The sequence below is a fragment of the Vicia villosa genome, linkage group LG3 (genome assembly GCF_029867415.1).
Source record: "Vicia villosa cultivar HV-30 ecotype Madison, WI linkage group LG3, Vvil1.0, whole genome shotgun sequence".
NCBI lineage: Eukaryota > Viridiplantae > Streptophyta > Magnoliopsida > Fabales > Fabaceae > Vicia > Vicia villosa.
This window is the reverse complement of record NC_081182.1, coordinates 66,569,995-66,642,083: the sequence shown is the minus strand read 5'-3', so window position 1 is coordinate 66,642,083 and position 72,089 is coordinate 66,569,995. Positions and strand designations below refer to the sequence as shown.

At 34.8% G+C, this 72,089-nt stretch overlaps 4 protein-coding genes and 1 long non-coding RNA gene across 7 annotated transcripts; 2 read left to right on the top strand and 3 right to left on the bottom strand.

Annotated features, from left to right (window-relative positions):
* The first annotated feature begins 36,718 nt into the window (after positions 1-36,718).
* Positions 36,719-37,908, top strand: LOC131656011 (uncharacterized). Its single transcript, XM_058925795.1, has 3 exons — positions 36,719-37,107; positions 37,202-37,326; positions 37,545-37,908. The coding sequence occupies exons 1-3, from the start codon at positions 36,828-36,830 to the stop codon at positions 37,671-37,673; spliced, it is 534 nt and encodes a 177-aa protein (XP_058781778.1). The 5' UTR covers positions 36,719-36,827; the 3' UTR covers positions 37,674-37,908.
* Positions 37,909-38,848: 940 nt separating this feature from the next.
* On the bottom strand, positions 38,849-41,192 carry LOC131656010 (succinate dehydrogenase subunit 7B, mitochondrial-like). The gene is made up of 4 exons (XM_058925794.1): positions 41,034-41,192; positions 40,849-40,917; positions 40,645-40,747; positions 38,849-39,233 (listed from the first exon to the last, which is right to left on the bottom strand). Exons 1-4 carry the CDS (start codon positions 41,088-41,090, stop codon positions 39,175-39,177), a joined length of 288 nt encoding a protein of 95 aa, XP_058781777.1. The 5' UTR covers positions 41,091-41,192; the 3' UTR covers positions 38,849-39,174.
* Positions 41,193-44,632: 3,440 nt separating this feature from the next.
* On the bottom strand, positions 44,633-48,398 carry LOC131658244 (uncharacterized). The gene is made up of 7 exons (XM_058927559.1): positions 47,912-48,398; positions 47,330-47,444; positions 46,279-47,207; positions 45,639-46,198; positions 45,439-45,530; positions 45,222-45,248; positions 44,633-44,834 (listed from the first exon to the last, which is right to left on the bottom strand). The coding sequence occupies exons 1-7, from the start codon at positions 48,396-48,398 to the stop codon at positions 44,633-44,635; spliced, it is 2,412 nt and encodes an 803-aa protein (XP_058783542.1).
* Positions 48,399-52,750: 4,352 nt separating this feature from the next.
* Positions 52,751-58,450, bottom strand: LOC131656009 (uncharacterized). Of its 3 annotated transcripts, XR_009299942.1 has the most exons (9): positions 58,190-58,450; positions 57,989-58,079; positions 57,608-57,902; positions 57,095-57,511; positions 56,885-57,005; positions 56,631-56,804; positions 55,100-56,538; positions 53,810-54,926; positions 52,751-53,379 (listed from the first exon to the last, which is right to left on the bottom strand). It is a non-coding gene; the product is annotated as an uncharacterized LOC131656009 (long non-coding RNA). The 3 variants fall into 3 exon arrangements; XR_009299941.1 differs by having other exon boundaries at positions 55,100-56,804; XR_009299943.1 differs by having other exon boundaries at positions 55,100-56,804; positions 58,203-58,450.
* Positions 58,451-62,280: 3,830 nt separating this feature from the next.
* Positions 62,281-64,881, top strand: LOC131661747 (uncharacterized protein At5g50100, chloroplastic). The gene is made up of 8 exons (XM_058931359.1): positions 62,281-62,522; positions 62,609-62,751; positions 62,852-62,959; positions 63,212-63,268; positions 63,718-63,783; positions 63,922-63,982; positions 64,131-64,174; positions 64,520-64,881. The coding sequence occupies exons 1-8, from the start codon at positions 62,369-62,371 to the stop codon at positions 64,556-64,558; spliced, it is 672 nt and encodes a 223-aa protein (XP_058787342.1). The 5' UTR covers positions 62,281-62,368; the 3' UTR covers positions 64,559-64,881.
* The last annotated feature ends 7,208 nt before the right edge of the window (positions 64,882-72,089 follow it).

Here is a 72,089-nt window from a genome sequence, read left to right as displayed (position 1 = left end):
CCGGCCTATTGTATGCATAAGATTATGTTAGAAGATGATTTTCGGCCCGTGGCACAACCTCAAAGGCGATTGAATCCAACCATGAAAGAAGTTGTTAGAAAAGAGGTTGTGAAGTTATTAGAGGCGGGGATGATTTATCCCATCTCCGATAGTGAATGGGTGAGCCCGGTGCATGTGGTTCCTAAGAAGGGTGGATTGACAGTTGTGAGAAATGAGAAGAACGAGTTGATTCCTTCGAGAGCGGTGACCGGGTGGCGTATGTGTATTGACTATAGGAGGTTGAACCAAGCAACAAGAAAAGATCACTTTCCATTGCCCTTTATGGATCAAATGTTAGAAAGGTTAGCCGGAAGAAATTTCTATTGTTTCTTGGATGGTTATTCGGGATACAATCAAATATCAGTGAATCCGGCGGACCACGAGAAAACTGCTTTTACATGTCCTTTTGGTGTTTTCGCTTACCGAAGAATGCCATTTGGACTATGTAATGCTCCTGCAACATTTCAAAGGTGCATGCAAGCTATCTTCTCAGATTTGATCGAAAAAAGCATTGAGGTGTTCATGGATGATTTTTCTGTGTACGGGTCATCATTTGACTTGTGCTTGAAGAACCTTGATGTGGTGATGGAGAGATGCATTGAGACAAATTTGGTTCTCAACTGGGAGAAATGCACTTTCATGGTGACGGATGGGATTGTTCTTGGCCACAAGGTTTCTTCAAAGGGGCTTGAGGTCGATCCGGCAAAAATTGAAGTTATTGAAAAACTTCCCCCTCCGGTGAATGTGAAAGGCATAAGGAGCTTCTTAGGACATGCTGGGTTCTATAGAAGATTCATCAAAGATTTCTCCAAGGTCGCAAAGCCTTTGAGTAATTTGCTCAACAAAGGTATGGAATTTAATTTTGATGAATCATGTCTAAAAGCTTTCCTAGAACTTAAAGCAAATTTGACCACCACACCCATAATTGTCGCTCCTAATTGGTCGCTTGAGTTTGAACTCATGTGCGATGCTAGTGACTATGCGGTTGGTGCGGTCTTAGGCCAAAGGAAGAACAAGCAATTCCATGCTATACATTATGCGAGCAAAGTTTTAAATGAGGCACAGGTCAACTATGCTACCACAGAAAAAGAATTGCTCGCAATTGTATTTGCATTGGAAAAGTTTCGTCCTTACCTCATTGGTTCTAAAGTTGTGTGTTATACTGATCATGCCGCAATCAAATATCTTCTCACCAAGCCTGATTCAAAACAGAGGCTTATTCGGTGGATTCTTTTGCTTCAAGAATTTGATCTTGAAGTGAAAGATAAGAAAGGTACAGAAAATTTGATTGCGGATCATTTGTCTCGGTTAGTGAATACCGAGGTGACAAATAATGAAAAAGAAGTGAGGGAAGAATTCCCGGATGAAAAACTGTACATGGTACAAGAAGTTAGACCCTGGTTCGCAGATATGGCTAATCACAAAGCATCTGGCTGGATACCGGAGGATCTAACTTGGAATCAAAGGAAAAAGTTTTTGAACGATGCTAATTTCTATGTTTGGGATGATCCTCACTTGTTTAAGTTGAGTAGTGACAATCTTCTGAGAAGATGTGTCGCGGATGAGGAGACAAAAAGCATTTTGTGGCATTGCCACAATTCGCCTTATGGTGGTCATTTTAATGGTTTGCGTACGGCCACAAAAGTCCTTCAATCGGGATTTTGGTGGCCTACTTTGTTCAAAGACGCCTACCACCATGTTGCCTCATGCGACAGTTGTCAAAGAACTGGAGGAATAGGGAAAAGAGAGGAAATGCCCCTCCAAAGTATTGTAGAAGTTGAGGTATTTGATTGTTGGGGTATTGACTTTGTTGGACCATTCCCTTCCTCAATGTCAAATGAATACATCTTGGTAGCTGTTGATTATGTGTCTAAGTGGGTGGAAGCGATTGCTTCACCCAAAGCAGATGGTAAGACCGTGATAAAGTTTTTGAAGAAAAATATATTTTCGCGGTTTGGCTCGCCAAGAGTGATAATTAGTGATGGTGGATCTCATTTTTGTAATGCTCCGCTTGAAAAAGTGTTGGAGCAATATGGAGTAAAGCACAAGGTAGCTACTCCATATCATCCACAAACTAATGGGCAAGTTGAGAGGACCAATCGAGAGATTAAGAGAATTCTTGAGAAAACTGTGTCTAGTTCTAGGAAGGATTGGTCAATGAAGCTTGATGAAACCTTGTGGGCGTATCGGACCGCTTTCAAAGCACCGATCGGTCTTACACCATTCCAAATGGTGTATGGTAAAAGTTGCCACCTTCCCGTAGAACTAGAGCATAAGGCATATTGGGCCTTGAAGCTTTTGAATTTTGACCACAAGTTGTGTGGAGAGAGAAGAAAAATCCAACTTAATGAGTTGGAAGAGATGAGATTGCATGCCTATAAGTCTAATTCAATTTACAAAGAAAAGACCAAATTCTATCATGATAGTAAGGTTAGAATGAAGGACTTTAAGGTAGGGCAATTAGTTTTACTCTTCAATTCCCGGTTAAGACTTTTCCCGGGAAAGTTGAAGTCTAAATGGTCCGGACCGTTTTTGGTCAAAGAAGTGAGAAGCCAAGGGGCTATTGTGATAGAGGACCAAAAATCAAACCAAGAGTGGGTAGTAAATGGTCAGAGGTTGAAGGTGTATCGAGGAAGCGATTTTAATCGTGAAACTTGCGTTTTATCGTTTGGCGATCCTTGATTGCCTTTGACCGTCGAGCTGACCGACGTTAAACAAAGCGCTCTTGGGAGGCACCCCAAGTTGTATATATTCACTTGTATTTGTGTTATTTTTGCAGGTGGGATTTTTGAGTTGTCGTCGAGCCAGAAACGATCTACCGGTATTTTTGGGCGTGCTGAAACAATGCAGTTTTTCTGCTGTTTCTGGTGTAGCGCGCGTCGCACCCATTAGCGCGCGTCGCGCGCTATGTGTACTCAAGGACCCCTTCCAGGCAGAGATGAGGGCGCGTCGCGCCGGTTCTGCGCGCGTCGCGCGCTGTACATATTTTTGAAAAAAAAAAATAATTTTGTTTGGGCCCACCCATGCTGGGCCCGACCCGGTTTCGTGTTCAGAAGTAAGTTTTAGGGTTTTTGGAGGTCATAGCCTCCATTCCTCTTTGTGCCAAGAAACCAAACACACACACAACCAAATTTTTTTGATTCTTGCATTTATCCTCACTAACACTCGTCTCCCTACTGTCATCAATCATCTAAGGTATGTTCTTCTTCTCCTTTCTTTCCATTAAAATAGTTTTAGTTGTTAGGTTTTTAGACTTAGGAATATTTTGAATAATTTTGAAAAATTAGGGTAGAAACCAGGCTTTGACTGTAAATATTGCTTGCTGGAACCCTTAGAAGTGAGGAGAAGTTTGTTCTCCTCTTCTGTTTTGCAGAAAAATGAAGGATTTTTCTGGGTTTCGCAGAGCGCGCGTCGCGCCCTGTCCAGCGCGCGTCGCGCCCTGGGTTCAACTTTGAAATTTTTTTTATGCATTCTGAGTATTTGTTTAGGCCTGTTTTGTGATTGATGATGAATGTGGACTGATGTGGGTTTTTAGTTGAGAGGTTATGCTAACTTTGTTTCAATTGTGCGTGTTTTGTTTGAATTACAATTGTGCAGGAATGGCACCTTTTTTGAAAAGGAAGAAGACTGGTTCTGGTGAGGGATCTTCCTCACAAGCTGGCAGGTTTGATCGGACGAAGTTTCTAGGTCCGGAGCAAGAGGCGAGGTACCATGAGCTTGAAAGCCGCGTGGTGTGGAGTGAACGCACGGTGATTCCTATTGACCACGGCCTCTTCCAAAGGGCGTGGACTGCTTTGTCTGAAACATGCTGGGACAAGTTGTTCACTCCACCACAATTCTATCAGGTGGAGATTGTCAGAGAGTTTTATGCAAATGCCTTGCCTCCGAGCAGTTGGTCAGGTACTGTTTGCCTGGAGGTCGTCCTTTTGGTGTTGCTGCTGGTGCATCTGACCTTCCCGATGCTTCTCAGGCTGTTCCGGTTGCTGCTGCACCGCCTGCTGGTCCACAGTATGGTGATGCAAGTGATTGGAACTATCAGATGCATATGGCGCATCAGAGAGCGTTTATGTTTTTGCAGGATTCTATCCGGCAGCTTTCTCTGCAGCAGCCTGTTGGTTCCAGGGATGATTTATCTGCCTATGCTTCATGGCCTGAGGGCAGGCCAGATCCTGAGGAGGGGATGGAGCAGGATGATCCGGAGACTTCCGATGAGGAGTAGACTTTATTTTTTACTGTTTTATGTTTTATTGTTTTTAGTTTTATGTTAGAACAATTTTTAGTTACTTTGTTTTTAATGTTTATAGTTTTGTTCCATCCTTTTGGATGAGGTACTTTGAAAGGCTAAGTTTACGCCTTTGGATAGTTAACACCTGTTTGGTGTGTTTTTTTTTTTATTTTATATAAGTTCAGTTTATTTTATTTTTGCATTTATTTATTTTTAAGTAGTTTATTTTAGTTTAGTGTTTATATTTTAGAAATAATGGTTTGATAAGTTGTCCTGATGATTAATTAGCTGGAACACGAATTTTTGTTGCCACAATGAATTTGGATGATGCAACACAATTTGAGTGGTGATGATATAAGTTGAAAACTGTACGCGCAAGGTACATCCTTTATCATTTTTTTTTATCAAGTACCTTCGATTCTGATGCTTTTAATTGTACAAATTAGTTGTCATTAATTTCTGTGGATAAAATTAGTTCAATTGTGAATCACTTTAGCCTAGCTGTAGTTGTGAGGAGACTTTCCACTGTGTATATATATAAATTGTGCTGGATACCAGCAATGTGCGTTTTAACTCGTTTTTATTATGATTAATCTTGCATTGTTATTAAATTGTGTTAAGCATGAAAGTGATCAAGGCGTTTTGTTCGGCACTATGAGAAAAACTTCCAATCCAAATATAACCTACCCGGTGAGTGTGTGAGTATTTGCTAACCACTTTGAGCCATTTTGCCAAGATTCAATCGGTATCATGTCATGCCTTATAATTGCCGAATTTTGATTTGAATCTTGATGACTTTCTTTGAACCTTGAAAAGTACCATGAAATGTGGTTAGGATTGATTCCTTTTCGCCTTAGAATAGGGAGCATTCGTGATTATGTGGTGGTAATATTCAAGTTGGGGAGAATAAAATTTTGATCTTGGTTGTATTGGTGTGTAGAAGAAAATAAATAATTGCTCAAGAGAGAAAAAGAAAAAGAAAAAAAAAAAAGAAAAAGAAAAAGGAAAAGAGAAGAGCTTTGTATATAGCTAGTTCTTTTAAAATAAAAAGATGAACTCTTGAGCAATAAAATTGTGTGATCGGTTGATAAGGATGTGTGGATATTATCATGATTTGAATGCTCTCTTAGGAATTGACCCCTTTTGTTTCAATGGCCTTGAGAAATGACACTTCCTTGTTAACCAAGCCAAGCTACAACCCGAAAGTCCTTAGTGATTCATGCTTATATACTTTTTATATATCTTATGCTTAGATGAGTTTATAATTAATTCGGTATGTTTGCGTCATTGTCTGGTGAGTGTTAGGATCCTCCATTTTTGTTCTCTCAGTAGAGAAATACGTAGGTGTGATTCATTCTTGAACTTCTTTTGCTTTGTGGAATTTCTGACATAGAATTTGTATATAGGATTAGCATTGTTATCATGGTACTTTGATGAAAACTGGTAAAGATTAATCTTTGTGTACTTTTGGAATTTGAACCATTCAATTGTTCTTGTTTCTACCTTGTTGTTTCATTTGTGATATTTTGTGTTCCCGGAAATTTATCATTGTTTTGTTTGAGGACAAACAAGAGTTTAAGTTGGGGAGAGTTGTTAGGTGCCAAATTGTGTTTATATTTAGTTTAATTAATGGCACCTTTCGACCGTTTTTATCGGATATTCGTACAATTCCCTGAAGTTTTAGATAATTATTTATGGTTTATAATATTAAGCTTTCATTTTATGTTAATATGTGTTTTAGTTATGATTTTGTAGGTTTTAGCCAATTTTGGGGAAGTTTGGAGCTTGTTTTGAGCTTTGCAAGAGAGTGCCTGGCAGAAGTATGCGCGCGTCGCGCTGGGATGTGGGCGCGTCGCGCCCTGGGCAAGACATTTTGGAGCTTCCAGACAGAGAGTTGCGCGCGTCACGCGCATGGGCGGTTTATAATTTTAAGTGTATTGGCGCGAAGCGCGCTGGAGGGCGCGACGCGCCCTGGACAGATTTCAGAAATGCTATATAAAGGAGTTTTCAGATATTTTGTGTTGGTTGGTTGATTTTGAGAGCTAAAGAACACTTGTGCACTGTAGCAAACAAAGAATCGAAGATTGGAAGCTTTGATCGTCGATTAATCGCCTTTGATGCTTGTTGATCTTCATCCTTTACTTCTTGAGCAAGCTACCATTTTCATGGATAGCTAAATCTCTTTTGTATCAAGATAAGATGTAATCTTCCTAGCCTTTTGTAGGTTTTTCTTGTGAATATATGTGTATGAACAAGTGATGATCAATATAGATGGTTTAGTTTGTTTATTAAAGCTTTTTCTTTGGTATAAGTGTTTGAGACATCAATATTTGTATCTAGATCTAACTTTATCATCTATCAAACTATAAATTGCAGACATGGATTTAGCGTTTGATGTTTACTTAGTATCGGTTTTAAAACGTTATTTGTATTGTTTAAACGGTGGAGAAATCGTCGGTTAAACAATACGGTAAATCTAACTATATCGTTGCGGACACGGACGATATAGGCGTCGATACGTAATTATGTTGATCGTTACCATGTTCATATATGTATATTTACAAGGAGACATACAAATTTAGGTTGATGAAATCGAATCTTGATACATTTTCTTTAACTTAGAACTTTCATTAATTTACTCTTTGCTACTAAAAGAATTGAATGATCTTTTGCAAACCTAAAACTAAAGTAACATTAACTCAAGACAAAATAGGCTATAGAACGGCGGTGATATCGCAATAATCCCTGTGGATACGATATAAACGAAAAGTACACCACAATACTCTTTCAACAGCAAGTCTAGGTGATCTTCTAATAGTTGGTTCTTCAGAAATCCTAAGATTCTCTAGAGATGCAGCAACTTGATCTTCTGATCCATTGCTTCTGAGACTGCCAGCTTCTGCAGCTTTGCTTCTTGATTCTTCAACTTCTGATATATCAATATCAAAATCTGCAAAATTCTCAAACTGCTTTGGTTTTTCAAGACCAAGCTTATCATCAAACCTGATATTGATTGATTCTTCTACAATCAATGTTTCAGTATTGTATACTCTATAGCCTTTAGAGCGTTCAGAATATCCAAGAAGGAAACATTTTTGTGCTTTGGAATCAAACTTACCAAGATGATCTTTAGTATTCAGAATAAAACATACACATCCAAAAGGATGGAAATATGAAATGTTGGGCTTTCTGTTCTTCCACAATTCATAAGGAGTCTTATTTAGAATAGGTCTGATAGAGATTTTATTCTGAATATAGCATGCAGTGTTAATTGCTTCTGCCCAGAAATGCTTAGCCATATTGGTTTCATTGATCATGGTTCTGGCCATTTCTTGTAGAGTCCTATTCTTTCGCTCTACAACTCCATTTTGCTGTGGAGTTCTGGGGCAAGAGAAATCATGGGCAATACCATTTTCTTTGAAGAACTCCTCAAAGAATCTGTTCTCAAATTCGCCACCATGATCACTTCTGACCTTTATGATTTTACACTCTTTCTCAGATTGAATCTGAGTGCAGAATTCAAAGAACACTGAATGAGACTCATCCTTGTGTTTCAAGAACTTTACCCACGTCCAGCGGCTATAATCATCAACGATGACTAATCCATATTTCTTCCCTCTGACAGATGCTGTTTTGACTGGGCCAAACAGATCAATGTGTAAGAGTTCTAACGGCCTTGAGGAAGAAACAACATTCTTAGACTTGAATGCAGGTCTGGAGAACTTGCCCTTCTGACATGCTTCACAAAGAGCATCTGATTTGAATTTCAGATTTGGGAGTCCTCTGACCAGATTTAGTTTGTTAATCTGAGAAATCTTTCTCAAACTAGCATGTCCTAATCTTTTGTGCCAGACCCATTGCTCCTCAGAAACAGACATAAGACAAGTCACCTTCTGCTTCTCAAGATCAGAAAGATCAATCTTATAAATGTTGTTCTTCCTCTTGCCTGTAAATAGGATTGAGCCATCCTTCTGACTTACAGCCTTGCAAGACTTTTGATTGAAGATTATGTCATAACCATTGTCACTTAATTGACTTATGGACAATAAGTTATGCGTTAATCCTTCTACAAGAAGTACATTAGTTATGGAAGGAGAGTTACCAAGACTTATGGTTCCAGAGCCAATGATTTTTCCCTTCTGATCTCCTCCAAACTTGACTTCTCCACCTGGTTTAAGCACCAGGTCTTGGAATGTAGACCTTCTTCCCGTCATGTGTCGCGAGCACCCAGAGTCCAGGTACCATGACATTTTGCTTTCTGTCCTCTTTGCCGCCAAGGATATCTGCAACAGAAATTATCTTCTCCTTAGGTACCCACAATTTCTTGGGTCCTTTCTTGTTAGTTCTCCTCAAGTTCTGATTGAACTTGGGTTTAGCAAAATATTTAACAGGAGGAACAACATGATATTCTTTAGGTTTGTCAGCATGATATTTCTTAGGATGTGTCACAAGCTTCTTGGTGTGAACAGTGTTAAACTTCTGTGCATGTGAAGTGAGCCTAATATCATGTGCATGGCCATATTTGAACTGATCATACAATGGCTTGTATGTGATCTTCATATCATCAATAGGTTCAAATTTATGTGAGGTATCACCCTCATAGCCAAAACCAAACCTTTTGTTTCCAAAAACACCATATATCATAGAAGCAAGATGACTTCTGCCAATACTTCTAGATAAGAACTTTCTGAAGCTCGAGTCATATTCTTTCAGAATATGATTTATGCTAGGAATGGATTTTTCTGTTTCAGAAGGAGATCCACTATCTTTGGATAGATTTAAAACTTTTTCCTTCAGTTCAGAATTTTCCAGTTCCAGCTTCTTAGTTTCAAATTCAAACTGCTTTTTCAGCTTTTTGTATTTGATACTGAGATGAGCCTTGAGTTCCAGAAGTTCTGTTAAACTGGAAACTAACTCTTCTCTAGATAGTTCAGAAAATACCTCTTCAGAATCTGATTCTGATGTAGATTTTGATCCATCATCTTCTGTAGCCATTAGCGCAAAGTTGGCTTGCTCTCCTTCAGAGTCTGATTCTGATTCTGATTCAGAATCATCCCATGTTGCCATAAGACCTTTCTTCTTATGAAACTTCTTCTTGGGATTCTCCTTCTGAAGTTTTGGACACTCGTTCTTGTAATGTCCAGGCTCATTGCACTCATAGCAGACAGCCTTCTTCTTGTCAGATCTTCTGTCACCAGAAGATTCTCCTCGTTCAAATCTCTTTGAACTTCTGAAGCCTCTGAACTTCCTTTGCTTGCTCTTCCATAGTTGGTTTACCCTTCTGGAGATCATGGACAGTTCATCTTCTTCTTCAGATTCTGATTCTTCAGGATCTTCTTCTCTAGCCTGAAAAGCGTTAGTTCATTTTTTAACATTAGATTTTAATGCAATAGACTTACCTTTCTTCTGAGACTCGTTTGCGTCCAGCTCTATTTCATGGCTTCTCAAGGCACTGATAAGCTCTTCCAAAGAAACTTCATTCAGATTCTTGGCAATCTTGAATGCTGTTACCATTGGACCCCATCTTCTGGGTAAGCTTCTGATAATCTTCTTTACATGATCAGCCTTGGTGTAGCCTTTATCCAGAACTCTCAATCCAGCAGTTAGAGTTTAAAATCTTGAGAACATCTTCTCAATATCTTCATCATCCTCCATCTTGAAGGCTTCATATTTCTGGATTAGAGCAAGAGCTTTAGTCTCCTTGACTTGAGCATTTCCTTCATGAGTCATTTTCAAGGACTTATATATGTCATGGGCCGTTTCCCTGTTAGATATCTTCTCATACTCAGCATGAGAGATAGCATTCAGCAAAACAGTCCTGCATTTGTGATGATTTTTGAAATCTTTCTTTTGATCATCAGTCATTTCGCTTCTCGTGAGCCTTACAACAGTAGCTTTAACAGGATGTTTGTAACCATCCAACAGAAGATCCCATAGATCAGCATCTAGACCAAGAAAGTAACTTTCCAGTTTATCTTTCCAGTATTCAAAGTTTTCACCATCAAATACTGGTGGTCTAGTATAACCATTGTTACCGTTGTATTGCTCAGCAGAGCCAGATGTAGATGCAGTTGGATTTGTATGAACTTCACCAGCCATCTTTTACTGAAGCGTTTTTCTCTTCCTGAATCTTTTCTAAACACGGTTAAGTGCTTGCACCTTAGAACCGACGCTCTGATACCAATTGAAGGATAGAAAAACACTTAGAAAGGGGGGGTTTGAATAAGTGTAGTCTAAAAACTTGAACGATAAAAACAATATGCACAATTATTTTTATCCTGGTTCGTTGTTAACTAAACTACTCCAGTCCACCCCCACGGAGTGATTTACCTCACCTGAGGATTTAATCCACTAATCGCAACAGATTACAATGGTTTTCCACTTAGTCCGCGACTAAGTCTTCTAGAGTATCATGATCACAACCTGATCACTCCAGGAACAAATGCTTAGACACAAGCTAAGACTTTCTTAGAGTATCCTGACCACCACGTGATCACTCTAATTACAACTGCTTAGACACAAGCTAAGACTTCCTAGAGTATCCTGATCAACACTTGATCACTCTAGTTACTTACAAATTAATGTAATCAATTAAGAGTATTACAAATGCTTCTGAAAAGCTATAATCACAACAGTGATATTTCTCTTAAAGTTTAAGCTTAATCTCACTAATATATTACAACAGCAATGTAGTGAGCTTTGATGAAGATGAAGTTTCTGAGCTTTGAGTTTGAACAGCGTTTCAGCAAATTAATTGTTAGCAAATCGTCAACCTTGCTTCTCATCAGAACTTCATATATATAGGCGTTTGAGAAGATGACCTTTGGGCGCATTTAATGCTTTGCGTATTCCGTACAGCATTGCATTTAATGTTTCACGCTTTTGTCAACTACCTCGAGCCTTGTTCACGCTGTGTCTACTGACGTTGCCTTTAATAGCTTCCAACGTTCCTTTTGTCAGTCAGCGTAGCCTGCCACCTGTACTTTCTTCTGATCTGATGTTTGTGAATAAAATATTTGAATATCATCAGAGTCAAACAGCTTGGTGCATAGCATCTTCTTGTCTTCTGACCTTGAAGTGCTTCTGAGCGTGATACCATGAGAACTTCAATGCTACTGCTTCTGATCTCAAGCTCTTCTGATGCTTCCATAGACCCATGTTCTGATTCTGCCTTGACCATCTTCTGATGTCTTGCCAGACCATGTTCTGATGTTGCATGCTGAACCTTCTGAGACAAAGCTTCTGAGCGCTGATTTGTGCATACTCTTTATATATTTCCTGAAATGGAAATTGCAATGTATTAGAGTACCACATTATCTCACACAAAATTCATATCCTTGTTATCATCAAAACTAAGAATATTGATCAGAACAAATCTTGTTCTAACAAATAAATCACAGACTTCTATGCCCAATACAGCTAAGAAAGCATCAAGAAGAAGGAACATCGATTAGCAAACCATATCAGATAATCTTATACAGGGTTAGCTTGGAAATGAGAATGATACTTGTTTAACTGGATGAAGTTTAGCAATTCCAAATGATTTTTAAAAGTGTTAGTTGGTGCTTTTTGATTTCATAATAGCTTAATACTACTCATATTGCATGAAGGTTTCTGGCTGAAGTAACAAAGTAAGTTTCGTTAGATCTTGAAGCGAGTAAATATCAGGTTAAGTTTTCAGTAATCTAAATTGCTCAGGTAAAGTTTTAGTGATCTAAGTTGCTTAGGTAAAGTTTTGTTAGGCATATCTCTCATGTTTCTTTTCTTAAATTTGACTTAATATTTTGTTAATTTTTTTTAACATTTCTTTCTATTTAACAAGGTTAATGAAAGAAGGAGTTGCGATGACCACTTTAATTATGAAACACATCTATCTGTTAATATTTAAGAAGAAGAATAAGGATCTGGCATCAAAATATGAAACTAAACTGTTTTACCGGCAATCTCTCACCGTCATACTCCGACTGAAATGGTGGTGATGCAGGCATAGTAAATCGACGAACTGACGACTCCAGAAGTTTAATCGTGTTAATCGTTAAATTGATGTCAAATATTTATGTCAAAATATGATTTCTTTAATAATTAGGAACCTTTTTTTCTTTACATAGAAATTCAATATAAGTTAAGTTTAGTTTGTTATTTCTTCTGCACTATGTAAAAAGAACACATGATGATACCAGGTGGATTGAGCGGATCGGAACATCCTTGGATAGATAATTTGCAATTTTTTTTCAATTGTTTAACATTTTTGTAAATAATTATTTCTTCTATGAAGGTATTTTCAAACACTCAACTAATTTCTAATATTTGGATTATACTGAGGTTTTAATCGCTTTTTAAACCAATCAATTAAATTATAAAATTGTTAAAATACAATTAACCTTTAAAAAATATTATTGTAGATTTAACCTTTTTAATTATGATAATTATGCTAATTTATTTTTAGTGAACGGTAAAACTTTATTCCGGTATTAATTTGCACTTCATGAATTTTATTTAAAGGATTTCAGTTCAAAAATTTTGAAACTAGAAAAAGTAAACATTAAATAGACTTAATTATGTTTAAAACAAAATCAAATTGTATTTATTTAATCTTTTTATTTAATTTTAATTTAAAATATTATTTATTTTATTTTTAGCGATTCTTTTATTTGTCTTTGTTATAAATTTTAAAATTATATTTAGAGTAATTATATTTTCCTTTTCTTAATGTATAATTTATTTTTAAATTGAAAACATAATAAATTCTATTGAAATTCATTAAAAAGGGAAATAAATTCAAAACACGGGAAATAAAGTAATTTTTTAATTATGTATGTTACAAATAATTAATTTTAAAATCACTACTAAATTAATAATAAATATTATTAAATGATTTTTGATTTGAAAACTATTAAATTAGTAAATTATTTTATTAAAAAATTATTTTCTACAATTAATAACAGAATAAAACATAAGTTTAGAATATATAGAATATATTTCATTTTTTTTATTTTTAAAATCCTGACATATATTATTATATTGATTATAAAATATAATTAACCAAATTTAAATTTATAATAAATTTTAGAACTTATTTCGTATTTTTATTTATAGTAGTTTTAATTAATTTATAATTTTATTTCTCATTTATTGCTTTTGAAAATTTTAATTTGTTTACTTATGACCATTATTACAATTTATTTTTAATATAAAGAAAAAATTTATTATAATAAATTAATTGTTACAAATATATGTTTTTAATTTGAATGTCATCTTGATTGATTCTCATTTTATTTAATTTTTTTTAAAACTTACACAAATTAGAAATGTCCAAATTATTTTATAATTTATAGAAAAATTTAATTAAATTATTTTTTTTACATGTACTATTATTAACAATGACATTTTATCTATACAATACTAATCTTAGTATAAGTAAAATTTCTAAATTATAAATAATTTTAAAATATTTTTTTTACTTAAAAATTATTTAACCCGTGCCTACTAGTTTATAAATATTGAGGCACGGGTCTAAGTACTAGTTTATAAATATTTCAGAAAAAAACAGTTTCATTAAATATTTATTTTTGGAATGTAAAATAAGACTATTCAAACATACTTAAAACACGGAATAAGTAAGCCAAGATAAAAAACGACATCACAAAGATTTGATACATAACAAAACTTTTGAACTTTAGTTTCATGTTTGCTAGCACTCCTTAATATGCATCCGTAATGATTCAAGGTGCCTTAAACCAAATGATTGTGTGAATTCATTTGAAGCAAAAAAATAAAAGAGTAGTAGCATATTTGTATTCTAAGAGGATGATAATAATCATAAGACGTGAAATATCACAGGCCTTAAACAATAAAAGGGAAGATTGGACCACAATTGCATTGCATGCTTCATCTTTTGTGACGAAAACATGCTTTAAAGCTCAACCATTCGACACCTACTCATTATGTGTCATCTTACAATTTCGGTGACGGTGTCCACCTGACCCACATCGTACTAAACAACCATTCGCATTGACTTATGGAATTTAAAATGCGAATGCATTACACAATAAAATAATTCAAATTCATCATAATAACAAATACCCGTGGTAATATATATATATATATATATATATATATATATATATATATATATATATATATATATATATATATATATATATATGAATTACAATCTTCATATACATTTTTCGGATATTGGAATCCAAACACACCCATTTAGATAACATGACCACATTTTTTCTTCATAGTCTCTTACATTTGAGATCAACTATAAAAAACACAAACAAATCCTTTCAAAAATTCGGATTCACATTCTGTCAACTATCTCTCAATTTCAACATTCAAACTAACGTCTCCTATGTGCTTGTAGGCATGAAGTAGATGATTTTACTGATAACCTTCTTAAAGTTTTGATGACGACAACACCAATGACTGTTGTAGTCAGTGAAGTCGGTGGTAATGGTTTTTTTATTTTCTGATGATGATAACCAAACTTAAGAACATTTCAAACTTCATATAATAAGAGACTCAATATTTCATTAAAGTGCTTATATGATTGATGTATCTGGCAACAGATCTTAAAGGTCTTTGAGTTGTGAAAGAAAGAAAGTGTGAAAGATCGACTAGTCGTGTTTATCTAAGTGACCAAAATTTTGTAAAAGTATGGAAGTAACTCCTAAGATACTAAGGCAACTCACACACCTTTTTTTTATCTATCAAAATTCTTTAAAATATTTATCTTTAGCCAATTGATTAGGATACTATCAGCTTCCTTTTTAAAGCATTTTTGAATTAACCAATCGATTGGGACCTTAAGCCAATTAATTGAAAGACTTTTTTGAACTATCTAATTGATTGGGACCTTGAGCCAATGGATTGGAAGATTTATTTAACTACCAATTCAATTTGGTACTTAAGCCAATCGATCAGATGAGACCTAAACGATTAACCAGCCGATTAGGAGAGTGTCTTGATGACTGGAAATGACTCCTTATCTAAACTTTCTAAAGTGGGCCAAGGTAATCGATTATTTAGGTCACCCAATCGATTGGGACCTTAAACCAATCGAATATTGGATCATTAAAATTGCCCATGAATCATTTTCTTTTTTGGTTATTTTCATCTCTTTTATAAAGGAAAGTCTCTTCCTCTTCATTTCACACCATTTCCGAAGCTTTACATTTTCTTTAGAATTTATCTCTCTATTTTCTATCTTTCACTCTCTAGATATATTTTTCTTTCACTTAAGTTGCCTCGGTGCTTTTTAGTGAAACATTACTTATGAAGAGGAAATTGATAAGTGTGAGTTGTTGAGCAAACCATTGTATTGAATCTTCTTGAGAAAGTTTCTTGATATTATCTTCAAATGATGTACTTCTGATTCTAAAGTAGTAAGCTTGGAAGAGATCACTTTCTTTTCTTTGTTCTTCTGATGATCTATCTAATGAGTAGTTCATAAACTACTGTGTTAGGATAGCATAAGAACAATAGAACCAATAGGAACAAAACTGTGTCTTTCACAAATAATGACAACAACCTTTCTGAAGTACGACGCAGGATTTCCTAGATCAAATATGCATATGAAAAGATAACTGATTTGAGAGTGAGACAACACGAGTAATACAAGCAATAGTGTTAGAGTCTTTCAAAATAGAACAATGTCTTCAGATAATAGTGCAACAACATATATGAGGAACACGTCTAGATATTTGAACAAGAGTCATCATCAACTAATCTGTATTTCTGATTTTTTATCTTTATCATCTGATCTTGACTATGTCTTCGGAGTAACGGGCAACATCTCTTCTGACGAACATATCTTGACATTTGATCTTTGAATTAACAACTTGTATCTGATGTAAACTTTGTTTCTGATCTGAAGCAACAACTTCTTGTACACCTTGTTTCTTCTAGAGACACTTGAGACTTCTAAAGCAGCAGCTTGTTGAGAAGTACACAGGATATCCTCTTTCTAATTAACATTAAGCATTCCATAGAACTACTGATGTTCCTTTAGAATTGAAAGAGAGTAGTCTTTCTGACGATAACATTTCTGATTATTCTTTAGACAACAGTCCTAAATCATACAGAGCTTCTGATCTGCACACTCAAGAAAACATTAGAAACAAAATTGTTTACATATAAAATTTATGTGTTGTTATTATTAAAACTTAGAGATAAAATGCAGAATTAAATCTTGTTCTAACAAGAACCAGAAGTCTCCAGACTATAATCAAGTTAGCTTTTGAAGATTAAGTCAGCCTCTGAAGAGTCAGAGTCTGGAGGATCAAAAGTTAAGACTCAGACTCTGAAGGACCAGAACTTGAATCCAGTCAAAGCTTAAGAACCAAGGATTTTATGACAAGTTTCTATCAGACTCTGAGGTTAATTTTTCTTGTTCTGGTTACGTGAAGACTCAGCAGAAAGTTGAAGAAGCCTGAAGTTTCACAACTGATAATTCATTTCATAGAAAAGGAGATTCAAATGAGTTTTCAATGACATTAACCATTTCAGTAAGCTTTGCAACATATTTTTTTATGCTACTCTTCAAAGACTATCTTATGCTTGAATTTCTCTCCAAAGACTCTTTCATGAAACTCTATAATAGGAGTTGAAGATTTGAGAAAGATATAACATTGCGCCTTGACAAGAAAAAGAGAAGTTACTCTTTCAAAACAAATAGCACAAGCTTACTTAGAACTTTTTACCAATTGTACATTCTTAGAAGTTCTTAAGTCTTAGATTTTTTTTGTGTTGTAATTTTGTTTACACCTATGATTGTATATCAAGTGTATTTATCACTCCATCACTATCATTCATATGTTAGATAGATTGTTAGAAGTCTATTGCATGCGTGCTTGTGCAATTGTAAATCTCTTGCTCGTGTGCTCAAATAATCAGAAGTCTTTTGCTTGTGTACTTGAGCATTGAAGTCCCTTACTTGTGTGTTTGGGCATTGGAACTCTCTTGCTTGTATGCTTGAGCAATTTGTAATTAGATTTGGTTATATTGGAAATTTCTTGGGAGTGCAAGGGGACTAGACTACTCCTGATTTGTATGAGGAACTATGATAGTTGCTTGTGTGTTGTCTTGCTCTCTTATTTATTTCTGATCAATATTATCCACTTCTATCTCTATCAGACTCATATTCGGATAAGAGATTTTAATAGAAAAGGAAGAAAAGTCAACATAACTCAACCTCTTTTCTTGTTTTTTTATAACCTTCATATTACTCTTAATGAAGTATCATGCATCCTCCACCTTTTGAACATAGGATGTTGTTAGACCACTCTTCAATTCAGAGATCTACAACACTGGACCTAATTGTGACATAATCAAAAGTTGATTTGGGTGATGCCTAAGTTAGATAGAGGTAGTCAATGTAAGACGACACAGATGATAGGAAAAAATTGTCTATTTCGGGTAATTCACTTACAAGTAAATTATTAATTTCATAATACTTAATACATCCTTACTAATTTTCATCAGAATCATTTTCAAGCATGGATCCTCCAATATTTTCAAGGTTTTATTGGGTGGGAGTATGTTTTCAAATAAATTAAAGAGTCACCATATGCATGCTCTATTTCCCACTCAGGAGGAATCCAGCGACTGAGTTGTACAAACGTGCTCTTGACCATGCGGTGAGCACCATCCCATACGACCTTTGGAAGTGATATGCTCGTTTCAGGAACGATGGCTTCTGGGTCTCGACATATGTACCCAAATCTACATTAGCGAGTACTACGACAATTTAGGTATATGCAGGATATACCTAGAGAAGCCACATTGGCTTCTCTTGCCAATGTCATATGTAGAGATGTTAATGGGATATTTGTGGAGCACAATGAACATTTGGTATTAGAGGATGTACGTAATGGGCCAAATTCTTGTCCATGGAGTACGACATATGGCTACATCCAATGTTTTTATAGAGTTTATCTTCCTTATATGACACGAGTTCCATATCGAGATCCGTCTAAGCTAGCTCATTATGAGATATTATAAGATGCAAGGGTGGATCATGCAGTGGATGTCTAACCTATATGCAAACATATTGTCACTATTATAAAGGAACTCCTCGGTAGAAAAGAGTTTTAGGAAGGTACCCTAGAAAGGTTCACTTTACAAGAAATATTATCATAGGTTCTATTTGTACTACAACATAGGAGGAAAAGTAGGAACAAGAGTGTGAGATTTACCTAGTAGTTGAATTTTATGACGTATTTTAATGTAAACAATTTCAGCAGTAGTCATAGTAGTTTTTACTTCAAGTTATAAATGAGTGGGTTACGCATTATGTAAGTATGAATTACATGACTTATGAAAATTAATTTTGAGTTAGAGATGACTTATTTGAGTTATGAATGACTGACTCAATGAATTATGTATGACATATGAAGGGGATATTTTATACAAATTATGAATGGCATAATTGTATGTTTTGCAAAGTTTCCATTGTAAAATAATTATATTGTCTTAATGGTGTGTACGAATATTAAAATTCATACACACCCATGTGTACGAATATTGAAATCTGGACATACCCTTATTTTTCAAGTTATAGACAAATATCTTCCTAGAGATGTGCATGGATATTGGAATTCAGATACACCATATGTTATCACAAACATAGAATAGGAATGGAAATAAGGGTATGTCTATTGATTGGAATCCAGATACACCTTATGTTATCTCATACAAAGAAAGGCAATATTACCAATGGTGTGTCTGTTGATTGGAATCCAGATACACCTTATGTTATCTCATACAAAGAAAGGCAATATTACCAATGGTGTGTCTGAAGATTGAAATTCAAACGCATCTTGCATTATCACTTATGAAGAATAGACAATGCAATTTTGTCAAGTGTTTGTTCAGTGATTGGAAATCGGATATATTATGTCTTTCTTAAAATAAACAAATAAAAATAGTCCCCAGGGTGAGTTTTGGGATTGTAATCCGGACATACCAGGTTTTGCAACAGGCCACTAAAATAGACCTTTTTTTTACCAAACAACAACAAGAACTTAATATCATTAATTCCATTGTTTCTACAAGTAATGTTAGATATTTACTAATACACATCAAAAAAGGGTTAACATTACATCCATGAAAATATCAAAGTAACATTACATCCATGAAAGTACTAAAGTTTGTACATCAAATGTATTGTAAAATAAAAACTAAAACACATCAAAAAAATGTCTCCATCTATATATATGGGTGATTCCGCCTTATGCATTGTCAGATTTGTCTCTTTAAATATTGTTCAACTTGGTAAATTCTTCCATCCTATCTAAATAAAGTACCTGGTCAAGTTTAAGCTTCTTTTATGGCATGAGATGTACACTCAGGGGATGTTTGTCGTATAGGACATCTTGATTTAAAATAAATTTGAACAAAATGTGATGATTTTGAAAGCCATACTATACACCTAATGCGTCTGATTGAATTTTAAGGGGGGCCACTTCAAAGTGGAAATTTTTTTCTGAAAAACCATACCTTACCATATTGATACACATTATGTTATATGTACTTAATATAAGATAACTCATTTTAGGAAAACACATTCATTTTTTAACATTAGAAAATAAAAACATACTTATTTCTGTATTACAATAACAACATTCAATATTAGAGAATAACACGTCAAATCCATTAGCGTAGCCATATAAGAATTCATTCTGCAAGTTCATATTGACAGCCTAAAACTCCCAAATCAGTCACCTAGTTGATGCCCATCTCGGGGATAAATGTTTGAATTTTTGAAATTTCGGAGGAAAACAAGTAGAAACCAAAGACGACAACTTGAAATCACCTTCATCATAATTAATTATCATCTCAAGGTGTCCCTTTGTGGACAATATTGCACAAGCCTTCAAATTCTTAGGAGATGGGGATGACCTCTCATCCTTATTGGGGAAGAGGTTGTATGAATTATGTTGAGATAAACGCAAGCAAGATCTTGAAGAACCGATTTTTCGTTTGATGATCTTCTTTAGTATATTATCACCTGTCATGTCAACTATGAAACAATAGAGTAAAAGGTTGAAGAAATACCAAAGTGTAATAAAAGACGGGGAAATTTAAACACACCTAGCATGGAAATGGCTTCATCACTCGCAATGGAAATAAAGGTAATTTATACGATAAGGAGAGTTTTTCCCATTCAGAGACTATGTAATATTTTATCTTTTCATGCGTGAAGCACATATATTTAATTTAATTATTATTAGTAGATTGAGTTGCTCTCATGATTGTGTTGTTGCATTTACTAATGACAATTTTGTTTTGTTGGAAGACAAATTTATGTCAAATGTGTGTCTAATGGAATATTATCTCTCAAGGCCTAAAAAGTATGCCTTACCATAGATTTCTAGGGATTTCTATACATGATCAATTTGGTCATCAAAGTCTTTCTCCTTTTCATTATACTTGCTTGTCTTCTATTTGATTTCTTAAACCTCGAAATGAAGTTTTACCCAACCTAGAGTGAAAGAAATCATTGGTTAATGATATGTGTGCACTTCAAAACAATGATAAAATTGAAATTGGTTCCTCTATTCTTTAGGAAGTCTTTAGTAGGTTGTGGTTGGATTTAGATAATGAAGGATGAACTTAAGGGTAATATTGATTTATTTAATCACTTGGTAAACAAGTGATATACTCCTATTTTTGGATAGAATTATAGTGATAAGTTCTCACCAACAACCAAAATTACATATGTTCAAATACTATTGTTTGTTGTAGCTAGTCCACACTAGCCTTTCCATCAGTTTGACATTAGAAATCATTTTTTACATGGTGATCTTGATGAGAAAGTATATATGGAGTAACCAATTAAATTTGTTATTTCGGGAGAGACGTCTACCATAGTTTATTGCCTACCCAAGCTCATTTATAGTCTTAGACAATCTTCTAGAGCTTAATTTGGAGACTCAACATGTTAGTTCAACAATTTTGTTTGATTGATATTAAAGTTGGTCATTATACTTTTGTTGACATTAATTCTATAAATAGATTTATTTTAGTATTATTTATGTAGATGATATTATCATAATTCGTAGTGATCAACCGAAAAAAATCTAATTGAAACAACACTTTTTTAATCAATTTCAGACTAAAAACCTTAGTAAAATTCGTCATTTTTTTGGTATTGAGGTAGCGCAATCGAAAGAAGATGGTCTTGTAATTTCACAAGAAAAATATGATATGCATATTCTTTAAGAAACATGTCAATCGAAAACTATTGGAACAGGTACGCGAATGTAGATCAGAATAGAGAAGCACACAAAATTTTGTTCACGCAGTTCGGCCAAATTTCCCATGTCTGCAACTATAGAGCAGCTATAGTTTTGTCTAATTGACTTGTTTTGAATGACACACTTTAGAGTTTCAGTGTTACAATTATTTAAAAGGGATACTAATGATCCATATTGCAATAATACCCTTAAATCATACCGCTTGAACAAATAGCCTCCCCCAACCAACACTTGGGCCACACGCAAGGGAAAGGCTTATCGTCGCTCCACAGCTCTAGTGCTTGACCACTTGACATTACCTATGAGACAAACTCAACAAATATCAAACCAAATGATGATACCAGGGCCTACCCAATGCGTTTTGAGGCCTAAGGCGAAACTTGATTTAAATTATATTAAAAATAATATTTAATTAAATTTAAACTATTTTATATATATATAATAGTATAGTTATTATTGTTATTATTTATTAATATTATTGTATAAATAATTATAAAATTTGTTTTAAAGGCCACAATAAGATTCCAACCCGTGTGGCAAAATATAATTGTTAAGATCATTCACCACTAAGCTATTGTATTTCCTACTATTTTTTTGTGAACCGCTTATTTATTATATAAAAGTTGAGGCCTAATTTTTCTGCATTTGAGACCTATTAAAAGGCCAAAAATTTTGAGGCCTAAGGCGATAGCCTCACTTGCCTAGGGCTTGGGCCGGACCTGGATGATACTCACATGGATTCAAATGTTAAACTACTATCCAATCAGGCGAACCTCTATAAGAGGCAGGAAGATATATAAGATTGATTGAAAAATTAAGTTATTCCCTTGATCTTTTGAATTATACGCAATTCTTATAAAAATGATTAATTACATTAATTTCAAAGATAAAATTCTCATTTACTACTAAAATATTCACATTAATTAATAGTTGTGTAGGAACATTTTATTGCAGTTGTGCAAGTTTAAACCCGTGACATTTTACTTATCACTTTTAAGAGATGAAACTCGTGACATTATTAAAAAAAGTGTTGTATTGATATTTAAAAAAATTATTTTCAGACACTAAAAATAATTTGCCTAGAATTTCCTCAAAGAAATTTAGACATTTCCTTTATCATTAATGTGCTAACTTAATTCTTAAATTCTCCCTACCAAAGTAATATACACATGCGTATCAAAGGTGAATCTGGGAGCTACAAGTTCCGGAAAGAATTTGTTTCTTTATGTGGCTGCTACACCATGATAGACTTCTTACAGGTCTAAGAATGGGACAATTTGGGCTGGGGCATGCAGATTGTGGTGTGTGTGGTAATTATATGGAGAGTACCATGCATGTGTTTAGAGGCATTCATGTTAGGAGCATTTGGGATAGAACAATTCCTAGGGACATTGCGCATCGGTTCTATACAGTAGAGTTACAGGAATGGTTACAGATGAATATGGATAGCAAGTTTGTTACTAGTATCCAAGGTGTTGGAAATTGGCCAGAATTTTGGTCTACCGCTTGCCATGCTATTTGGGATTGGCGAAATAAATCGAAGCATGATGATCACTTTCGTAGACCTGTGGACATGGTTAGTGTAATTGCTACGTGTCGCGGGTCAAAAAATCATCGCCACGAAATTGTACAAACAGAGTCGCCACCAAATTTTATTTATTCCAATGGGAAAGGGAGAATATTGATAAAACCCACAAATTAAATGTAATGGACAAAGATGGTCATCGCAACCAAATTTGGGTTCGGGAGTCGGTTAAGCAAGGGGAAGGTATTAGCACCCCTTACCTCCATCGTACTCGATGGGACCCATTTAGTTAATCTTGTGATTGATTGTTAGCTTATTATCTACTTGCGTTCTAATTATTATATGGACAAGAAAGAAACGGGATTTGGGTTTTTTATTATTGTGCTCGCCAAGACATTTGAGTCTTGTGCCTACGTATTCCCAATGGGGAAAGTCAGAGCGTTCGTAGTTCGGGGCTACGAAATTATATACTTTTTTATTTTTTTATTTAGTGTGCTCGCCAAGACATTTGAGTCTTGTGCCTACATATCTTCAATGGAAGAATCAGAGCGATTGTAGTTCGAAGCTACGAAATTATATACTTTTTTTATTTTTTTATTTAGTGTGCTCGCCAAGACATTTGAGTCTTGTGCCTACATATCTTCAATGGAAGAATCAGAGCGATTGTAGTTCGAAGCTACGAAATTATATACTTTTTTTATTTTTTTATTTAGTGTGCTCGCCAAGACATTTGAGTCTTGTGCCTACATATCTTCAATGGAAGAATCAGAGCGATTGTAGTTCGAACGAACTACGAATTTGTTTATTGATTTTGATGGGTCTAATCGCACTTGGGCGGAAAGTCGAGTTTTTGAATATGGTTCGCACTTGGGCGAAATTTGCACTTGGGCAAAGAAAACATGAGTTTTGAACTGAAAGCGTTTTTATGAAAAAGTGGAATTCGAGTACGTAAACAATGGCTTAACGGCCATCGCCTAGAATACTTGAAAGAGCATTTGCTAAATTGAGCGTAATGAAGTTTTTAATGGAATACAAGCATCCAAACAAAGGCTTAACGGCCATCGCCTAAATGGTTGAAAGAGAAACTTGTACAAGTACGTACAAACCCCTCTTGGGTGATGAAAGAGATTGAAACGACTCGAGTTTTTGAGGAGTCCTTAATGAGATACAAACATTCAAACAAAGGCTTAACGGCCATCGCCTAAATGTTTTAGAACAACTTGTACAAGTAGGTACAAACCCTTCTAATTTCATCCATTGTGGACTCAACTCAATTCGATCGTAAAAACATTTTTTAAAGAAAGGAACTTGGTATTTAACCAAGATTTGTTATGAAATGATTCGCACTTGGGCGATGAAAGTAATGATTTAATGAGTAGAAATTGTTTTTAGAGTTTTTTGTAAAAGAAAGAGGCAAATCGAGTTTGAATGAGTTCTTAATGGAATCTAAGCATTCAAACAAAGGCTTAACGGCCATCGCCTAAATGCTTTAGAACAACTTGTACAAGTACGTACAAACCCTTCTTTTCAACCATTAAGAACAAAACTCGATTCGATTATTAAAACATTCTTTGAGGTTTTTGATTGTGACAAAAGAAGTTTGAAAAAGATACTTGGTGTTGACCAAGATTTATTATGAAATTATTTGAAGTGAGCTCGATGTTGGATCGAGGAAGTTTTTTTTGAATGAAAATATTTTTTGGGTGTGAATTTTCTTAATTAATTAAACTATACTTAACCAACTAATTGAGTTGTTAAAAAAAATTTAATTAACAAAATTTATTTGACTAAAATAAGTTTAATCAAACTAATTAAGGTAATTTAAAAATTAAATATCTAAATCACTTGGCTTAAACAAACAAGCTAATAAAAGAATAAATAAAAAAAGAAAATTGGACTATGGGGGTGAAATCCGCAGGTGGGAGGAGCATGGCCCAAATAACAAAATTAACAAAGTAATAAAATAAAAGAAGAGCCCTGGGCCGGACCGGGTCATGCCGGATCCGAATCCCATAAACTCACACAAAAACGGGTTTAGCTGAAAACCCTAGAGGCATGGTGTCGCCTCACTGAACTCGTATTCTTTCTCTCATACGACTCTCTCTGTTTCGATTCACTCTACTTTACTCGTTCAGTTTCGTTTCACGATTCTCAACCAAGCAATGTTTCCAGATCTCTCTCGATCTCTCTCTCGTGACTCACCCTCTCGGTTCACGCTTAACAACATCATGAGGCAAAAACATTAAATCCCAATCAAGCCCTAACCCCAGATTTCATTAGTATTCAGAGATAGTTAAGATGAATGTAAGAATTACAGTGTAAGGAATAAAGAAGAAAAAATCGAGTAACCAGGTATTTCCTTGCTTCTTCTGAACTCTACTCGGTCCTTCTTCTTCTGCCTCGTCTCTGTTGCGATTCTGCTTCTGATTCCGCTTCGTCTCCGTTTCGTAACGCCTTTGTTGTTTGCTTCCGTACCGTGTGTTGTTTCTGTGAGTATGGTGAGGTTGCTATGAGTGTGTTGTGCGTGTTTTGTTGTTGTTGTTGTGTCTCAGTATGGAGCGGTGAGGGGTTAAAGTTGTATGGTATGCGTATTGGCGGCGAGTGTTCTGAATGAAATTATGGGAAGGTTGGAGGTTAGGTTGCGGTGTTGTTTTGCTGTTGATGAGTGTCTGGTTGTGTGGTTTTGAATGAGTGGAGGTGAGGTTCAGTTGAGTGTGGTTTTTTAGAGATTATGTGTATGTTGTGGTTCAGTGAGTGTATGGCAGAAATTATGGTGGTTGAAGAGTGATTCTTCAGAGGGATGTTGGTTTCGATGGTGATGGAATATTGATAGTGAAAGTTGTATGGTTTATGTTTTGCAGCTTTGGAGGAAGAGTTTTGATCAAATTTGTGTAGAGTTTCTTTATGGTTTTCTTCCCCTCTCCTTTGTGATTTAAGCTCTGTTATATAGCTGAAAGATAGTGAGAATTGGGGGGAAAATTGGTGAGGATTTGAACATATTTGGTATTCTGTTTCATAACTTTTTTGATGCAGTTTTTGTGTGTTCCATTTTTGTGAAAGGTTTGGATTATTGCTGCAGGGTCTTTGTCGTTTTGGAGCAGCAATACTGATGGAGATATGCAGAGCATCAAACTTGGGGCGCAGTGGATCGGTGGTGAACCCATGAAGAAAAAAAACTCAACATTTTTTTTTGTTTGTTTTTTTTTTTTTGTAATGGGCCACATGGATTTTGTGACAATGCTATAAGAAGAATTATTAATGCATATAATACAATATGAATCTTATAGTTTCTATTTTAATTTTAATCTAAATTGATAATAACTAAATAATAATTTAATTATAAATCAATCTAAATAAAATTTCAAAAAAGAAAAATGCAAGATTTAATTTATTAATATGTGAATAAAAATGCAAATGATAAAATCGAATTCAAGATGCAAAATTTAAATGAAAATATGCAAAACTTAAAATGATTTACTAATTGAAATGATGAGAAACTAATTGCAAACTGTGCGGAGACGAACTTATTTTGGACGTAGTCTAATTGATCGATGCTAATACAAATGAATTAAATGAAAAAGCTTAGGTCAAAATTTAGGGTGTGACAGATGCCCCTATTTAATTTTCTTTAGCCAGATAGCTTGAATGACTTTAGTCTTCGTGATATCAATGGCGGAAGGGAATTAAATACCGAAAGACCTAAATTTTGCCCTTTGACATAATGAGATGTTATGAATGCATGGATGTATGAATTTTTGCTGGGGATGTAAAAACCTGTGGGGATTGAAATGATTGGTTAAGGAGTTCCAACGAGTACAACTTGCTGGGAAAGGCAATGGTGCCAAAAATCATTCTCAACTAATGAGTTGAATTCAAGAGATAGAGCCAACATCAACCAACGAGTTAATGAAGGTAAACAAGCCAATTGTCATCAACTAATGATTTGATTATAAAAAGACGAACCGACATCAACCAATGAGCTGATGAAAGTGAACAAACAAATTATCATCAACCAATGAGTTGATTCCAAATGACCTAACTGACATCAACCAATGAGCTAATGAAAGTCGACACATCGTCCTCAACCAATGAGTTGAGTGCGATCAAAATAGGAAGACGCCAACATCAACCAATGAGCTAAATGCAGGTAAACAACAATTCGTTATCAACCAATGAGTTGACTTTAAAAGACATAATTGACATCAACCAATGAGGTGATGAAAATTGACACATCGTCCACAACCAATGAGTTAAGTACGATTTAAAACAAGGAAACAACCAACATCGACCAATGAGCTAATGTAGGTAAACAACAATTCGTTATCAACCAATGAGTTGACTTTAAAAGACATAATTGACATCAACCAATGAGGTGATGAAAATTGACACATCGTCCACAACCAATGAGTTAAGTACGATTTAAAACAAGGAAACAACCAACATCGACCAATGAGCTAATGTAGGTAAACAACAAATCGTTATCAACCAATGAGTTGAAAAAAGACATAACTAACATCAACCAATGAGCTGATGAAAGTTGACACATCGTCCACAACCAATGAGTTGAGTACGATTTAAAACAAGGAAACAACCAACATCGACCAATGAGCTAATGTAGGTAAACAACAATTCGTTATCAACCAATGAGTTGAAAAAAGACATAACTAACATCAACCAATGAGCTGATGAAAGTCGACACATCGTCCACAACCAATGAGTTGAGTACGATTTAAAACAGATAAACGCCAACATCAACCAATGAGTTAATGTAGGTAAAGAACAATTCGTTATCAACCAATGAGTTGATTAAAGACATAACTAACATCAACCACTAAGTTAATGTAAGTAAACACGTCGTCCACAACCAATGAGTTGAGTACGATTAAAACAAAAATAGACAACATCAACCAATGAGTTGATGAAGGGTGATGAAGAGATTGATTTCAACCAATGGGTTGACTTATGTTAACCGGAAAATAAGACTGAAATTTCAACCAATGAGTTGAGGAAGTAAATGATAAATTTCAACCAATGGGCTGACAAGAAGAGAAGGATTATTCTCAACCAATGGGTTGATTCATATGACAAGAGAATTGATGATTGATTTCAACCAATGGGTTGGCTCAAGTTAACGAGAAGATAATGATCCCCTATGCATGCTTTGTGCTTATGTATGAGATATTTTTGTTTTTTTATTTTGTGCAAATTGATGCACATGATGCATATGACAATTGATCAATGCAGGTAATGAGTTTACTGGTTATGTGCCAATGGGCAATGCGCTTTTGGATGTCCATGGTGGACTAGGCTTGGTTTTCAATGGAAATGACCGAGCAAGATTGAAATTTTGATTTGATAATGTGGGAGATTTCCCCATGAATGATATGCATGATTGATGAATGAATGAATTTTATGGTTTGGAATATTTGAAGGGATGCCCCAGTGGAGGATAATGGTTTTTGTGAGGTGGAAAGAATCCCTTGGTAAGAGTTTGTGCAAGCATAATTCCCGACACCAACTTTGAGCTTGATGATTGCTTGATATGACAAAGTATGCTTGGATTTCTTGAAGGAAAGGTCTTGGCCTTGATTTGCCCCATAATGCTGAGTCTTTGGAGAAATTTGCTTCAACAAAGTTTGGATTCAAACTGATGATCCTGAGATGACATGCCCCAGTCCTTGGGAACGTTGAAATGAAATGCCCCTGAATGATGGACTTTTGAAGTGATGTGACTTTGCTGATGCCACTTTAGGCTCTTCAAATGATTTCCATTGTTGGAACTTCCTTGATGGAAAGTGCTTACTTACAAACGAAACTATTCAACTCAAAATGGTAATTTTAATGCGACGTGCATGCAAGTTTTGAAAACAAATCATTTATTGAAATGAAACTGCGGTATACGATGAATAGATCCCAATGAGGATGCAATGGAAGTTTGAAATTCAAGTTGTGTAAGATTATGTGATATCGTGGTATCAAAACAAAAGATTAGCAAATATTCAGGAGTCAGGTTAACGCAACCTTGCTTTAGTTATGCTTTCAAAAGAAACCTTGCTTCAATTAGGACTTTTGAAGGTTGTAACGTGGTCAGGTTCACGGTTTAAGAAACAAAGGATATAGGCTCAAAAAAATTTATTTTTAACCCACCCATTCTTCGTGATGTACTCCAGTCCTAAGTTCAGTTAACTCTTACAAGTATTCGACTTCCAAGAGAATTTGCAGACGATGTTTGAGAACCAATGAGTTCTAAGGTGGCAGTCACCTATTCTTCTTTGAAAGTCACACAAGTTTGTTCTTGATTTTGACAATGATCTTTTGATCTCTTTTTTTTTTATTTTGACTTTTGTATCCCTATTTTTTTTTTTTTTTTTTTTTTTTTTTTTTTTTTTTTGCATAAGTCTCCTTTTTAGGTTTTGACTTAGCGGGTTTTTCTTTGATTTTTTTCATTTGAACAACTTGTGTGACATTTGTTCAATGATATGAGAATTGGAGCGTTGTGACTGCCATATTGATGTTCCAAGGGGAACAACTGTTGTAAGCTTTGGGTGTTCACTACTACTTCGACATTGTGTACGAAGAGAGGATACAGTTGACTCTTTAGTCGGGAATGGTTCCCATGAAATAATTCTCTTGGAAATATGATGTATTAGTCATTTTAACTGAACAACTACCCTGCCCCAAGTTTTAATTAAGGGTTTCGATCTCGTGCAGAAAGAAAACACCTACTTCTAAGGCTCAAAGGGGTTGACTAGGGATTATCTTCCTTATTTCTCCAGTGTTTGGGGATTTGAAAGAATGCCTGTACATCATCAACAAGGTTATATTTGAAAGCATACTGATGCAAATTGGATATTTCGTTTATCGTCATCCTCCCTCAAATCTTGCTTAGACAGAAAGCTGATAAAGAAAGTGAAGTGGAAATGCATATTTTTTGAATTTTGATTTTATGTAAGTGATACAGAATTAAAGCAAGATAAACACATTATGATTGATTCAAAACAAATGCAATGCTCATTTCATTAAAATTACGATTAAGGATTACAGAATTCAAAAGCAACAAAGCACAATACAAACAAGGAAAATTAACAAATGAAATGACATAGGCCTAGTAACTATCAGCAACAAGGATGAGCTTTCCCGTCTGATAACTGGCTTTAGGCATGTCCTCAGTGTCATGGCACCTTTTAGGGCATGGGGTTGTTAACCACATAGCGTGTCGGGAGTTGACCCTTCTTGGTGTTTAATGCTTTGAAGTATTTCCATGATAATGACCATAGATCTTCTGAATTCATTTCTTATCTCTTTGGAGTTCACTCAACATCTTCTGAGACATACTTCGAGTCCAATAGAGTGTCGGGTAATTAACATGCTTTGCCAACCGTTTGAGGAAGAAAAGTATGAGTATTGGGTTGAGATGCAAATGAATGCAGATGCATGAAGATTTTTTTGTTTGTTTTTAATGCAAAGATGAATGCCATGTCATATCATGTATGATTCACAAGTAATGGATTTCAAAATCCTATGGATACAGAAAGATTCAAATTATTTGGCACACAGTGGCTCACCACAGGATAGTTCTACGGTTTTTTTGAAAAGGTTCTAGACGCGGTTCTCAGAGTTACAAGCTCTTTTTGAAAACTCAGTCATCTAGTAAATAACTTACCATCCAACTGTGTTTTCAAACAAAGCCTATTCTGAGTGTGGTTTTCGCACTTACCCACAGTAATAGTTACGTTACGCAAGTTGGGCGCGAAACCACCATTTCCTAAAAAGTCATGGTTTAGGGTTTTTCTAAAGGTCCCTAGAGTTAACGATCCAAATTGAAAACATCATCGCTCGAGTAAATAACTTACTCAACCAAAGACATCTTCTCAAAGGACCTACTCTAGGCGGGGTATTAGTATCTCCCACTTGACACTACGTCAAGTAAGTTTAATACTAAACCACCATCTTATCTTATGTATTTCTTGAGCTCGGGTGTAGAGCTTTGTCCATAAAGTGCCAACAATAGAAAGATTCCAACCATAATGATGAGAAATCAAACAATGATATAATAAAGGCAATAAAGAAGCAAGTAAATAAATGAAAACAAAATCACAAAAAAAACTAAATTAGGGTTGACTCTCTTGGAAGTCCCCAGCAGAGTCGCCAGCTGTCGCGGGTCAAAAAATCATCGCCACGAAATTGTACAAACAGAGTCGCCACCAAATTTTATTTATTCCAATGGGAAAGGGAGAATATTGATAAAACCCACAAATTAAATGTAATGGACAAAGATGGTCATCGCAACCAAATTTGGGTTCGGGAGTCGGTTAAGCAAGGGGAAGGTATTAGCACCCCTTACCTCCATCGTACTCGATGGGACCCATTTAGTTAATCTTGTGATTGATTGTTAGCTTATTATCTACTTGCGTTCTAATTATTATATGGACAAGAAAGAAACGGGATTTGGGTTTTTTATTATTGTGCTCGCCAAGACATTTGAGTCTTGTGCCTACGTATTCCCAATGGGGAAAGTCAGAGCGTTCGTAGTTCGGGGCTACGAAATTATATACTTTTTTATTTTTTTATTTAGTGTGCTCGCCAAGACATTTGAGTCTTGTGCCTACATATCTTCAATGGAAGAATCAGAGCGATTGTAGTTCGAAGCTACGAAATTATATACTTTTTTTATTTTTTTATTTAGTGTGCTCGCCAAGGCATTTGAGTCTTGTGCCTACATATCTTCAATGGAAGAATCAGAGCGATTGTAGTTCGAAGCTACGAAATTATATACTTTTTTTATTTTTTTATTTAGTGTGCTCGCCAAGACATTTGAGTCTTGTGCCTACATATCTTCAATGGAAGAATCAGAGCGATTGTAGTTCGAACGAACTACGAATTTGTTTATTGATTTTGATGGGTCTAATCGCACTTGGGCGGAAAGTCGAGTTTTTGAATATGGTTCGCACTTGGGCGAAATTTGCACTTGGGCAAAGAAAACATGAGTTTTGAACTGAAAGCGTTTTTATGAAAAAGTGGAATTCGAGTACGTAAACAATGGCTTAACGGCCATCGCCTAGAATACTTGAAAGAGCATTTGCTAAATTGAGCGTAATGAAGTTTTTAATGGAATACAAGCATCCAAACAAAGGCTTAACGGCCATCGCCTAAATGGTTGAAAGAGAAACTTGTACAAGTACGTACAAACCCCTCTTGGGTGATGAAAGAGATTGAAACGACTCGAGTTTTTGAGGAGTCCTTAATGAGATACAAACATTCAAACAAAGGCTTAACGGCCATCGCCTAAATGTTTTAGAACAACTTGTACAAGTAGGTACAAACCCTTCTAATTTCATCCATTGTGGACTCAACTCAATTCGATCGTAAAAACATTTTTTAAAGAAAGGAACTTGGTATTTAACCAAGATTTGTTATGAAATGATTCGCACTTGGGCGATGAAAGTAATGATTTAATGAGTAGAAATTGTTTTTAGAGTTTTTTGTAAAAGAAAGAGGCAAATCGAGTTTGAATGAGTTCTTAATGGAATCTAAGCATTCAAACAAAGGCTTAACGGCCATCGCCTAAATGCTTTAGAACAACTTGTACAAGTACGTACAAACCCTTCTTTTCAACCATTAAGAACAAAACTCGATTCGATTATTAAAACATTCTTTGAGGTTTTTGATTGTGACAAAAGAAGTTTGAAAAAGATACTTGGTGTTGACCAAGATTTATTATGAAATTATTTGAAGTGAGCTCGATGTTGGATCGAGGAAGTTTTTTTTGAATGAAAATATTTTTTGGGTGTGAATTTTCTTAATTAATTAAACTATACTTAACCAACTAATTGAGTTGTTAAAAAAAATTTAATTAACAAAATTTATTTGACTAAAATAAGTTTAATCAAACTAATTAAGGTAATTTAAAAATTAAATATCTAAATCACTTGGCTTAAACAAACAAGCTAATAAAAGAATAAATAAAAAAAGAAAATTGGACTATGGGGGTGAAATCCGCAGGTGGGAGGAGCATGGCCCAAATAACAAAATTAACAAAGTAATAAAATAAAAGAAGAGCCCTGGGCCGGACCGGGTCATGCCGGATCCGAATCCCATAAACTCACACAAAAACGGGTTTAGCTGAAAACCCTAGAGGCATGGTGTCGCCTCACTGAACTCGTATTCTTTCTCTCATACGACTCTCTCTGTTTCGATTCACTCTACTTTACTCGTTCAGTTTCGTTTCACGATTCTCAACCAAGCAATGTTTCCAGATCTCTCTCGATCTCTCTCTCGTGACTCACCCTCTCGGTTCACGCTTAACAACATCATGAGGCAAAAACATTAAATCCCAATCAAGCCCTAACCCCAGATTTCATTAGTATTCAGAGATAGTTAAGATGAATGTAAGAATTACAGTGTAAGGAATAAAGAAGAAAAAATCGAGTAACCAGGTATTTCCTTGCTTCTTCTGAACTCTACTCGGTCCTTCTTCTTCTGCCTCGTCTCTGTTGCGATTCTGCTTCTGATTCCGCTTCGTCTCCGTTTCGTAACGCCTTTGTTGTTTGCTTCCGTACCGTGTGTTGTTTCTGTGAGTATGGTGAGGTTGCTATGAGTGTGTTGTGCGTGTTTTGTTGTTGTTGTTGTGTCTCAGTATGGAGCGGTGAGGGGTTAAAGTTGTATGGTATGCGTATTGGCGGCGAGTGTTCTGAATGAAATTATGGGAAGGTTGGAGGTTAGGTTGCGGTGTTGTTTTGCTGTTGATGAGTGTCTGGTTGTGTGGTTTTGAATGAGTGGAGGTGAGGTTCAGTTGAGTGTGGTTTTTTAGAGATTATGTGTATGTTGTGGTTCAGTGAGTGTATGGCAGAAATTATGGTGGTTGAAGAGTGATTCTTCAGAGGGATGTTGGTTTCGATGGTGATGGAATATTGATAGTGAAAGTTGTATGGTTTATGTTTTGCAGCTTTGGAGGAAGAGTTTTGATCAAATTTGTGTAGAGTTTCTTTATGGTTTTCTTCCCCTCTCCTTTGTGATTTAAGCTCTGTTATATAGCTGAAAGATAGTGAGAATTGGGGGGAAAATTGGTGAGGATTTGAACATATTTGGTATTCTGTTTCATAACTTTTTTGATGCAGTTTTTGTGTGTTCCATTTTTGTGAAAGGTTTGGATTATTGCTGCAGGGTCTTTGTCGTTTTGGAGCAGCAATACTGATGGAGATATGCAGAGCATCAAACTTGGGGCGCAGTGGATCGGTGGTGAACCCATGAAGAAAAAAAACTCAACATTTTTTTTTGTTTGTTTTTTTTTTTTGTAATGGGCCACATGGATTTTGTGACAATGCTATAAGAAGAATTATTAATGCATATAATACAATATGAATCTTATAGTTTCTATTTTAATTTTAATCTAAATTGATAATAACTAAATAATAATTTAATTATAAATCAATCTAAATAAAATTTCAAAAAAGAAAAATGCAAGATTTAATTTATTAATATGTGAATAAAAATGCAAATGATAAAATCGAATTCAAGATGCAAAATTTAAATGAAAATATGCAAAACTTAAAATGATTTACTAATTGAAATGATGAGAAACTAATTGCAAACTGTGCGGAGACGAACTTATTTTGGACGTAGTCTAATTGATCGATGCTAATACAAATGAATTAAATGAAAAAGCTTAGGTCAAAATTTAGGGTGTGACACTACGCATATCCTTCATTACAAGGCCGCTGCTTGTAATAATCGCGTCATGGAACGAGATAGAATCGAGGTGCAAATTAAATGGTGCAGGCCAGAGACTGGTTTTATTAAAGTTAATGTTGATGGAGCACATTCTATTAATGTTGGATCTGGTTGTGGAGGTCTACTTAGAGATGAGGAGGGAAGATGGTGTGGGGGTTTTGCTAAAGGAGTGGGCAGAAGTAATTCCTTGTGTGCTGAGTTGTGGGGTATTTATGAGGGGCTGAAGTTGGTGGTGGAGAAAGGTTTTAAGTATGTTGTTCTTGAGTCGGATTCGAAAGAGGCAGTGGATATTAGTAACAAGCGGAGTGGTAACAACATGAGCAATAGTAATTTGGTGTGTAAAATCCATTTTTGGATGAATGCTTTAGAAAAGGTGGAAATTCGTCATATTTATCGTGAGTGCAATGGATGTGCGAATCGCCTTGCTATGTTCGGTAAAGAGTTGAGTCTTGGTTATGTGTCCTTTCCTACAATTCCTAGTTGGCTTGTTGATTTCTTTGTTAATGATTCTAAGGGTGTCTTGTACCCTAGAATAGTGTGTGTTTAGTTGTTTTGTTCTTGGGCTTAGGCCCTCTCTTCATCAAAAAAAAAAAAGGTGAATCTTAAAAAAAAAAAATTATTTTATGAAAATAAATCATAAATGACATATATTGACATGATTGGTTCCATATTCAAGGAATTTAGGAATATCGGGTAAGTACCTATAAAAACAAAACCCAATATACGTTAGGTCAAATTTGAATACCAAATTCATATTTATATTTGTTTCTAGTTACATGCTTGATTCAGATTTGAAGCATGATATTATAAAAACATTTTTAAAAAAATTGTCTCTAAAGTCTAAACAGTAGTGATGAAATTCTGAATCCTCATGCAATCCAAAATTCAGTGATAATCATTAGAATTAGTGGTTGTGGTTGAAAAACATGGGATGCAAATCATAGCTATTTGACCACAGATGCACCATCCTTGTTCCATGTTGATGACACCAAAAGCATTAACCAATTGATAAATCCATTATTTTACTCATCCATGTTGGAATCTTTTAAAAACTAACACCAATGCATTATGCATCCACTAAATTAAATTAACATACTACTATGGTAACATGCAAATTAAACATGATAATAACTTTGAAACAAAACCGACCAGAAACAGATGTTAGGAAAATGAGGTGATCACATGCATATGCATGGACATATTTGATTACTGAGTGAATTCAAAACATGTGGGTCGATCATTTAACCAAAAACATGATGGACCAAAACTTAAGGGAATGTAACGTTTTTGAGGTGCATATCACATCATTTCATCTACCATGGTCCCACTTTTGTTCCCTCACTTTCTCTTTTGTCCAATCCATGCTTGCCACGTGTAAGTACTTTTTGATATCGTGTTAGTTTTTTTTCCTGGTTTTGTCTTGGTCAAATTTGGTAATAATTGACATACCTTACCCATGTCTTTCTGTTGCAATTTTCTAACCATTTCTTTATACTCTCCATACTGTCAAAAGTGAAAAATAAGCTTCATATGTCATAACATTTTAATTCATATTTATATTATTATATTAAAGACGTGTCTATGTGTTTGTGTCTGATACCTGATACGCATGATTACATTTAATTTATTATGCCCCTTGACATGTCTGTGTCAGATGCTCGACACATATGCTTGTATTCAATTTATTACGGTTAATATTACTGCGGTCGACATGTCTGTGTTTGGTGTCTGACGCATGTGATTAAGTTCAACTTATTATTGCGGCCGACATGTGTGTCAAATACATGACGCATGTGATTAAATTCAACTTATTAATGCGGTCGACATGTCTGTGTCTAGTATGAGTAAGTGTCAATGTTTCTTAGATTAAAATCTTAAAAAATGGAGAATATATATAAAATGTGTTGCTTATAAAAAAGTGAGGGAGGGAGTAGTTGTGAGGTTCAGGGGGTGTGTGCTATATATAAAGTGCTTTCAACATTCTCTTAGCTCATTTTTCATCTTCTTTAGCAGTTTGTTCCATCATTGGAATAAGGAAAATATGGGAAATTGTCAAGCAATTGATGCTGCAACACTAGTGATACAGCACCCAAGTGGAAAAATAGAGAGGTTTTATTCATCTATGAGTGCAAGCCAAGTTATGAAAATGAATCCTGGTCATTGTGTTGCTCTTCTTATTTCTACAACAATGTATCCAAACAAGGACATTCAAAATTCATCCAAAACCAACACGGACCCGGTTCGATTAACTCGGATTAAGCTTCTTAAACCGAACGATACTCTGCTTCTTGGACATGTTTATAGACTCATCACAACTCAAGGTTAGTTGCAACTTAATATGCCCTTTAATTTGTATGCTATGGATCATTTTTAATTTGAGATTGACTCTTTGAAATGGTTAATTTTTGGTTTCAGAGGTTATGAAGGGTATAAGGGAAAAGAAACAAGCAAAGATGAGACAAAACATGTCGGATTCAGGTTGTAAGTCGGATTTGGTGAAGGAGAAAAAACCAATCAAGTTTGACACAAAAGACAACAAGGTAATTCCAAACCTGTTTTTGATTATAGAACATAACAAGCATTGGATTTTGGTTTACAAGGATGTTTAATAGTACTATATTTTAAGAGATTGACATCTTGTGTTTGTGTCAGTGTTTGTGATTGCGTTTAATTTTTTTTAATTATTATCAGTGTCGTGTTTTTATTGTCTGTGATTCATAAATTATATGTTTATCTGTAATTGTTATGTTAATTTCAGGAAACTATACTGGGAAGAGCACGAGCGAGGACGAGTTCATCAAGTAATAATGCTGCCAGTGTTACAGTCACAGCTAAGACAAGATTCTGGCAACCCTCTTTACAAAGCATCTCAGAGATAGCCAGCTGAGCTGAGAGACAGAGGAGCAAGCAATTTTAGGACTAAAATCAGAACCCCTCTATCCATGATTGCTTAGTCATGTGGAAATTAAATATATGCATTGAACTTTAAAGAGAGGCCAAAAACAACTCTTATGGGTTGGTGCATGATTGTGCATAGTAAAGTTGACATATCTATATCAGATAATATGTAACTAGATTATTATTCTCTAATGAAATCAACCTTAGACATCACATTTAATTTATGTGCTTGACTTATCTGAGTTTACAATACTTATAATATTTTTCGAGAACTCAGTTTATGGGTTAAATATAGTGTGTCGAAACAATCTGATTTTTTTTTACAATATCTATCTGAATTTTTGGACACACAGTCACGTTGTATGTTCTTAACTTCACAAATTTTTTGAAATAATATATTCTCTACTATTGTCGCATTGGATGTTTTAACTTTCCATTAAAATTGAGTATAAGTCATCAAATAATTTGAATAGTCATTTAAAAAACACATAATATTTGTGGTCCAAGGAACTCAATGCAGGAGACGTACGTCTCTAGATTACTAAGTAAAACATCACATGGCATATAAGTAGAGTTGTGAAAATCAACAAATAGCAATTTAACATGTAATCAATTTATTTCTTAAGAGGGAGTCTAAAACATGTGCTTCTGGATGACTTAAGACGGCAAAGCTGCCAGGGGGAATGGTGACTTGGCTTGGTTCAAGTAAAGACAAGGAACTCGTTTCAGTAAATTGAAATGCTTGCAGCATGATTCTAAATTGCAGTTGCAGTCTTGGCTAGATTGTGACATTTTACATTGAGGTAATAAGCAGAAAAATGTGGCCAATCCACCACAATTGCAATTATATACAAAAGAAAAGTACCTCGGTTTTGATCAGATATGAACAATTCACGTGCTAATTATTTTCATCGGTGAATTTTAGTTTTGCTATTAGTATTAAAACTATGCATATTTTGAGGGAATTTTTTAGTAAAATTGTAACCTGCTTTAAAATTCTTATTGAACTATGATGTTTTTAAATGCTTGGTGTTATTAACACCAACCACATCTACCCAACTGAAGAGATAGTATGAACAATGATCATTGTTCATTTACTCAACCTTTTCATGAATAACAGACAGACTAATGGAAATCTAGCTTTCGAAACATGAAAAAACGAGATAATAGAAACTGGCAAAAGATATTTGCTCAGCAGTAAGTTACTAAATGATGATCACCAGATTCATAGAACAAGGAAAGCTTGACTACAGAATCACAATAAACAACACACTCCACAACAACTCTCTCAACTATGATCTTGCGATCAGTATTATCAGAATGCACAAATCTTGAATGGTGAAAAAACTACTCATGCACAAGCAATTTGGGTTCAAATGCTTTCAGTTTATTCTAACATGGCTATCATAACATCCAAATTGTTGCCATAAAAATACAATGTAAAGAAAACTAGCATTCAAATGTTCATCTCATTCTGCACTTTCAGAACACTACTGTTTGCGAGCCTCTTCTCTTGTAGAAGCCTTGACATATATTTCATAACAGCATCCTGAAACATCACAAAAAAAAATCAGTCAACATTGAAAAATGAAACAGTAAGATAATTTCAAGAAGGAAAGTATGGCACAATAAGTCACAGGGAGTAAAATCAAATCTGAATTAACCCATTTTCAGATAATTCAGAAGGAAAGTATGGCACAATAAGTCATATTTAAACCATTACTCTAGCATTAACTAGGAAATAGAGGCAGTCCCTAGTTAAAGCACAATTGGCAATATACAGCCCGATAGGAACTAAAATGGTTGATATTAGACCAACACAAAAAAGGTATTAACTATTACTCCATAAAAGTTACACAACAGAAAATGGTATCAACTATTACTGCATAAAAGTGAGAAAACACAAAATGGTATTAACTATTACTTCATAAAAGTGACACAACACAAAATGGTAATAACTATTGCTTCATATAGGTGACACAACACATAAATAACAACAACCAAGCCTTATCCCACTAAGTGGAGTCGGCTACATCGGCTACAAGGATCAAATTACACCATATTGTCAGTCATGAATGCTGTTTTAATGTGATTATTAGTTACATCTATTACTGACTATGTTGTGGATAATGTCAAGGACGGGGATATGTGTCCGTCGATGTGCAGTAACTGAGAATTCAACTTTAAGCAAAACCTTTTCTTACAAAAGTAAGAAACATTTGAAACATATTAACTGACAGTAAATACAAAATTATTTTGTCAATGGTGTAGTGATTGTTATAGGAATAGACTCATTTATCCAAACACTTGGAGAACACTCCCTTAACAGCTAACTTTTAAGGGGGGATAACTAAACTACTAAAATGCTCCGCTGGATATATCATACGACTTGATGTGGGACTTGGAGACCCCATAATATCCAAGTCCCTATTATAGCTTTGTTTGTGAACGCCGACATCTCAGCGACTGCACTCCGATTACTCTGCCTTTCCAATCAGCTTCTCGGAAAGTAGCCCTTCCCGAGCCACCGGCAACCAGCTCTCATACCAACTGATAAGTACTATCAAGGAGGAAGAACTAAGTCACTTAAATACTCGACTGAGTATCTCATACTACTCAATGAGGGACTTGGGCACCCCATAATACCCAAACCCCTATCATAGAACTTCAAAACCAATGAGATGTGCAGTGCAGAGTTTAAAAAATTAAGTGATTATACTGCCGAGTAATGAAGCTGCTAAGATATGAGGAAATTATCGATGTAGAAAGGAACCATATACTTGTTAAGAAAAAAAAAACAATTGATTCAATCATAAACTGGCTGCGATAATATCATGTATCAAGAATGCACCCTCATGGTTTCATTACTTCACATCAAAATCATCCAATTTTCTGTCACAAGTCACAAATCCCTAAACACGCGTTTATTTTATCAAAAGAAGGATTAAAAGATAGCATACCTGCGACAACAACAATGGTTAAAACATCCCCGATTTTCCTGAGCTTTTTTACACTCTGCTTATATGATTTGAATGGCTTGAGAGCTGCATCTTCTGCCAAGAGCTGCACCAAATGAAAAAAAAAATCACGAAAATAGGTAATCTAGAAGCCCTAAATCGATTGAAAATTAGGCAAAAATAAAAAATGGAAAAGTAGAAGCTTACGGCTTTTTCACGAGTCCCAGGTTCAACATGGAACTGACGGCGGGAGAGGGAAACGGGATCTTCGATCTTCTGCTTTCGATTTAAGACAAAAAAAAAAATGAATCAGAGATGAAAAAACAAAACTCGAAATTACTATGAAATTGAAATGATTATGATTCGATGTATAATTTAAACGGTGTAAATACCTGAGAGGTGGATCGGAAATGAGAAGCTAGGGTTGATTTGTTCAGGAAGAATGCCATGGTTTGTTGATGTGAAAATGAAGCTGGTCAGTTCAGAACAGAGCTTTTGGGAAGAAAGAAACACGTGCGTAGCAGGCGAGTTTTGGTTTATGACACTTTTTTCATTTATATATTTCCTTTTCTTTTTCACTCTTTGTAGAAATATAAGTTTCCTAACCATAATAATTCTTGACAAAAAGATAAATATCGATTTATAATTCACTAATTAATTTCACTATATATTTATATTTTTATAGCTAAACTAGTGGGATACCCGTGCATTCGCACAGGTACCGGTGTGTTACACACATTTGTTTCAAGACCACGTGTGGGGCATGAGAAACACTTTTTAATAATATATTTTCTTTTCTTTTTAGCTGAGACAAAATGAGATAATAAACATTAATTTAGGCAGAATTTCATGTAAATTCAACCATGAAGCATCATAGTTTTTTAAAATCAAGTATATACATGTCTTATATCACTGCTTCATTTTTCAAAAAGGTATACTAACATTAACTTGGGCATGATACACAGCAGACTCGACTGGTTGGCTGCTGCAAACCAAAAACTGCTACCACACTCTCTGAAACCACACTGCGACAGAAAAGGACGACTAAACCGCATATTTTAGTCCTATGAATCACATATGCAAACATGAACATTACACAAGATGTATGGATACAAAATTAAACAACATATCCAATACAATGGAACCACCTGTATAGGAAACCAAAAATAAAAATAGCAGTAATTGTGCTCAGCCAGCCCTATTCCAAATCAATTTTAGCCTGCACCTTATAACTTCATCAGTCCACTCTAAACTCAATACAAGTTCCAAACATTTTGAATCATAATTTCCATCAGTTCTCTCAACCTCATTCCTGCTCAAATTAATTAATATACTTGTAGCATCAATCAATGCAACTATTAAGTATACTATAGTTCTTTGATGATACTGAGAAATAAATATTACTAATTCTTTCTCCCATTTGCCAATCTCTTTCTTAACAAAAACTGTATGTAGCATGACAGTTAGTTCAAATACATTTGCATTTGGGTTCTTAATGGACACTCATGTTAATAAGAATAGAGAGTACTTTGTGACTTGTCGTGGATTCCTTGAAAGCTTTTACTTTGGCTTTTATTCTTATGCAAAAAATTGATGTTCTAATATTGCAGACAAGTTCTGTAGAAATTGAGCGTGTCTAAGATAGGGTCGGTGAATGCGTTTTGGAGACAGCCGCGGTCAGTGTTGCTCATGCAAATGCAAGTCCATAACAACTGGTTATACTTGTAGTTTAAATAACGGATACAATTCCAACGCGAAAACTCTAAAGAAGATATTCCAAGGCCATTCAAACAAATATTAATCCTTTATTCATGGTCAAACTCTCAATGTCATTCGCTACATTATTAAATCAATAGCTTAAATGACATAGATTCATAAAATTTTGAGTTCTGAATGGAAATTGAAATTTTAATATGATCCTGTCATGTTAACAACTCTTTTTGTTACTATTACAGGGACATAACATGATGTACAAGCTTTCTCATATATTTGTTCTAGATTTTCGAAAAATTAATTTTGATAAAATTGATTTTGAAAATGTTAATGTTAACAAAATTAATTTATATTTAAGAGTGATTTTTATATTTATTCTGATTGTTTCTGGAAGTGATAAAGTAGAACTATATTTCAAAAACCAAACCAGTTCTTTTGAATAAATTTTGGCCCACTAAAGAATTGATTTGAGAAGCTAAAAATATGAACCAAGTTATTGTAATTTTTTCCCTACTGTTGGCATCTGAAACATGAGACAAAACACGCCTGAGGAGTAATTAAATAGGCATCAACATATTAAAAATTATACAATCATCTTTCAAGTTCTGTAATAAATAGGCATTTTGATTCCATAAACTACTTACTTTTGATTGAGTTTTAGATTTGGATGAGAAATTAGGAGCCATGACGACTATTATAGAAGATGTCAATCCTCCAAACCAAGAACACGTGTGCTGCGATTGGAGAGAAGACCTCGTACAGATGCTTGAAAGAGACCTCAAACACAACCGAAAAAACCAAACTTACGTGCAAACACAATCGTACACCGAATCTAGCTGCGGTGAAAAGAGACCTCACCAACTGAAAATCAGCCATGCCTTAGGATTTAAACACCACATTACCCGACCAACAATCACACTGCTGCATGAGAAAACAAACACCATGCTGCACCAAACTGAAGGCTCCCTGCTGCACCTGACTGAAACTACAAACAGCAGCGTTGTCGCTATGACAAGACTAAGACAACCTCCCCTCAACAAAATCAGCAGATCAATCCTTAGTGAAACCCAAACATGCTCTAGGATGCGAGAACCATTGCGTAATATTATTTGCTATCGATCCAGATTTGATATGTAACCATTTCCAAGATAAAATTTTTACCTCTTCCACCATTTTCCCAAGATTTATATCCTTACTTTGAAAACCAAATAACTGTCAACTTCGACGATGTTGTTCTATCTCGACAAAACAATCCTTTGAATTGAACCAAATGATACCACCTGTCGGATTACAATGCTGACTTTACTCCAAGCCACCTAATGTGTGGTGTTATAAGATTTTTATTTTCTAATCACAGGGCTAGAAAAATAGGATTTACCCTCTGTGGAGGTCCAAAGCAAGTTGAACCATAATCTTATACGCAAGTTTCTTTTGCCTATTTTTTTATCAAGTATAGTTTCAGCGTTCCACCAGTGAGAAACTCGACGATAACACAACATGCCCGGGAAGGAAGGGTCTCTTGATTGTTGGTAGAATTTTTTTGAAGGAATCTTAAGATTTGAAGTTTCCATTGAAGCTCCGACAAACTGTTGCATAAATAAATACAAAACAATCACTAATCCGAAAAGTTATTCATGATTTATCGATACGAAATATTGTATGATGTAGCAGTCATTAATTTCAATAAATGAGATTTAAAAGACGAAGTCATTACCTACCTTTGTGACCTTTGGTTGGTCAAGTTTGTGCCAAATGACAACTTACTGACTAAAAGATGTGCGTAAAATAGAAGTTTCAGCAGCAGCGGCGACACCATCATCACCCCAATCCAACACTTTCACTCTAAAGATCAAAATACAAACGTTATTAAAAAATACATCTCGATACAAATGGGAGAGAAAAAATGTCTTTATTCTACACTGCTTTTACTGATTAGAAAGGATAACAAAGTTAGCATACTGCTATATTCTTCATAGACCACTACTTTTTCTTTTCTTTATAATTTTTCTTTGAGTCAAAGGTTTTATTTTTGCAGTGATATTATAAAAGTGAGATTGAATAATTGACTGTGTTTAAATGGTAAAACAGATACACATTGACACAGAAGATAAAATTTGTTGCTTCCATAAAAATCGATCACAAACATAATGCAAATAAATATATATCTGCAACATCTTGGAATTGCACAGAAAGGCTTAAGGCCTTCACAAGCTAGACCTGCATGAAATGTAACGGCATGTTGTTCCACTATCCCAACATCAAAGCATCTTGTAGGGAATCAGCGATGGAAGAGATTCATGCCAGTTCCACCTCCCATCGCAGTATGGATTGCGATAATGTCTTTGTCAGCTTTAGCTTCTGCGATTAAAGCCTCTGCAAAGTATGTTGTGTAAGACTGCGTAGCAGCCTTGGCTTTGAATTGCTTTCCAGTTGGTGGATCAAACTTGGCAACTCCTAAAAAATAAAACCGACTCGCATATCTGTGAGGAATATTAGATATAAGTTATATATTAATATTAAAAGAGTAAGTTTCTTTTAATATATAACTTATAAATGATAACAGTATGTATATTAAAAGATTAAGTCTTTTTTAACTCATCAAAACTTAATATATAACTTATACATTGTTAACTAATATCTAACAAATTGAAATGTATTAACATGTTAAGTTAGTTCAGCTATCAATAGTTGCAGATAGTAGTGTAACACAGACTTTAAAATACAAATATCAAGTAGTTCACAATAATATATAATAGCCAAAATAAAAACCAAGTCATAATACATTCTAATATTATGCTACATTCTGATGTTGTATTTCTCCAAGGAAAAATAACATAAATGTCAAAAACTTAAACATCCCACATTACTCTTTCACATTCACACAGCCAACATATCTGCAAAATAGATAATATTCATTAATTCTCAATTACCACTACTATACAAAAATACTATGACATAATATTGATGTTTGTAGCTAATCTCAAAAAATAGCTTATTCTGCTTTGGATAAGAGTCTAGTTGTGTCATTTTCAATTCAATTCATTGACAACATAGTTACACTAATATTGTGGGAGTCATACTCACTTCATACTGGGGCAGTAAAGTTGTAGGATAACGGGAGCAACAACTCTTCTAAGACGGATGAAAATGCACCCTGTTTCAGAACAATTATCATCCTTCAGTAGCAATGAAAATATCACGAAGTCACAAAAAAATATTAACACAATAGCAAAAATATATAATGGGTTACCGTAATTAAGTTTATCTCATATGTTATTGAAAACCTCTTTGTAAACGACGTTTGTAGTGGTTCCTTTGAACTTGCCCTTATCATCATGTACCAATATTTTGATTCCTTGTTTGGTTGTGACCCTTGATAGTGCGACATATATTTGACCATGGGTGAATACATCTCTTGGCAAGTAAAGTCCTACCGTATCCAAAGACTGGCCCTGGGATTTGTTAATAGTCATTGCATATGAGACTATTATTGGAAATTGTCGTCTATTTAGTTTGAATGGCCAAGGGGATTGTGAGGGTGACATATTCATCCGAGGAATGTAAACTAAATTTCCAAAACCCTTTCCAGCCATTATTTTAGCTTCAACGACATGAGTTGCCATCTTTGTTATAATTAGCCTTGTGCCGTTACACAAACCTTCTGACTGATCAATGTTTCGCATTAGCATAACAGGTGTTCCATCCTTTAACTTTATGTGATGGTTAGGCAAACCAGATGTTCGTAGAGAACTAAGAAACTCAGGCGCAAAGATGTCAACTACGGTCGGATAATGAATTTCAGATTTATCAACTGAATTACAACTATAGTAATCGCGCATCTCTCCTATATATCAAACATAAATATATCAGAAAAAATAAGTAAACATATAAAATTTGGACTTGGAAGGGGATTAGGCAAACAACTTGGCATCAAGGCAAGAAGGTGATCGTTTATCTCATCAACAACTTCTAACGTGGAAGCGAGTATTGCTCGACTTTTGAGGTAATCGTTAGATTTGTAATTATGAATGAAATCAGGGTATGTACTACTGACAATGCCAACAATAGGATCGTCAAAGTTCGTTATTATAAGTTCAGGGGGTATTTCAATTTCAGCAACACCGTAGTTTGGTTCTGAAACTTTGCCTTCACCAATTCTCAGAAGCCAATTAGAAAAGTCTGCAATCTCTCTTCTATCTTGTTCAGTTGGCCCAGAATGCAGCCGCATGTTCTGTGTTAACGTTAAGACCTGAACTGAATGCCATATATAAGAAGCATTTATCGTAGAGTGTACGATGTCAGAACGACTCCCTCTTGGAACAACAGGCAAAATCTGTCTAAAATCACCGCCAAATACAACCACCTTGCCACCAAACACATCCTTCAAAGCTCTGTCAAGTGCTTCTAAAGCATGCTTGTGTGCCATGGGTGCTTCATCCCATATAATAAGTTTTGTTTGCCTAAGAAGCTCTCCAACATCATCGTTATATTCTACGTTGCAAGTAGAATCATCCAATGTTGGCACAGGTATCTTGAACTTAGAATGAGCGGTTCTACCTCCAGGCAATAAAAGAGAAGCTATTCCACTGGTTGCAACGGTTAAACAGATATCATGTTTGGACCTCAATTTGCTTGCAAGTGTCCTCCACATGTAGGTTTTACCAGTGCCGCCGTAACCATGTAAGAAGAACATGCCACCCTTTTGCGCCTGGACAGACTCCATAATTCTTTCATAGATACCCCTCTGTTCATCTAATAAAGAGTTGATAACATAAACATCTGTGATTATTGATGATAAGGAGGCCACGAAATAAGACGTAACAGTGACAATGGAAAGGTAAAAAAGTAAGGTACTAATCATGAATACAAACTTGTAAGAGCATTAAAGAGATTTGTGAATTCGGATCTCATTGTCGACGCATCGTAATTACGTTCGTCATATATGAGTCTATTGCCTAACTGTTGCAGAACATACCCATCCGGATATGGAATTGGCTTAAAATCTGTAAGACTCCTTCGGTTTGCCTGAAGGAGTTTTTCAATTTCTATTAACGTCAAATTCTGTAATTCGATTTCCGTCAATAGCAACTCTGGACACATTGATATGAGAAAACAAAGTTCGAAAGTAGTTAGAATACTTGGTAGTTAAGTAAGAAAACACATACATATGTCGGGTTAATAAGTCGAAGGCATGTATTAATATGTATGTTTAATCTATAAGATTATAGTCATCATTTATGAAAGACCAAACACTTCTTCACCACAGCAGGTTAAAAAATAGCATGTACATTAGTTATACAACTAAGTTAAAAAATTCTAATATACGCCCACACAATAGTGTCACCAATGATAGTGAGTCTATATGTGGTTACAATACTTTTTAGGTGAAGATTATATATGTTGTTGGATGCTGGTATATAAAAGGTATATCATTAATTCACTTGCAATACGGATGGTAAGTTACAGAAACATAATTGACAAACCTGTTAGAAATATATAAGGTAGTACGTAAACAAATAATACGAAACAAAATCTATGATATTGAGATGTGTTAAACCTGGATTTTGAGCCAGTTGTCTTTGGGCATGCAACACATTATCCGCTAATAGCACCCATGATTCTTTCCAAACATGAGCAGGGCGATTAACAGCACCTGACAAAAGCATAATGACGAAAAGTTTGCGAAGAAAATGACCTAAACCCCATTCACTCGCCTCTTTGATAGCTCCAATGTATTCTCTATCGTCTTCAAGAAAGCCCATTGCAAAGCATACATCCCTAAATGTATCATATTGGTTGTCACCAATTTTCCGAATTTCCTCATAAGTCGTCGGTCCCTTGACTATCGTTAACATCATCCGCAGGTAAAACAGTTCTCCAGTGGTTGGTGGAACCCATATCAAACGACCGATGGTGAACCCCTTTTTGCGAGGCTTCCATATTCTTTTTCTCCTATCATAAACAAATTTTGATACAAATTGGCCGTACGTCAGTGATCGGGCTTCTTCGTATTTCCCATTTGCAACCAGCCAAGCAGTAAACATGGATTCGGTGTACTAAATAGCTTTCTCACCTATTAAATGATAGAACATACGTTCGACTGCAGGTTTTCTGCCATGAATATTGTAAGAGTAAATTCGCCAAGACGCTTCACTCGGGGATACATACCTGCAGTCCAGATATTGTTTGATTTCATCAATTGGCTCTTTGTCATTCCTTGAAACTGTTGCCGTGATCCTATCAAAGCCTTTGTGTATATATTTGAAAATATATTTGATGGATGTACTTTGGTTACACCATTCCATGTTTATATGTGCATGGTATTTCAAAAGTAGTCTTGTATTGAAAGGTACAACATGTCGATTGTCCAACTCGATACCATTTTTTTTAATAACATGGGAGTTTGACCTTCTTCTATAAAGGGATAACCTTCAGCATCAACGATCGTGTCTTCAATGAACTTCTTCGGGAAGTATTTCGAGCACTGTGAGTTCATCCGTGATAGATCACAAGGTCCATGCATCATGTGTGCCTTAACTAAATTCTATAAAGTTGGATGAAGATTAGGGTCTGGAATTTCTGCACAAATGATGTTATCTATGTCCGAAGGTGGTTGATATTTGCTCTGAGGGTGCAAGAAGATCAAAATGTGTGCATGCGGCAATCCCCCCTTTTGAAATTCAATCGTGTACATAACTGTAAACGTAATAGTTAGTTAAGGATTGTTGTCCATGGAACAAAAATGATTGAAAAATTGCATTATCAAATTAAGAACACCACTTACATGCCAAGACTTTGCCGAGAACATGGTGTTTTGTAATATCATTCATGAGTTCATCAAACTTGATTTTGAAAACTTTTGTAATAATATCTGGTCGATCGTGCGGCTTTAACCCAGTTTCAGACAATGCACGGGTGATTTCTGGCCAATTGGGATTGCAAGTAAATGTAACAAATAAATCAGGAAATCCCAACCTACTTGAAATGACCATCCCATCAAAATACAATTGATCCATGTATCTCTTGCTACCAACAAAAGTAGATGGTAATACTACACGTTTTCCTCGCTTTGATCGTTGATTTGGCTCGCCACCACCACATTGATCATTCAACTTATTGTATTTACCAACTCTTAACTTTGATTGATTATCTCTCAACCAATTAAGTCGTTCAGACTCCATCATTGCATAACCGTCGACTAAGAACTGTTGAAATAGCCGTCTTGAGTGAAGAAATGTTTTAGCCTCGTTGTGGCGTTCCTGCAATCGGAATGATAGCCAGTCTTTAATGGACTGACGATTTCTCCTATTAACTTCAGTTTGATGTTCATATTTCTTCAATATATTTTTCCTGTATCCATCTTCTCCATACACAAAAATGAGAGGGTATTGATATGCTAAGTACGTAGCATGAAACTCATCAATGCGTTGCAAATGACCATCGCGTGGTTGAATGATGATGTCTCTTTTAGAGGCAGAATCAATATCTCCAACAATCAGAGTAGCAAATTCTGACACAGTGGGTCTATTGTACACCCGTCCATCCTCGGGTCTATCACTAATGAGCCTCAACTTTAAGTCTAAGAAATTATTAGACTTCAAAATATCCCTCGCCATCCTAAAAGCCTTTGCATGAACATTGAACTCGTCTAACATAAGCTTCAGCTTAGTGACAATGTCCCTTTGGACCACTTTATTTTACCTGTAAATTTGGAATGAATAATATGTGAACAATTGAAACATAAAATGTGCCGACACATGCAATATATATTGCTAACTAATTACAAATACCCGAAACACTTCATTCTGTTATAAACTTCGTTGTTGGTGTCATAAATATATAGTTGAGCATATTGCGGAGGATGTCCAATTTCCGGTAGTAGAGTACCTATGCGATGACATGTTTGACCGTGCAGTCTTAAAGTAGGTGGGCCTCCTGTTTTCGAGTAGGTTGTGTCGAATTTCATTCCAGAAGAAGTGAAAGAAAACATGGCGTTGTAAGTTCAAATATTGTTCTGATAGTTTTTACTCTGTGGATAAGTGCCGTTATACAAAAGATGTTGCAACAGTTATGGTGGGTCTTGTAGGAGGGGGAGTACAATTTTTCCACCCCTGCAGCAACGATGGAACTTAGGAATTGTTGTATGGCGCGATTTTTTTATGCGTTCTTGATACCACATACAGGATTGACAACATGGACATTCCCATACTTGGTCTCCTATATCAGAATATTCTGCAGAGCGCAAAACATATTAATCAAATAAAATAGTCAATGTATAGTTATAAAGGCATTGCAATATGGAACTTACCCTGCAAATGAGAATCTGTTAAGGGTTCAGGATCCATGCTGCCATCAGAGTCAGAACTATCATTCAAACTGAACTCGTTGTCAGAATTAGACAATGCATCGTCCGAATGATGCCATTCTGCTGCAATATCAGGAGTTACATATTGACTGTAGGTTGGGGCATTAGACGTAGATGCGTGACTCGTGTTACAACTCGGTTGAATAGTCTTGGTGCAACGGTCGAGCGGGTTTTGTGTACTTCCAAACAATCTAATTTTTTTAGGCACAGGTTGTTGTTGGAGATGTCTCTGAAATGGTTCAGTGTTTATCAGATTAGAATTGCTAGGCGAAAGAGGTATACGTGTGCCAGAGAATGAGGCATGATTAGGGACAGCAAAGTGTTGATGGCCCCCAGTGCAATTTTCCTTGTTTGCAGTATTACAGAACTTTTTCTTGTTACTTAAAATTAGCTTTCTTCTCCTTCTAGCAATAGTAGGATCGGAAGTATTTTTTAAGTTTTCATAGTTAGTAGAAGAAACGGTACCAATTGGTGTATTAGATGAAAGACTTGAAAGAGAAGGCGGTAAAGTGGATACATAATTACGGGTCTGTACATCAGTAGATTGTCGGGTATGCACAGCGTAACGTGCGTTTCTCTTTGCTGTCAAAATAAACCTCCTCCTACGTCTAGAAATTGCACATTGAGTGACGTTGTTTTGAATAAAGTTTGGTTCCATCGTTGGAAGATGAAATCGTTAATTGTTCTGACTCTGGACAGGAAGACATGAGTGTCAATAAATCACATATTAAGAGGGAAAGTCATTATAACATGGAAAACCAAATATAGCATATAAAAGAAATTAATTTTATCAATTGAAGGAGGTGTGTGCTCTTGCTTTCAACATACCTTGAAGCAAAGGGAAACATCCATAGTCACGAAGTCTGCTAAGGTGTAGATGTCGACAAAAGCTGTAGCAGAATAGTAAAGATGTGAAGTTAATGTGTTCCCACTCACTTTGCAAATGTTATTAAAAATTACAAACTGAAACATATGGATAAGACTTAATTTTTCCTTTGATAACTTGTTAACTATTTTTACAAAATTATTACTCATCATGATTAGGGAAGTGGGCCATGTAAAAGTAACCAACCATTATAAAATACAACTTCCAGTATTATAAAGAATGGATATAACACTAAATAAAATACATTCACGTTAAAGCTAATTTATTTAGTAATTGAATGAGTTTAAGTATTAAATAAATTTGGATATACATAATTGAATGAGTTTATGCATTCACGTTATATCCATTATGTATATCCATTATTTAGCACTAAATTAATAATTTGGATATACATTCATAGTTAAATTACTAAATAGAATAATGTATATCCATAATTTATGAAACTATGAAGCTAATCATTTGGATATACATAATTTAGTGTTATATCCATTCTTTATAACACTAATTTTTGAAAACTTATGATTTGGTTGCTGTTAAGCTCTTGAATCAGACTGTCAAAAAAAAAAGCTCTTGAATCAGACTGCTTTCGATATTGCCTGCGAGAGAATGGCGGTTAGTGATGAGGATTATAGGGTTTAGTTTGAATATTTAATCATGATCAAAAGTTTATTTATGCTTGATCCAAAATGTTGATGTTTTAAAAATTGATTGACGTTGTTGCAGGTGGATATTATTTCGATTAATTTTTCGGCTAAGTTACCATTTAGGTTGAAGCAGTCTATGGTTAAAATGGCTACGCAGCGCGGTGTTGTTTTTGAAGTTTCATATTCTGGTCTTATTGCTGATGTACAGTTGAGGAAACAATTAATTTCTGGTGCCAAGGTAATAGCTGATACTCTGTATAAGTTTATAATCAAATGAATTCACATGGAAGATTTTTTATTCCATGATTGTTTACGATACAATTCTCCTAACTAAGCTCTTTTGTTTTGTTTTGCTGCGAACTCCTCCAAGTTGTGTATGATTTTTTAGTTAATTTAGTTTGAGTGTATCAGTTTGGTGGATTTGCTTTCATATTCAACCATAAGTTGTTTGTTACGAATGATAAATTAAAAATAAGACAAGTTTCATTTACAAACTAATAGAGGTTACAATATGTAAGCTCTCATTACAGAAGAGTGGATGCTTACATGTCTTGAAGTGTGATCTATTATTATAGTTTTGAGGGGTGCTACCTATGTGTTTTAACTACTAAAAAAGGTTGAGTTTTGAATGGATGGTGAGTATAGGGAAGCATTGAATGTAAACATGATTGAAAAAGAGAAGAGAGAGAGAGAGAGCATGTTGTTTTATCTGAATTTCGTATAATGTATAGTTAGGAATCTTTACATCATAACAGAACATAGCCCATTTTATGATATGTCACATTCTATATGAGAGCTAACCAAAATACGTCAGCCATTTTCTTCTGCCTCTTGATGGTGTTCAATTGTCGTTGTCGATTCAATCAAAGAGTTGCTTTTCGTCGATATCTGGTTAATTTAGTTTACTTCACAAATGCTGAACCAAAATGTGTAAGTGCTGAACCGGATGAACCTCAAAGGGTTTAGGCTTAATATCATAAATATCGATGTACCTCAATTCTGAGAACTCGAGTAAGTTCATACATATGGCGTAAGCCACCAACTAATTTTCTTATCACAGTGTTGAGTCCAGAGCATAGACCTCCACATGTAACAATAGCAGCTTGAACATCATCTGATTCAAAGTACACCTAAATTTCCAATTTCAAAATGCAACAGATAAAAGAAAAGTTGTGAAGAAGCCATGATAAATACAAATCAAAGATCATACGCACAAAGATGAACGACCAGTATTGAAAGAAATGTTATTTTTAACTAATGCACAATTTTAATGTAAAAGTCAAATATTAATGTTTGAATAAAATTTTGAAACTATGTATTCACAAACAGTAGTGCTTCAGAAGCCTTAACACATACATTTTTCACAAAAGCTTTTAAAATAACATTGCTTTGAAGATCTGACCAGCTGCTGAAAACTCCCTATTACTTAACATTTGTAAAAGATTATATGAACCACATCAATTTACAACTGACTTCAACCAAAAACACAAATCATTGTTGTCGCTAACACTTGTCTAGGGTAGAAAAAGAAAAGAGAGAGCAATGCACATAAATTGCTACCTCAACTAATACTGATTCTGCCAAATCCGCAAGCACCGAGTCAGGTCGTCTGTGTTCAGTCGTCACAACTTTCCACTCACCTCTCTTAAACAACACATTACCACGTTCTTCCATCATGAATAATATAATTTAGTTTCATAAGTGAAACTACAACAACTCTCACCCTTGGACGTCTTTTTGGATCTCGATTTATTACATTCTATGCAAGTTGTGCCATCTGCCAGTGAGTTGTTTATATAATTCATTGCTACTTCCAGTGTCTTTTGCTAGACAAACCAAAGTTGAAGACAAACCAAAAGTTAACATAGAATACTAAAGATATGAAATGAAGAAAACCCTTGACCAACTGCTTTGCCTCTTGAAAAAGCTTGGCTCGGTGATATCATACTGTGAGCATAGCCATTTGCAAGTGAGAATTACATTTGTAAATTTAGTAGGGCTCCTCACACAGTGCATTATTTCATTGGAGGAAACTTCAAATGACAACTGCCGCAGGCTATCGTCATCAACTCCCTCCGATACCACCAACAGAATATGACATACGGATGCTAGAAAAACAGCAAGCTAAAAAGACACTTTGCAAGCTAAAAAGATACTTTGCAGAAGTTTACATCTACCATTGCCTATCTTGACTTAGAACAGAAGCAAGACAAAAATATACTAAAAATATATCATGAGTCTGGAATCTCCAATTGTTCTCTTTCAACTAATGTGGAAGAACTGAAAAGCAAGTCAAAAGTAAAGCACTGCGGTAGTCAAGAAGTATCCCTTGTTCATTGAAATGATAAAGAATGAAATAGTGTTCATATTTCATCCCATGAAAAAGCACTGCGGTAGTCAAGAAGTATTTCTCGTTTAATACGCTACAGTGATTAAAACTGACTAATGAAAGATAGAGCTCTTTAAGTTAGGATTTATGATTTTACATTGTAATCATACATATTAATCTCATCTTATATGTCATAATTTCAGCCATGTGACAGGCTACACCTAACAGAGAATGAGAGGAAATTAAGAGGAACAGAAGACCGGGAATCACTTATTCCTTGTTGTCTCTGATAATCAAACATCAAAGTCTCAGCCACATGTTTCCCCTCATCATAGCAACTACGAACTCCTGTTTTGGACACAATTTACTTCTTAGTTGAGCTACATTCTCATATTAGCTTCTTAAGTCAATAACTAATTTTCATATGTCAATATAAACAATAATCAAACAATAAGCGAAATAAGAGCTAATATGTCAACAACAAAATGCTATTGAATGGATTAGGAACCTTTGATTAATACCTTTCAAATGTCAACAAAAAAATGCTCTTGAAAAAGAAACCATCATATTAAATGTCAACATCTAGGATAGAATCCTTTGATTCCATTCACTTCCAACAGAAACTCAGCACGAAGCCTATTGAATGGATTAGGAACCAAAACCTCATTCAACTGTAGAAAACAATACATTACCACTAATCAAATCTACATAACAGAAGTGTGATTAGCAATGAATTAACTATTTTTCTGAAATACATCCATAAGCATTTCTACACAAAAGTGAATGGTAAAATTAAACTCACTGGACAAACTTTACAGTTTCAAAACTTCTAATTAATCATCAACCACAAAAAAATAAGCAGAATTTGTCAATAACTTCGGCGGCATGTAACCAAATGGATCTGCCACATGAATAATGCTATCCGTTGAACTTACAACATCACTAAGCTTAGTCAATCCAAAATCTGCAACCTATATCGGTTCACCAGATATTATAGATAAAGAAATTCTTCAAAAACAAAGAAGAACATACTCATAAGGCGGTCTACAGCAGCCAGATTTAATTGGACTGAATTTAGGTAATTTATATAGTTTCGGAATCTACATAACATGAAGATTAAAAATGGGGTAAATAACAGTTGTATGGAAAAGGTCAAGCCAAACTCAATTGATTAGTTAAGAAATGTTTAAACTTCTGAGCAAACCTCCTCATTTGAGATTGAAGAGTCCGGTGTTACAGAAACTAACTTGTGATTTTTGACTAATTATGTGTACACCATCAGCACAAAACCAAAATATATATTTGCAAGTCAGTCACTAACTCAGGTTTATGATCAACCAAAACCAAAACATAGATGCATGTGACTATTAGGCCATACATAATAATAATTCAATTATATATGTAAAATATTAAGAATGTTGTTGTTCCAGCACATGCCAGTATTCGGTGGAACTTTCCTGCTGCAGTTTTCAATTTATTTGGCCTGTGCCAAATGGTATTGTTCCAGTTCTAGCACATCCCAGTATTCTGTTCTTTGTTGTTTTTGTTTAGTAGCATGTATGTCGATGTTTGTATTAGCATGTATTGTAATATAAAGTTGGCTTTAGCATTAAAAAAATATAATCCATTATGAATAAATAGTGCATATTGATAAACTTCAACCGCAAATGCTAAAGTAGTTATAGTCGATTAAAAAATAAAATGCAACAATGAAACAAACAGATTAGGATTCAAGACGATAAACAAAGTATAGCTACAACTAATCCTTCTTCTCCATTTTGATGATCTTCTTAAGCTTGTTCGATGAGAGTTCTCCTTCAGACAATCCTTCAAAAGTTGTTGATTCACTTGATCCATCCGTACAAATTAACCGAATAAAAGTAAAAGACTATGTAAATTGTGGAGCGAGGAAAAAAACCTGCAGCAACTTCGATGTTTTAGACGAGACATTTCCTGCTGCCTTCTTGTTGTGATCATAGTAGGATCAGTACAATCTTTGTAACAGAAAATTAAGAAATAATAAAATACTAAGTGTGTGCTTATGAATTACACCTGCAAGGGAAGTTCCCAAGGGGCCTTAAGTTGTTTGATGAAGGGGTCATCTCTTAGGATCATGACAACAGAGCAATTTTTCCAACGCGGATGCCACTTAACTTTAAATGCCATCTCCAAATTCAACATCGCATCGAGTGCCAGTGGAAATTCTAATGGATCATGAATTCCAGCCTATAGAAGGAAACAACATAATTACTATAAGGGTATTGTTCGACGTTGTTAATATGTTGATGTTCAAATAAATAACAAACCTGAATCATGGTGTCGCGCATCTGAGCAGCGGATAAATCCAAAATCTGTGCACATTCTTTGTCCGAGAAAACAAAGTTACATCTTTTCCCTGAGTAGCAAACTTTAATTTCTATCTTATACCTACGATATAGGGAATAATGGTCTTAAGAAATAGATAAGATTATACTTTTTAGAGACGTGTTTGAACAACAGATCATAACCAACCATACCTAAATATCTCAGCTTCGGAGGAATGACCAGCTTCACAAAGAAATGGAGGTTTGTCACCGCGTGCAACCCTTGGGCATAAATGGCAGGCTCGATAATACCAGCCAAATGGAGATGCTACTAAAATTTTAGTTTCGGCAACAGTAGCGCAAAATGTGATTTGCATCAACCGAAAATAGCACAAAATGTAAATTATGTAAAAACCATAGGCAACACAATTTAGAAATAGAAAGTAAAAGTTATATGTAAACGTAGTCCATACGTCAGTAAGCTTGGTAATCTCAGCGAGAGGCATAACAACAGCCTTAGAGAGCAACTTCTAAACAGGAGTTTGTTGAGTATTTTCAGAGCCTTGTGAGGTAAGCTGAGAGTTACAACTTAGTTGTCCAGACACACTAACCACCAAATCTTTAGGGATGCTGCACAATTTTGACTCTATTAATAAACTTATACATAAAACAATCGTATAACTACCAGAGAAATGTAAACAATACTTATAAAATAGCATAACATACTTGTCTATAAACTCTTTGATTGGAAGAAAATCAGCATCCAGGTAGAGCATCGTAACATTGTAAGTGTTTGTGATGGACAGTGGAAACTTCCCTACATTAATCAAGCGACAGATACGTGTGAGTAGTTAAAAGTGTCGCACTATTAAATACAACATAAACCAACTAACCCTCTTCCTTGACTTTTGCATATTGAAGCAGGACCACAGTTGGTGCAGACGCATTCACCCGATCCTGATTGAACTTGATGAATTGGTCGGCATACGACTCCCAAAGAGTGCAGTTCACGGTGTTGTTGCTAAAAAAAGAGTACATGATATTAAGTTATGAAACATGAAGTAAATTTACAATCAAATCAGATTTTTATTGGGAAAGTGTATGCACCTGTGGTCACGTAGCACTAAATTAACTTATTGTTTTTTCGCCCCTGATTGTGCCACCGAAAATCCAATGCTATCCACCATTCCAATGATGTCTGCCAAAAAGAAAAAAGGGATTGAATAGTAAAATAACACATCAGCCACAATTATTTACATAAGCAAAACACAAACAAAATACGAACATAGGTCTGTTACCTATCAGTACATCTTTTTTAAACCTGCCAGTGATGATATCAGAAAAACTTGTAAAATTTAGTGGTTTGGGTGGTATTTCATGTTTATCATCATCACCAACGGATGTTCCTCCGGTAAACTTCACCATAAACTTGTGCGACGATGGTTTGAAAGTCGACACATTTGGCTGAACTTTGAAGTTCGACACCGTGTAAGTATCGTCCAATGCTATTTTGTCATAGAAAGCAGCCATATGGGTTGTTGTCACCTTAGCATGTATATCATCCCCCTGTGATGCATAGAACAGTCAAATGACAAAATTACAAAAACCAAGGTTGATTAAACGGTTTTCAAACAGCCTGCAACATAGAACTCCTTATAACATAAAGAAGCACAAGTCGCAAATCAAACAAACAGAAGCAAACTGAGTTACGAAATCTACCTCCTTGTCTATGAATATAATATCAAAGTGCTCTTTGATGTTGGAGACAACCGTCCATTTGTGGTGCACCCTGACAGCAACCTTCCATAGCTCCTTCTTGTCGTTGATATCAGCGATTCTCTCTAAAGGTCTGGCCATGACGGAAAACAGATGTGCCTAAGAAAGAGTTTACAAAAGATACAGACCCGGAAGATTTCTTCGGTGTATATATAGTGTCTAAGAATTGGAAGTTGTAATATCTCAAAATGTACATGGTAGAACATAGATGGGAAACTGACAAGTAGTGAGGATGTGGTAGTGATGGTGAGAGGCGGTTTTAGGTTGAATGAGGAATGAAGGAGCAGACCAATTTTATATTAATTAGGTTTTAAATAATAGTAATTTATTATTCAGAAATAATTACAATTTATTAATAAGAAGTTGTGAGTTTTAAAACAATCAAATGGAATGGTTAATGGTAAAGTATGCCACGTGGGTGATTAAGAAATAAGAAGGGTAATTAGGGGTTTTTAAGAACACCTAATTTTCTTATATATGATAGATATTTTTTCGTGAAGTTCCATTTTAGTTTCTCACAAAAATTACAGAGGGTAGATTAATTTCAGAGAAAAAAATTTCTATTAAATCTCATACAAAATTTAACTGAACCACGTTAGTTTCTTTACTAATATTTTTTTCAAATATGTTTTTTTCTTATTTTTGAACGGTAACTGAACTGCCAATGAAGATCCATTTTAGTCTCTCACAACAAAAAATCCAAATTAGTCTCTAAGAAAAAAGTTCTTATTTAATTTCTTACAAAGTTTAACTGAACCATGTTAATCTCTCTTTTAATATATATTTTTCTCAAACGATTTTTTCCTATTTTTAAATCGTGAATGGACTTGACAAGATAGATTTGCTTTCAGAAATTGAGTACGGGTCAGAGGTTAAGTTCATTTGCACATGATCTTCAAAGCCTTGAGTTTCCACCAGAAGCTGGGTTATCATCAAAACCTAAGGAATATTGTATAAACCAATTTTCTTCAAACATATCATGTGTATTACTTTCGCCACAAGTATTATTTACAAAATTAAGAAATTAGCCTAAATCACCCCAGTAGCAGAACTAAACATTCCTAAAAGATCATTAATAACTGAAACATTAATAACACCTAATACACAAGAATATATAACAAGAAAAATCGTAGTCACCCACCCATAAGCCTGATAATAAACCCAACAAAAAAACATGATGGTATCGCGATGATTTATCTACAATCCCTTCACAAATAATTTCAAATCAACAGTCGTAAAATAGGAGTCCAGTCACGGTTTAAAAATAAGAAAAAATTGTTTGAAAAAAAATATTAAAAGAGGAATTAACACGACTCACTTAAATTTTGTAAGGGATTAAATATGGACTTTTTTCTAGGGACTAATTTGGGCTCTCCTTTTTGTGAGGGACTAAAATTGGTCTTTATAGGCAGTCCAGTCACGGTTTAAAAGTAAAAAAAAAACGATTTAAAAAAATATTAGTTGAGGGACTATTATGACTCGGTTAAATTTTGTATGGGATTTAATAGGGATTTTTTCTCAGAGACTAAGCTAACCCCTGCAGTTTTTGTGAGGGACTAAAATGGACTTTCACTCTAATTTTTTTCTCTTATCTTTAACTATGGGAGGTGGAAATAATTTCAAACCAATTAACAGCGGTATACAACTTATTCTACATAAATTCAGGTAATTTTTAATTAAAAAAATATTTTGTTTTTTTATAAGTCTATTTATAGCATGTTTGGATTTTAGATGTGTAAAATTAATTTTGGATGAATTTGAGAATTAATTTATTAAAAATAAAATTAATTATGTTTTCATAATTGATTCTACTTGAAATTAGAATTTGTAGATTTCCAGAATTGATTATCAGTAATTTATATACTGAAATTTATCGTTCAATTCATTTTTACATAAATGTATCCAAACATAAATTAATTCTGTTAAATTAAATTTTGTTAAAATCAATTCTACAAAACTCAATTATACTAGAAACAATTTTTTCCATCGTTAATCCAAACACACCCTTAGATAAAAATGCTATGCCACATGTCATAACAAAAGCTTTTTTATTCTATAAGACCGACTTATTTAAATAAAAATGATAACTTTATTATTATTATTATTATTATTATTATTATTATTATTATTATTATTATTATTATTATTATTATTATTATTATTATATTGTATTATGTACTTTGAATTAAAATAAAAAATATCCAAGTTATGGATGACCCCTTTAGTGAGACGTGAGTGATTTCCTTAACTCATTTTTTGTCTTACCTATTATCAATTAGAAGTGGCAAAACGGGTCTGGCTCATTGGCATGCCTTTTTTTCCTCACTTTAGTGTGGGTCGGGTCAAGAATTTACGCCCTCACCCATTAAAGGGACTGTCCCGCCCTGCTCTATTTTTTACGGACTTTTGCAGACATGTGAATTAACATTATTTTATGTTTTTTTAGGCCTAAAAGATGTAATGCCCGTGGACATTTCCAATTCCCGCCCCGCCCGCACTTTTGTGCGGGGCGGGATAAAATTTTAGGTCCACGCCATCAACTATGTCCGCCCCATTTTTTTACGGACTTTTGCGGGGTGTGCATGCCCGTTTGCCACCCCTATTACCAATACATGTCACTTCCCACATTTTCCTATATTTAACGAGTGGGGCGTGTCACATATAATGTCATCCCCTTGTGGGCGATAGGATTTTGTCGCTCCTTGCGGACAATATGGTATTCTCGCCCCTTGTGGGCTCTCACAACTATATAATTACACAGTCTCTCAAGCACGAGGGCATGGTAAAAAGTAAATTGCATGATTGACTATGCATCAGTGAAGTCTAGTTGATTAGACTCTAAGTTTAGTTGCTCAGGCAAGGTTTTAAGTTGAGTCTCTCGGACATGACTTTAGTCGAATACTTCAGGCGAAACTTTACGTTGAGTCTCATGGGCCTGATACGATTCACTGTGTTTGAGTTGAAGACAGGTGATGATTTGAAGATTATGTGGAATATATTTTACTATTACTCAACAAAGCATCTGATTGAAGTGGATGTGACGATTCAAAGATTAGCTGAAAATATTATAAGAATGTTGCAACATCTTGAACCACCAATTTGTAATGTCATGTAATGTTAAATTTATGTTAACGTTAACAATTATATGTGTAATATTTATTTCAATATCAATATAGGTTGTTTTTCATTATACCAATGTCTCATATTATTTTTGAATTCGAACTTGAAGATTATTTTTTGAGTTACATCTTCGAATAACTCATTAAGTAATGAATTAAGGGAGGTTCCAGAAATACTTTTTCAAATTAATCTTTAAAACATTTTGAGATTCATCCTTAGAGTAGGTTTTAATAGAATAAAAGTTTCTTAACAATTTTATTTGAGATATCTGAATAAAACTACAGATATACATCTCTAAATGCGGATTTTTAGAATTTTCACAATAGTAGAGAAAACATATGAGGATGGAAAAAAGGACCTCTACTTGAAGAACAAGGAATAGGTGGGGTCCAATTTCCTGATTCGTCCTTTTGGAAGAACAGAATCTGAACCTGAAAACCCAACTCGGTGTCATGATTATGGGTGACCCCAAAATTGCCACGTATTGCAAACAATTGCGGTTAAGAATGAAACGCGAGAGCATACATACCAGTATCGTTTCTTTACACACAAAAAACCTCCCATCTTCTCCAACAACAATTCCAGAAAGAAATGGCTTTCAGAATCGCTGCAACTTCTGCATCCCGTATCGTAAAACCCTACAACCCACCATCACCACTCTTTTCAGCTCCATTCCGCAATCTCACTCTCAAATTCCATCTCCCACACACCAATGCCTTTCCACTCCTCCCTATTCGCAAACCTGGTAACAATCCCAATCGAATAACATCGGTTTTGAAATTATTATTATCACTGATCGAAAACCGCTTAATTTTCACTTTTGTTTTGTAGCTTCTCAATGTTACATTCGAGCTATTAGTGAAAAAACTGTAGATTCCTCAATCTCTAAGAAAGAAGAGGAGGAAGAACAGTTGCCTCAAGATTGGAAGATTAAAATGCTATATGATGGCGATTGTCCCCTATGCATGCGAGAGGTTCATCTTTCTTCCAATTTTGTTCATAAATAAATATTACTACTAGTTATTGAACCTTGTTTCATGTCATTGATATTAGTCTTTTTCTTTGCCATGTTAGGTGAATATGCTACGAGAGAGGAACAAGAGTTACAACACCATCAAGTTTGTTGATATAAGCTCAGATGATTACTCTCCTCAGGAGAATCTCGGCCTCGACTATGAAACGGTTAGTAGTCCTTACAAGACTAATTGTTTTTGGTTTTGGTTTGTTATCTTAGTTGCTAGATATTTGTTTGTTTGGTTCATTAACTTTTCAAGAACATCGTTAACTTTTGTGATTTTCGAATGGAGATTCTTATTATGTGGAAACTTGCTTTACAAGAAATGGAGTAAATAGTGCATGGATGTGTGAGGTTTTTAAGAATCTCTTGCATTTGTTTATAGATATGTTAGAATGATATTTTCCCTTTCCTTTTAGGCTATGGGAAGAATTCATGCTATTCTATCCGATGGAACCGTTGTCACCGATGTTGAAGTATGGCTTCTTTCCAAATATTTTTTACTAACATATGATAATTGATTTGATTACACTTACTGTATATCTAGATGTGATTGCTTTTGTATATGTTAAAATTCTATGTTCTACTTTATACAAATATTGAGAATATCGAAAATTGATTACAGTGAAACAATCTCAATCTCTGTTGTTGATGTTCAACCAAAAAATAAGCATGCATACTAGCATAGTACCCGTAAGACTTAAATGTGAATATCAAATTTCAACTGTTATCTAACCCAATGGCCTTTAAACACAGAGGGCTATAAACTATAAAGGGATAAATCTCAGTGATATATGACTTGTTGAGTGGAAAATGTTTTTTTGCTACAATATGAAATTTTATTTTTTACTTTTCTTTGCTATACAAAAGTTTACATTTATGTATGCATTTGTTAATTGTTACGTGCTGGTGGGGCACTATGCAGGCCTTTAGAAGATTATATGAACAAGTTGGTCTTGGTTGGGTTTATGCCATTACAAAATATGAACCTGTAAGTTTTCCTACCAAGCATTTGGACTTGTTCTGTTGTTGTACAACACATTTTTCCTTTTGGCTTTACTATAAAAATGATGGTCGGTGTTTGTTCATCTTGTATCATGTTATTAACTGGGGTAAACAATATTCACAGATTGGGAAAATTGCTGATTCCGTTTATGGATTTTGGGCTAAATATCGTCTTCAAGTTACAGGTAAATGCAAAACGGATAAATTATTTTTCGCACAAAAATTTCTCTGTAATAATATTTTAATTGTTCTTTCTTGCCTCTATGGTTATGCTAACCAAAATGTTATGTTAATATTCTTTCAAATTATGCTTTGATTGTCCATTTTGGTCAGGACGGCAGCCTATAGAAGAAATATTAGAAGCTAGAAAGAAGAAGGTACTCGTATTCAATTGCATAAAGTATCATGTTTAGTATAGAATGTTTCTACAGATGGCAATGAAAATTGAACGCGAAATGGAGATTCGTCTGAATTTTCGAAGAGAAATGTTTCTTTAACATCATATGCGTTAGAATAATTGAGATCAATATTAAGTCCCATTGCCTAGACTAGTCTGTATCACAGCAAAATACTAAAATATGGCATACATTATCAGGCATAGTGTTTAGAGTTCTGTGATAAATCAACTCTATTCTAATATATGTTCAGGCCAAACAATATAAATTTTGAGTACTGTTTGGTGCTGATTTGAGTTCTTTTTTACTTTTCAATCCTTCTTACAGGGTGAAGTGTGCAAAGATAACAATGCTTGCAAGATGTAAAATATTTGACCGGGGTGAAAACTTTCAGAAGGCTCTATGTGATCTGTACAGGATTTTATCTACAAAATGCAGTCAATATAGAAGGTGTCAAAACATTTTACGTCTCCCTCAACATATTCATATGGGTAATTTTTTTTTTCAAATTTTGATGTAATGTATCTGGCATAAGAAATGAGAGTGTATATAGTGAATGTACTAGTATCACACTGGTCACATGATTATCAATATCTATAGATTGGGACACATCACTACTGAGACAGCAAAGACATAATATAAAGTGTATTTTGTATATACTTACATAAACAAATACACAATCACATCTATTTTCTGTGTGACCATTTACTTACTCGGGATGACTGTTAGTTGAGTAAGGATTTCTCTATTTCTTAAAGAAATATATAACTCAATGGCTAAGGTTTTTGATATAAAGTCTACATTTTTGTCTTTCCTCAAGCAAACAAAGACACAAAGTGCACGAGTCACTCAATATCATACCAGGACACAAACAAATTAGAACAGAACACTTAAGTGAAATATCAATACAACCAAAGTAACATATCACTTGTGTATACACTATAAAGGAATCCACCTATAGAATAGCTCTGTTTTGGGTAAAATATTGCACTGGAACTACAAAGTTTTTCTTGATGGAAGGGTCTAGAGTGAAATTTCATTGAGTTAGGGTGAAATGTGTTTGTATCTCTGAGAGAACTTAGTCTTGTTGCCATGTGCAGTCATATCCATTAGCAAGTCCAACACAATTTCCAGTTTCCGGATCTACCAGGTGGGACACACTTGCACCTCACACAGCAAGTTCAACATGCCATATTGCCCAAGTTGGGCCTTGAATGAGCACTGCACCTCAATTTGCACAATCCACCATAATCTGAGAAGCTGTCTGTTAGACTTCTTATTCGAGATGTGTATTAAGAGGAAAGGGCAGAATTGATTATCAGTTATGAGAAAATTAGTTTTGTTATGGGGTAGTTACATTATAGGACAATGATGGCTAGTTACAGGGTGATACTGTTGCGAGGACAAATTAGTTATGTATTTCTTAATGTCTATTTAGTTCTAGGTGGTGCATAATAATAAAAAGGGAAGAATCTGAAAATGGGAGGGCATCTTAGAAATTCAGAGGAGAATTTGGAAAGGCGGAGTTTCAAGACTCTCGAAATCCTTGACGGAACTGTGTACTGAAACTTCTTTTCCTTTCTTATGGTGTGTTGTTTTCTTATATAACTATGTGTATTTTTTGGGAGGTTGTTTTCCTCCAGAGATTTTTTCAATAAAAACCTGTGGTTATTCTAATATATATCTATTTTGGTTCCAATTCTATCAACCAGTATAAAAGCACTGCAAAATCCTTGTCACGTAGATGGTGGTTACCAGAAGCGAGACGGAGGCAATAATGGAACTGTTAGAACGTGCTTTTTTTCCTTGATAAAATAAGTACTCATGCATGAATGGTTTTCAACATTGAATGTTTGATGATTTTTTAAAAAAAAAGAAGAGAAATTGATGTGAATTGATTTATGTCTTCAACTTAACTAGAAAAGCATGAAAAGTGAATTAGAATCCTCTTCATTGGGATAAGATTGATGTTATCCCAATGCTTTTTTGAAGTTGTGTGTGATTCCTGGAAAAAGTCTAAATTGTGGATCACTGGAAAAAGTATTTCCTAACAAAAGGACCTATTCAGATATAGTATTTTAATAGATAATAGATGTTGTGTGTCGTGATTAAAATAATATATATCTGATTGACTTTTTCAATAATTTAACCATGTTATCTACTTTAAACATGGCCAATTAAAATAACATTATTCATGCTAGTTGAACTTTATAAAAAGGTTGTGCTGTGTCTTTTTTTTACTCAAGTTGTGCTGTTTCTTAAAAAGATTTATATCATATAACTAACAAAAATACTATACTTGAACTTTTCCAAACATGGTTCAATTGTGTCACGCAAGCACATAAATATCAGGCAGGACAAAACCATAAAAAAAAAACTGATCATACCTAAAGAAGACAAAATCTGGTAAAATGCTTCTAGGGCTGGACAGCGGTCGGATTCGGGCCAAAAAATCCAATCCGGCCTAAAGATGGGTCCAGAATAATGGCCCAGTTTTGACCGCTTGAGTTTTCGGTTTTGTCGATTTACCAGTTTATTGGTTTGACAGGTTTCAGATTGATTTAGCCGGTGATCCATCTAAAAGCCACATCTGAGATTAAAACTTGAAAAAGTATCTAATTGTTTTAAAACTGAAATAATTAATCTTTTTTTTGAAACAAAAAACTGATATCTTCACGCATTTAATCTTCCTTGTCTTGTTGTGTTGTTGATGTTTATTAGAGATTGTGATTGGTTTCGAAAAATTATTTGGCATTATTTATAAGATTTGAGGTTTAAAATTCCAACTCTTTTTTCACGAGATTGAAGAGTGTTGTTGAAAAATTGCGAAGGAATTAGAAAAAGATATGAAAATCTTTAGAGAAGAAGAATGTCTACCATGAAACTGAGAAGAAAATTGCAAAAGGATTCTTTAAAGATTTGGAAAGAAGAAAATTGCAAAAGGATTCTTTAAAGATTTGGAAAAGAAGTACTAGTATCATCAAACTTTGTAACAGCAAAAAGCTTTATGAAATATTCTCTCCGATCATTATTATAAGCAAAAATTTACTTTTTAGGTTTATTGAATAATGAATGTATATGGTTTACATAAAAGACCAGATACATTCATTATTCAATGAATTTAAAAAGAGAATATTTGCTTATAATAATGGCCAGAGGGAGAAGACAAGAAGAAAGGGTGGAAAAGAAGGAATGAAGCGAGCGATGCAAGACAAAAGGAAAACATCGGCGAGGGTTTCTAAGTAGATAGTATATTGATATTTTGATAAGATGGATATGTTTATTGGGCTTTAAAAGTTCAGTTCATCCCACTATAATAATATATTATATAATAATGCGGTCGGGTTCAGTTATCTTTGGATTAGTTTAGGCCAACTGAACCGAACTGGTAGAAACCATTAAAAACCGATTTATTTCACCTTTTATGGGTTGAACGGATATAGGCGGTTTTGAGAAAACTTGTTCACCCCTAAATGCTTCACATACCCCCATTTAAAAAAAATCAATATAGTTTAGTTTTAAAAAAATTTCCAAATTATTCTACTTTTTCAACACCTCCAACCATTCATTGACTATGGTACACTATTTAACATTTTAAATAGGGATGAACTATGATACACTATTTAACATTTTAAATAGGGATGACAATGAGCAGGGATTGGGAAGAGTATTATAATACCCGTTCCCATATCTGCGGTTAAAAAAAATCCATGTACCCGAGTCCATATCCACGTAGGCATCAATGTTCATATCCGTACCCGTATCTTATGGGTACCTCAATAGCTGTCCCCGTGTTTGTTTATTCACGTTTGCGATAAAATTAAATTTATTAATTATAAAATATCATATAATTTTAAATTTTTTAACGATAATTAAAAAAAAATGCATGTTGTTGAGTTCAGAAATAAATAAACACTTTTATTAAAATGTGTAATAGTTTAATAGTAATATGTCCCAATTAGTATTCTTTTTATATTCTGCGTAAAGTAAATTGTCTTTTGATACTTTTTAAATTGATAAACATGCATTTTAATATAATAATATAAATGATATTATATAAATATGTAGTGCGGGTATGGGCGGGGTGGGTAGTAAGATACTCGTGTCCGCACCCATACCCGCTTTTTAATTAACTCCAAGCATCTCACTTCCTATGCACTCTAACTACATCCTTGGAAGTCGAACAACATCACTAAAGACTTCCTCGACTTTCTTAATGCTTGGAAAAGTCTTGGGGATAACTATTCTAGGCCGACCAAAGGCCCAAATACCAAAGGCTCGACTTATCTCAAATTCAATCCACTTAACCTAAGGTATATAAGTTGTGTCACACAAAAAGCAAGGTACATTCTTTGATCTACACTTTTCACTATATTGGACTTGAGACTTCACATAAGAGGGGAGTGAATTGTGTGGTTCTAAAAAACGTGATTTTGAAAATCTTTGGGTAATAAAATCAGAGTTTAAAAACATTTTTGAAAACTTAGAGTGAAAAATAAAAAGCATAAAGTAAATTTTGGAAACTAAAAGAGTTAAGGGAAAAGAGGAACACCAAAAATTATAGAGGTTCAGTCAAAACAAATGGCCTACTACTCTCCCTAAGAATTAATCTTGGGAGTTTCCAATAAACATTGAGATCTTTTAGTAGGACAGACTCATGAACCCCCTTATACAAGGAAATGATGTTTGGCCTCTAACCAAATAGTACAAGATTTCAAAATATGGCAGTTTGAGTCTTCCCTTCCAAACAATGAATCGAGGCCGTTAGTTCTTTCTTCACAGACAAGGGTCTTGGAGCGGTTAGTCTTCAATTTCATAAACCTTGCAAGTGTTTACACATGCTGAGCTCACAAACCTTTAAGACTTGGTTTTACAAGTGATAACCAATAACCTGTGAGATTTGAATACTGGGCTAATCTCAAACCTACCATGTTTTTAATATCGGGCTGAGCATGAACCTAATCATGATTTTAATATCGGGCTTACCGAGAACCTATGAGATAACGATTATTCTCAAACCTACCAAGCTTTAAATATCGGGCTAAGCTTGAACCTGATCTAGGTTGTAAAATCGGTCTGACCAAGAACCTATGAGATTTTATAATGGGCTAATCTCAAACCTAAATCACCACTAAATCACACAATCCCAAATCGAAGCTTTTAACGGGTTTAGATTCCAACCCAAATAAATCTCTAAATGAATAATATTCAACCAAGGTGTATATAAAAAATTCCCTTGGTGAATTTATAGTTCTACCCTTTCCAGAATTGCAAAACTTTCTCACTCACAAAAAGACTTTTTTCACAAAAGCACTTAGGCTAAAATATTAGTGAGAGAGTTGAAAGTGTCAAAACACGATTCTGGATGAAATGAAATGAGAAAAGATACTTGTATTTATAGGCTAGATGTTGGCTAAAAAAGAATTTCAAATAAATGCTTTTTATGACCATCTAATTGATTGACACATCTTCACAACCGATTAGAAGTTTGAAATACAATCGATTATAAGTTTAAAAAAGGAAGGAAAATATATCTAGTTGTTGCACATCATTAAGGCGATGTCCTAATCGCTTGGGACTCAATTTTGAGCAAAGCTAATCGATTAGACAAAAGTGCTAATCGATTAGATAAGTCAAAATTTTGTCTCTAGCAATTTTGAAAGTTTCTAATTCATTTGACATATCTTCAATATGTTTTTGAAGATATTTTTTTAGTAAAAAACAATTTGAAAATAGATTTTAGTGTGTGTGTGTGTATGTGTATGTGTGCGCGCGCGCACTTTAGCCATGCGTTTTATAATAAAGCTCTCATGCTTTACAATTTGTTCACTCACTGCTAAGTTAGGAGGTACCACAATACTTCAAGACTTTTCCAGTTGCTTTCTCTTTTGTGGAAACTTACTTGAGTAGCTTGAGATGAGGCTTTAGGTTACGTTCCATTAAATTGCCATCAACGGATAGTCAAGTCCATCAAACCCTAATGATTTGGTTTGCATCTTTATTCTCTTAGTCGTTCATGTTTGACTTATCATAAGACATTAGTTGTCATCATCAAAAGGTGATTTCCTTGTTAAAAGCATATCACCTGCAAAACAAGGTTCAACACACTATACTCACCTTGAATCTTGAACTGACTTGGGTGTTGCAGTAATAACTTTGCAGGCCCACCCCGCGCCACCGTATCGGAGATCAACACTATCAGTTCAAGATCCTCAGTTCACCAACCGCATCCAATTCTGATTCTTGAATGGAACTTTATATGTAGATGATAGTCGGATAAGTACTAAAGTATTCATACACACATTCATACATCCTCATTTTTGGATAATTATTTGTTTATATCATCGCACCTTCATTATAGGGTCTTACACTACCTAGCTATTGATATTGGGAAGTTCTTAGGATACAGATTTGAGGCGGGCGACCATCGTTTTCCCACCTTCAGTACATAGACGACACCATGATCATATATGAGAGAAGATGGTATAATATCCCAACCATGACGACATCCTGCTACTTTTCAAATTTATGTCAAGTCTGGAAGTAACTTTTTAAAAGAGTTCATTTATAGAGATTAACGTACATCCCTATTGTTTACCTGAGGTGACAAACGTCCTATATTGTAGAATATGTTATTTGGCGCTCAATTATCTTGGGCTTCCAAATGAGATAAATCTGAATCAATAAGAAACGTGAAACTATGTGATAAAGACATCAAAATCGATATTAAATAGGTGAAAGAACAAACATTTGTCTATTGGTGATCGAATGGTAATCTTAAAATTTGTTCTATATGCAATACCAAACTACTTTCTCTCTTTCTACAACACTTCTACAACTATCATTATCTTGTGGTGGTGGTGGTGGTGATGATGGTGGTGTGTGTGTGTGTGTGTGTGTGTGGAGGGGGGAGTAGCGAGGAAGAGAAAAAAATTAATTGGATTAAATAGAAAAAGGTGTGTATGTCGATTGAAGAAAGGAGATTGAGGATTAGAAACTTAAGGATGTTCAATATCGTATTATTAGAAAAACGGAAATGGAAAGTAAATAATGTAAGAAGAGATAATTGATATGCTGAGATAGTTAATAGATACAGGCTGGATAATTAGGTTTTAAATTCATGGTAAAATGTTGTTTTAAACTGGGGGGTGGGGGATATTTATCATTTGGATGCAGGTGGGTGGCTCACATCAAAGGAGTATTATGTGAAAGAAGTCTATAAGAGTATGGTGTCGAACGACCAACCACCATCTAGTCAATCCTAGACCAAAACATGGAATAAGATGATCCTTTTAAAAGTGTCATGTTTGATTAGGAGAGTTTTTCAAATAGTACTACAATAAAAGATAAGTTAGTAAGAAGGGGAGTGTTAGATTAGGAGTAAGTATGGTGTGTCGAAGAGTGTGGGAGAGAGGAGTCGGTTGCTCACTTTTTTTTTATTACCCAATTTTTGCAGGTGTACGGAGTTCCATTTGTAAATGGATTGTCGTAATGTCACTTTTCATAAGTATGGATGACAACATTTGGAACAATTTGAAAGCTTGCTAGGCAGAGGAAGAACGTTAGCTATGAAATTAGACGTCATTTAGATCACTTGTGTTTTGGAGCATATGAAAGCATAGGAAAGATAAAGTCTTCTTAAACGAGAATATTCAAATTGAAAAAGTAATAGAGAAGGCAAAAATATCGGGTTGGAAGTAGCTTAAAATAAAGACAAATAAAATAGCCGGTGACATTGTCATGTGGTGTATGAATCCTAAGGCATGCCTCGGTATTTTGGGTGATTGAGTGGTAGCTCTGTCACTATCACTGTCAATTCTCTGTTTTTTGAGAGGTGCTTCGGTTTCGAAAGTTTTGAGCTGCTGCCAGCTTTCAGCTATGCATATGAACCTGTCAA

Bases quoted from the DNA above. Each gene is read 5' to 3' on its own strand.
- LOC131661747 (XM_058931359.1), top strand. From the start codon at position 62,369: ATGGCTTTCAGAATCGCTGCAACTTCTGCATCCCGTATCGTAAAACCC. The intron at 62,960-63,211 runs GTTAGTAGTCCT...CTTTCCTTTTAG, and splicing joins TCGGCCTCGACTATGAAACG to GCTATGGGAAGAATTCATGC. The intron at 63,983-64,130 runs GTAAATGCAAAA...CATTTTGGTCAG, and splicing joins ATATCGTCTTCAAGTTACAG to GACGGCAGCCTATAGAAGAA.
- LOC131656011 (XM_058925795.1), top strand. From the start codon at position 36,828: ATGGGAAATTGTCAAGCAATTGATGCTGCAACACTAGTGATACAGCAC. The intron at 37,108-37,201 runs GTTAGTTGCAAC...TTTTGGTTTCAG, and splicing joins TAGACTCATCACAACTCAAG to AGGTTATGAAGGGTATAAGG. The intron at 37,327-37,544 runs GTAATTCCAAAC...TGTTAATTTCAG, and splicing joins TTGACACAAAAGACAACAAG to GAAACTATACTGGGAAGAGC.
- LOC131656010 (XM_058925794.1), bottom strand. From the start codon at position 41,090: ATGGCATTCTTCCTGAACAAATCAACCCTAGCTTCTCATTTCCGATCC. The intron at 40,748-40,848 runs GTAAGCTTCTAC...CATTTGGTGCAG, and splicing joins CTGGGACTCGTGAAAAAGCC to CTCTTGGCAGAAGATGCAGC. The intron at 39,234-40,644 runs GTATGCTATCTT...GTGATGTTTCAG, and splicing joins AACCATTGTTGTTGTCGCAG to GATGCTGTTATGAAATATAT.
- LOC131658244 (XM_058927559.1), bottom strand. From the start codon at position 48,398: ATGTTTACTGCTTGGCTGGTTGCAAATGGGAAATACGAAGAAGCCCGA. The intron at 45,531-45,638 runs GTTTTCAATAAC...TTGCTACTGAAG, and splicing joins CAAACGTCGTTTACAAAGAG to GATGATAATTGTTCTGAAAC. The intron at 45,249-45,438 runs GTGAGTATGACT...TCTATTTTGCAG, and splicing joins CTTTACTGCCCCAGTATGAA to ATATGTTGGCTGTGTGAATG.